This window comes from Chenopodium album, chromosome 9 (genome assembly GCF_948465745.1).
Source record: "Chenopodium album chromosome 9, dcCheAlbu1.1, whole genome shotgun sequence".
Classification (NCBI taxonomy): Eukaryota; Viridiplantae; Streptophyta; class Magnoliopsida; order Caryophyllales; family Amaranthaceae; genus Chenopodium; species Chenopodium album.
Window position 1 is genome coordinate 37,497,862 of NC_137842.1, and position 51,676 is coordinate 37,549,537.

General features: G+C 39.4%; 1 non-coding gene and 2 pseudogenes across 1 annotated transcript; 2 read left to right on the forward strand and 1 right to left on the reverse strand.

Annotated features, from left to right (window-relative positions):
* The first annotated feature begins 4,639 nt into the window (after positions 1 to 4,639).
* On the forward strand, positions 4,640 to 4,738 carry LOC145561060 (small nucleolar RNA R71; annotated as a pseudogene).
* Positions 4,739 to 18,170: 13,432 nt separating this feature from the next.
* Positions 18,171 to 18,269, forward strand: LOC145561166 (small nucleolar RNA R71; annotated as a pseudogene).
* Positions 18,270 to 28,177: 9,908 nt separating this feature from the next.
* LOC145560951 (small nucleolar RNA R71) lies at positions 28,178 to 28,283 on the reverse strand. The gene has a single exon (XR_014093541.1). It is a non-coding gene; the product is annotated as a small nucleolar RNA R71 (small nucleolar RNA).
* Positions 28,284 to 51,676: the final 23,393 nt, after the last annotated feature.

Genomic DNA, 51,676 nt, shown 5'->3' on the forward strand with positions numbered 1-51,676 from the left:
GCATTGAAGGACCTTAGTGGCGATCTTAGAAACACACATGTGGCCCCCGCTTGGATCCGAGTGGCACATTTTCAAAACATTAGGCACCTCTTCATTTGGAACACATCGTCTAAGTAAGTCATCGACCCCTCACTTGAATAAGATGGGATCATCCCAAACATAATGCCTTGCCTATCTCTTGAGCTTCTTTCTTTGATTCTTAGAAAATGAAGGAGGAAACTCCCCGCATGCAAGGAAATTCACCAAATCGGCAAATCATGGGAGCTCCTTCGCTTAAATAGCATATAGGAAATCATCAAGCATCTTATCCTCAATTGGAGAACCATCATCATGAATTTGAGAATCATCTAGACGAGAAAGATGGTCTGCCACAACATTCTCCGCTCCTCTTTTATCCCTTATCTCAATGTCGAAGGTTTGGAGCTCAAGAACCCACCGGATCAACCTTGGCTTGGATTCTTTCTTGGCAGAAAGATATCTGAGAGCCGCATGATCCGTGAAGACTATGGTTTTAGAACCCAATATATAACAACGGAAATTCTCAAAAGCATGAACTATAGCCAAGAATTCCTTCTCCGTTGTAGTGTAATTCCGTTGAGCTCCATTAAGTGTCTTGGATATATAATAAATCACATGAAGCTTCCTGTCCACTCTTTGACCCAAGACACCTCTTATTGCCGAATCACTTATATCACACATCAACTCAAATGGTAAATCCCATCTTGGAGCTTGAACAATAGGAGTAGAGATTAGAGCTTTCTTAAACTTATTGAATGCCTTCAAACACTTATCATCAAATACAAACTCGGCATCTTTTTGAAGAAGATCATTGAGGGGCTTTACAATGAGGGAAATGTCTTTAACAAATCTTCTATAGAACCCGGCATGGCCCAAAAATGACCTCACACTCTTCACATTGACCGGAGGTGGCAACTTTTCAATAACCTCAATCTTTGTCTTGTCCACCTCTATGCCTTTGGAGAAATTTTTTGCCTGAGAACTATTCCTTCTTCAACCATGAAATGACATTTTTCCCAATTCAACACCAAGTTCACTTTTTCACACCTTTCCAAACACTTTTCAAGATTTTCAAGGCAAGCCTCAAAGGAAACCCCACCTACGGAAAAGTCATCCATAAACACCTCCATCTCCTCTTCCAACATGTCTCCAAAGATACTCATCATACACCGTTGGAAAGTGGCGGGAGCATTGCAAAGCCCGAATGGCATTCTCCTATAGGCAAAGGTACCATAGGGACAAGTAAAAGTAGTTTTATCTTGGTCATTGGGATGAATAGGAATTTGGAAAAATCCCGAATAACCATCAAGAAAACAATAGTACTTGTGCCTTGTTAGTCTTTCAAGAATTTGATCAATGAAAGGAAGGGGGAAATGATCTTTCTTTGTGGATGTGTTTAGACGTCTATAGTCTATACACATCCTCCATACCGTGACCGTCCTCGTTAGAATGAGCTCACCTTTCTCATTCTCAACGACGGTTATACCTCCCTTCTTTGGGACACCGTGAACGGGAGAAACCCAGCTAGAATTAGAAATGGGAAATATATTTCTCGCATCTAAAAGTTTGGTGATCTCCTTATTCACTACCTCTCCCATTTGGGGATGTAGCTTTCGTTGCCTCTCAATAGATGGTAGAGTACCCTCCTCAAGAGTTATGTGATGTGTACACAAAGCGGGGCTTATACCTTTGAGGTTATCAATGGTATATCCCAAAGCACCTTGATGCTTCCTCAAAACATCACATAACTTTTGATCTTGGTGCTCACTCAAAGAAGAGTTAACAATCACGGAGAAAGTAGAGTTGGGTCCTAAAAATTCATACCTAACGTGTGATGGAAGAGGTTTGAGCTCAACCATTCACTCGAGGTAGCAAGAAAAGGTCTACCAAGAATAATGGGAACGGTAGCATCTTCATACATTTCAAGAACTACAAAATCTATCGGAATCACAAACTTTCCTACTCTCAAAGGAACATCCTCAACCTTCCCTTTAGGAATCTTAATTGACCTATCGGCCAATTGTAAGATAATTTTGGAAGGTATAAGTTCCCCTAACTCAAGTCTTTGATAAACCGAATATGGCATTAAGCTAACACTAGCTCCTAAGTCGCATAAAGCATTATCAATTTGCATCTTGTTAATGGCACAAGGGATAGAGAAGTTTTCGGGATCTTTCAACTTGGGTGGCATCTTGTTCATTATAATTGCACTACAATTCTCGGTCAAGTTGACCGTCTCCACCACATCACAAGACATCCTACCACTCAAAATGTCTTTGAGGAATTTTGCATAGTTGGGCATTTGGGTAATAAATTCGGTAAAAGGTAGAGAAGATGAAGTTTCTTAAGAATATTAATGAATCTTCCAAATTGTTCATCCAACTTATGTCTCATGAATTTTTGTGGATATGGAAGCTTGGGTTTCACAATTTGTTTCTCCACTCTCACCACTCTAGGTGTCTCAATCACAACCTCACTCAAAGATGCACCATTTCTCTCATCCTCTACCAAGACCTCCTTAGGGACCTCCTTAGTTCCACTCTTCCTAGGCAAACTCTCCTCAAGAACCTTACCACTTCTTGTAACAATAGCACTCACGGGTCTCTTGGGATCTAAGCCTTGGGAAGGTAAAGAAGAAGGACTAGTATGGTCTTTCAAAGCATTGACAAGTTGAGAAATTTGGTTTTCTAGCATATTATTATGAGTCATTACCTCATTGAATTTCTTGTCACTTACGGCCATGTAAGTGCTCAACAACGTTGTTTGATTTTCAATGATTTCCTCCAAATTAGTTGTAGAAGAAGAGTATTGTGAATAGGAATTATCAACTTGAGTCTTTGGAGCAAATCCGGGTGGAGGGCCTCTTTGAGCATTATTTTTAAATTGCCACTCCCTTGATTGTTCCAATTACCCCTATTTTGATTTTGACCATAACCTTGATTGTGGTTACCACCACCTTGATTATGATTTCCATAACCTTGGTTTTGATTAGGGGTGAACATGGTCTGGTTTGGTGTGGTTTGAGTCTAAACCAAACCAAACCGCAAAATACGATTTGGTCAATTTCCCAAACCAAACCAAACCATATTAGTATTGAAACCAAACCAAACCAAACCATAATAATGCGGTTTGGTGCGGTTTGGTTTGCGGTTTATGATGAGACGCCATTTTTTCCTAAAAGTTGTCAAATATTAATAAATTTATAATAAAGTTCAAATAATTAGTCCAAAGGGATTAAATTCTACTACAAATTTTTAATAAAAATAACAACCAACTAATCAAGTGCTAAGTGCTAACACAATAACACATAATAAAAATAATACATAACAAATTAACAGTGGAAAAAAACATAATACATTTGTCCAAAAAAATAATTCATACTACATTATAGTTATGACCTATTGAATTTTAAGTATTGATATTTGAGATTGAGTATAGAGTATAGTAGTATATTGACCGTATAGTCTTCTAATGATTTTTTATGTTTTTTTTTTATTTTTTAAATTTTTTTATAATATGTAATAACTATTATAATTTATTAAAAAATTATATAAGGCCAGCCGGGCCGTGAGCGCGGTGGGAACGGGCTTCCCAAAAAGCCAGCCCCGGCCAGGGTCAGCTGCAGGTGGCGACGACGTCGAGTTGGCGGCGGAAAAGACTCGGCATTCAGGCGAGCCGCCCGGCGAGGCGAGCAAGAAGCACCTACTGCGAGAGGGGCGCCTCGCGAGCCGGGTATTAAAATGCGGTTTACTGGTTTACGGTTTGGTTTGGTTTATAATTTTTGAAAAACCAAACCAAACCGCAAACCGTATTTCCCAAAAAATCGAAACCAAACCGTATTTTTCCAAACCGTAAACCAAACTAAACCGCTAAAATGCGGTTTGGTCAAGTTTGGTTACGGTCCAGACCAAACTGTGTATAGCCCTAGTTTTGATTACCATAATTTTAGTTTTGATTTTGGCCACTATAACCTCGATTGTTATAGTTACCTCGAGAACCTTGGTTCCTATAACCACCACTTTGGTTATAATTATCAAAATTACCATGGTTTAGGTAATTCCTATTCCATTGACCCCTTTGGTTATAAAATCTTTGCACATTACTATTGTTTGACACATAGTTCACATGTTCACTCTCATTATTATCAAAATTATCATTACTCTCCGGAAAAGCATGAGGGCAATTACTAGAATCATGATCATATGAACCACACACATCACAAAAAAAACAACCACTAGGCATGTTACTAGAAGAAGGAGGGGGATGAGAGTTAGAAAGAGTACCTCTCCCCTTAAATTGGGAGGGAAGATTTGGAGCTTGGGAAGAAGAACTCTCCAATTTTTCCTTGATTGCACTCACTTCCTTCCCCAAGTTTGCCACTTGTGAGGAGAGATTGTTCATTGCATTTAAATGATCAACCGAGTACACCGAAGAGCTACTCTTGGTAGTTGATTCTCTCTCACCATCTTGCCAATCTCTATAGTACCTCACAACATCCTCAATGATGTCCACCACTTCTTCCGTCCTATTAATGATGGGACCTCCGGCTCCTCCATCTAGGCATGACTTGCCTTGGGGACATAGGCCTCCATAGAAAATCTGAATAATTTGATAGGTTCGAATCCCGTGGTGAGGACACTCCCTTTGATACTCCTTATATCTCTCCCATGCTTCATAAAGGCTCTCACTTGGCTTTTGTTTGAAGCCTTGAATCAAAGCTCTTTCCTCCGCCGTTTTCTTTTGTGGATAGAAACGAGTTATAAATTCCTTTGTAACCTTATCCCATGTAGTTAGAGAATTTGGCTTAACCTCCTTGTCTAGCTATTTCAAAGCACGCCTAATGAGAGAAAAGGGAAAGAGCTTGATCGAGGCGGATGAATTCTTGGGAAACTCCGTTCACCTTGATAGTATTGCAATATTTTTCAAATTCCTTGAGATGATTTAGCGGGCTCTCATGCTTGGCTCCTCTAAATTGTCGCCTCTCTATCAAAGTGATCATAGCCGGACAAATTTCAAAATCATTTGCCGGTGTTGTAGGTGGAGCAATTCCACTCTCAAATCTATATGCACCGGGATTCCCCAATTCTTTCAATGCCACAAACCACTCTCGGATTCTCTCCCATTCTTGCTTGTTCCTCTTGTTGCGGTTCTTCCTCACTTGAATTGCTAGAGCTCAAATATTTCCTAGCAACCCTTAGTCTTGTAATAGTCCTCTCAATCTCCAGATCAAATGGCACTAGTGAATGACCACGTGCTCTATGCATACAACTCAAAGGAAATGATAAGTAGCACGACTACAAGTGTAGCCTTAAAGAGGAAAATCTTTTTGTTTTTTTCTTTTTAATGAAATAGAATCAACAACTATAACAAAGCACCAATGTCATTCCCCGGAAATGGCGCCATTTTGACAGGGGTTGAAACTAGGTCATCATCTAATTCTCCCTTGGTCAAACTAAATTTGTAAACGCTTAACATACATCATTCGGTGCCTCTTTCCTATCTTAATGAGGTCTTCAAATTTCCAACTCCAAGTGAGGATGTTCCACTTATTTATCCGGCATTTGAAGCTTTGCAACGTGATAAAAAATATAGTTAGTTCAAGTGGTGAAGCATATCTCTATTGATGATTCATATCTCCCTCAATATTCAAAATCGGCATCAATCATTCATGCGGCTTTGATATATTTTAGCCGACTTCTTACTTATGCCTTTTTCTCCAAGGAGTCCCTCGGTGCTATTTGTCGAGAGGAGTTGAGTTGGTTGTGGCTAGCGGATAAGCCATTTGAGGAAGGGGTGGCGGTCATTGACTTTTGACAAGAGGAAAATGTATGTCGTTATCTACCCTTCCCCCAAGTCAAACTAAATTTGTAAACACCTAACCAACCTTATATGAATATAGGGAAAGTTAAGGGTCGATCCCTAGGGAATGCAATGATGAAAACTAGAGTCTAGGTCAAGCTACCTCGAAGATGGAGTTGAGATTATGGTTGGCACTATGGAAAACTAAAACAAGTCTTATCAAGTAAATCAAAGGTCTAAACACTAGGGATATGGGTTCCACATGCAAGTTCAATGATAATGCTAGTTTAGAGTTCAAACAATTAACTCAAGTATTGCAATGGACAAACAATAGTAGCAATCAAGAGAGTTCAAATGCTATCTCCTATAGGCCAATCTAGGTGTCACTATGAAAGGCAAATCAAGAAGAATCACAAGCAAACCCAATCAATTAGAGCAACTTTGAAATCAATTGTTCATGTCATTAAGAGTTGCAATGCAATCTAGATTAATCTTATAGGTTGATCACTCCTAGTCTAATCAATCACATGCAAAACTATGTCAACCAATTTAATTGCAACAAATCAATCAATCAAAGAGCATCAACTAGCAATTTCATTAATCAAACATGCTTCCCCCTTTCCCTAGCAACTAATCTACTCACTATCATGGTGAAATTCAAAAACAAATAACTAGAAATTGCATTGATCATCATTCTATATCAAAATCAAAGAGAAATCAAAATATTCAACAATATCAAACTCAAATCCAAAGAAAAACAAGCAACAAGCATAAATCAAATAGCAAGTAAGTAAGAGATGAAAGAAGGAAGAGATTCTCACTAATATTGATGATTGAAAATGAAGAGATCCAAACTTGATTGAACAAATGTTGAGTTACAAATCAAAAACAAAGAACTTCTCTCTAACTTCTCTCTAAATTCTCTCTCTAAAACTAAGCTAATGAAATATTATCAAAAAGTTGGTTTTAAAAAGGAATTACAATTCTATTTATAAGTAAAAAAGAAACCGGGAAAATCCCGCGCCCTTTCCCGATGAACCCGCGGCCGCGGAGAAATGGGTACGGAACCCTCCGCGGGCTTTCCGGGCAAGCCCCGCGCCCGCGGCCCAGGATGCCGCGCCCGCGGCCTAGGATGCCGCGCCCGCGGCTAATCCCTTGCTCCCAAAACTCAATCAGGGGGCCGCGGTCTCTCTGAGATGGAGCGCCCTCTCCAGATTTCCCGCGCCCGCGGAGAGCCCGCGGGGCAACCGCAGGAAGCTCCTGCCAAAATCTGGCAATTTGTGCTTCTTGAGCCCGCGCCCGCGGCTCCACTGACCCGCGCCCGCGGCCTCCTGGAAATACCTTGGAGACCTCTCCGAGGCCTCTCCAAGGCCTCTCTAAGCCCTCTCTAGCCAAATGCTTCTTCCTTACTTGGTCATTAAGGTCCCAACTTGATTCCTTTGCAAAGGTGATTCTCCAAATACCTACACAAGCAAACAAAGAAAGGAAATAAAAGGGAAAAAGAGCCAAATAAAAGGAAAACACAAGAAAAACACGAGAACCATAAAGAAAAGAGGAGAAAGAGAAACTAAAGGAAAAAGGACCAAAAATAAGAGAAGAAAGCATGAAAAAGGGAAAGAAATAACCCTAAAAGACTACCCTATGAGTGCCATAAATGACACTCATCAAATTCCCCCAAGCTAGACTTTTGCTCGTCCCGAGCAAAACAAATGCTAAAAAGGAATAAGAAGGGCGTATTCGAAGAAAAAAGAAAAAGAGGGGCGAGAATTTACACTAAGACTCACTGTCGTAGGAATCACGGTTGTTTTTAGCTACAACAAGCCATTTAAACCCCTAGATCGCCCTAGAGGACGAGTGATGCTCTCGTAAGGGTATCCTAAGAGTTTACCCATAACTCTCCACCAAACCCCCAAGAGGCAAACCAGACAAGGAAAAGAAAGAGGAAAAAAGAAACAAAATCTTTACGAAATGGACTTTACAAAGAGACTATAATTCAAATGAATAACAACCTTTCTAAAGTGAATTATGGTATGCACGTTATAAGATATCTAAGGTTGATTGAAACATAAATATGCTAAGCATAGGAACTAGTTATCACATTCCACTTTCATCCCAAACGATCTTACCGCGTTCCCCCTACTAATCTCATGTCTCCCCTTAGTGAGCATCTCATAGATTCCGCGAAGGAACCGGAAAAAGATCAACATTTTGGGCTACTCGACATCTTGATTTCGCATCCCCTTTCCGTAGTCTACAACCTATGATTCCCTCCACCGATGAAATACTCAACTCCTAGGTCCAAAGGTCTTCCCAAAGGTTGTAACGTAAGGCAAGAAGGGTTAAGGTAGGCTAAAATTTAAAATTTGGTGGTTATCCTAAATTGTGAAGCAAAGACCGGCCAAATCTCAACACCAAACTTAAGTAATCACCAAACAAAAACGTATTAACACCCCCAAGCTTATTATTCAAAGCAACAATCTACAATCATTAGAAAAGCGCAAGCGCTTTCCCCCCCAAGCTAAAAGAAACATTAACCTCAATGCATAGAGAGGAGAAAGACACTTGAATTTTTATGGTTTTTCTTCTTTTTTTTTTTTTTTTTTTTTTTTTTTTTTTTTTTTTTTGCATTTTGTCATTTATAAATTTGTTTGTATTTTCTTGAACTCCTTAAAAGCATTAGTCCTTGCCTTTTTTCAATTCGGACGGCTTTTTCAAATATGCATTTATTAACATCCTTGCCTCTTTTACTAAGGACGACTTTTACATAAGCATTTGCCATTATTTACCAAATATAAACAACTCAATTATGTGTACCAATTCGAACCAAATTCCAACTTCATAGACCACAATCACTAAACATTGACCCTTGCTTCACAAAAACCAAAAAGAAGGAGAACGAAACAAAAGGCTCAAGATATCTAATTATGCGGCTTGAAAAGAGGGAAAAAGGTTCAAAGGGGTAACAAGTAGGCAAATGTATCCCAAACCAAAAAAAAGTAAACATAAAGGGACTATCCTAGAAAAATAAAATACCTCCCCGAAAAGTTGCCTTTGTCCTCCCTAGGTAGTCCGGTCACGGTCTTAGGAATCATACGCTAAGATTCTAGATTAGGTTTGCGAAAATCAAGGATCCATGCCGCTCATGCAAGAATTTGATGAAAGCTTGAACAAATATACATCTCACATGGTTGTAGCAAAAACTCACTAAGGTTGTCAAATCAAAGATAGGGAGCAACTACCAACATGCCACAAACGAGTAAAATCCGGTTTCATGATCCCCCTAGTTTTAGACAACTATCTTAGCATGCTTTGTCCTAGAATCAACCAAACGTAATCTTAAACCGTGCATACCATTATTACCTAGGAAGACTATTATTCAAAAGCAAAAGTCCATTGCATACAAGTCCAATTTTCAAAAAGAGAAAGAGTGAAAATAAAGCCTCAAAAAGTTATGCACACAAACAAGAATAAAAGAAAGGGAAAGAAAAGAAAAGAGAAGATGGAAAACTTAGACAAGGACAAGAAAGGGAAAGAGGAGAAGGGCAAAGATGCAATCATAACACGTTTATCCCAATCGACATACAAGCGGTCTAATGGCCACATCGCCAAAGACCCCAAACACACTAGGTGTTAAATTCATACATCCTCGAACCGTTCAACTTCCCCTAAATCTAATCCTAATCTAAGCAACCAAGAAAATATAGAAGTGAAAATAAAGAGGTAAAATAAGAAAGGCCTCACCAAGCTTCCGTGCTAAACTAAAGTACCCAAGGAGTAGGAACGTGCTTCTCCAAAAGGCTCCGCAATCCAAAGCATAGGCTACGAGCAAGGTGAGTTAAAGAAAAAGGCTATATATACAAAATGAAATTGTTAGTAACTTCCAAACAAAAGCAAACGATAAAACACTTAGACACAAGCTATATACAAAAACCTAGAGAAACCATCATCATCAAAATTTTTATTTTTCTCAAGAAACTCCCAAAAACATCATGAAGTGAAACAAAACAACAACAAGCAACAAACCAACGAGACCATTAGCAAAATTCCACCAAAAACCCTATCAAAGACTTCCCACCGAGCCCTAGGTGCCTCCCTCAAACCAACCATAAAACATCCTTTATGACCCTCCCCCCTCACAAAATGAAGGCATCGACCGCGATGCCTACAAACATTCAAAATAGGGAAGGGGGAGAACAAAAAGGGGAACAAACATGCATAAGGGGACTATTGGCCACTAGGGCCGGCACCATCATCACCCGTATCCCAACCTCCGGTGTAACCGGGAGGAAATCCATAGTGACCCTTGAATAGGTCAAGTTGGGATTGGGTCAATTGGTCATAGGGCTCACGCTGAACAAGGGGCTCGGGGTGATGGGGGTGAACATAGTAGTATGCGGGATCACCCCGATAATCACTCCCCCCCGAGACCCTATAATCATAAGGTGGGAAGTCGCGCCTTGGCACATCGGGATCCTCAACCCCGGGCCAATATGGGTACGTAGGGAGGTTGTCACCACCCCATAAAGGTACCGACCCTTGTTGGGGCGGCACATAAGGGTAGTTGACTGGAGGTGTGACCTCCCCCCTACGCACACTAGCGTCATACAAGGCGCTAGTTTGATAAGACAAAGTTTGGTGGTCTGAGTACATACCTTGCATGCTCAATTGCATGCGCTCCATGTTAGCTCTCATGGCCTCCATCTCTCGGAGATAAGCATCTCCTTGGAAATCTTGTTGTTGTTGTTGTCGTTGTTGTCTTCTTTCTCTTCTTCTTCTTTGAGCATCATCATGAAAATGCTCATGTTGTTGTTATTGTGGCGGTTGTTATCGCTCTTCATCATATTCTTCTCCTCCTCCTTCCTCCTCTTCCTCATCATTCTCATCACCCCCATCAATCTCATCATCCTCCTCCATCTCATCATCAATCCTCCCATTGTCCCTAGGGACCATCCAAATGTTTCTAGCCTCACGAAGGATGGAGGTGGCGGCCGGGTTAGGGAGTAGGCAATGGTGGGTATTTCTCACTAGCCAAGAGTAAGTACCAGCTCTCCTAGTGCTAGTTATGAAATGCAAAGTGTTAACTTGTTTCAAACTAATCCACACATCTTCACTCCTTCCAACCGGAGTGCAAGACTTCAAGAACCCCTCTTGCTTAAAATACGACACAAGACGTGTCACCATGCCCCCACAATGAATTTCCCCCGTTTTGACCCCATGCATTATCTCCTTACAACAATTCATGAAGATATAGCCAAAATTAATCCTTGACCCTAACTCCGGCTTGGTAGCCATCCATAACACCATAATCTCCTCCCGAGATAACTTCCCCAAATCTTGCTTATTAAAGACCGAATACCCAAGAATTCTATGAAGGATCCTAAGGGCCGGATGGATAATCTCACTAGCAAGGGACTTCTTCGAATCAAACTCCCTCTTTTTGGCTATGGTTATCCACCAAGAAACCTCATTATACTCAAATTGGACTAGGGAGATAAGGGGCTCGAAGATATCACCATTGGGGTTGAAACCAAGGGCTACATTGAACTCGGCTAGGTTCATGGTGTGTTTGACATTGAAGAGTTGGAAGGAAATAATAAAGTCGGTTTCCCCTACTTTATTGAACTCAAATGTGGAGAAAAACTCAATGGAAGGCTCCAAATAGGTTCTAGGGGAAAACTTTAGAAACTCACCCAAGCTTAGGTCATTTAGAAGGATGTCAAGGTCATTTTCAATTCCTAGCTTGGCCATATCCTCACGAAAGTAATGGCGGGAGGGTCTAAACTTCCGGTCTTTCATTTTGTTATAGATGGGGGTTTGTTTAGACCGGTTCCAAAATTTGAGAGGGGGTAGAGGAGGAGGAGGAGCATCATCTTGTGTTGTGGATTGCGATTGGGGTTGAGGGTTTGAGGGTTGGCCTTGAGAAGATTGGTCGGGGGATTGGTTTGAGCTCTTATTGCTACTTTTGACTATTCTTATCAAATCCATTTTGACAAACTTTTGACAAGATTCACACAATTCACAAGAACAACACAAACTCCCTCAAACAAAACAACTTCCACCAAAATTACTCACAAACCTCCTTACAAATCCAACCAAACCACCACAAACTACAAGGTACCTGTTCCAATCAACACAACAACCAAAATCCAACAACAAACAACAATATCAACAATCATTCATCAATATAATCATGAATCAACAAGAAAAAGTAAAAATCACCCAAATATACCAAATTTCCCATAAATTAACCATAAAACACAAAAATCATGCTCAAAATCTAGGTAAACAAACCAATGTAAAGAAATCAATTGAAATTGACAAAAATATTACAAAGGTTAGAAGTATACCAAGATTGGAGACTCAAATTAAACTCAAAGCACTTCAAAGACCCGAAATTTCCCGAAAAACCACGAGAAAGAAGAGTAGGAGTGTTGAAAATGGAGGAATATGGAAGAATTTGTGAAAATTGTAGGCAAAAGTTGAAGAAATAGGTGAGAAATTGATGTTTTGGGGTTAGGGTTTGAGAGGAGGTAGAGAGACAAAGGGGAAAAAAATAAGGAGAAGAAGAGAAAATAAGAGAAGAGAGAGAGAGAGAAGAGGGGCGCGCCCGGGTAATAAACCCAGATTGCCGCGCCCTCTCCCGATACTCCCGCGCCCGCGGCAAATCTCCCGCGCTCGCGGAGAGACCGCGGGGCAACCGCGGGGAGTTCCTGGAAATTTTGGGATTTTTATACCTGACGGGGGGCCCCGCCCTCTCCAAAAATTCCGCGCCCTCTCCAAAACCTCCCGCGCCCGCGGAGAGACCGCGGGGCAACCGCGGGAAGTCCCTGGAATGGATTTCCAAATTTGCTCGAATTGAGGCCCGCGCCCTCTCCAATCATGACGCGCCCTCTCCAAAACCTCCCGCACCCGCGGAGAGACCGCGGGGCAACCGCAGGAAGTCCCTGGAATGAAATTCAATTTTGCTTGATATGAGGGCCGCGCCCTCTCCAAATCTTCCGAGGTCTCTCCAAAAGGCAACCGCGGGAAGTCCCTGGAATGATATGCTTCAAAAAGGTGAAGAGGCCCCCGAGGTCTCTCCAAGCCCTCGGGGAGCCATCTCCCCTGCGCTCTAAACTCTTCATCAAACCCCGTCTTTCCAACAAGTGATGATAATAGGCGACCTACAAAACAAACACAAAACCAACTCAAAATAAAATCAAAAACCAATCAAGGAAAAATAAAAGAAAAGAAAGGAAAGAGAATCCGGGTTGCCTCCCGTAAGCGCTTTTGGTTAACGTCGTTAGCTCGACGTGCACCACCATCTCAAGGTGGCTTAAAAAGAATCATTTTGTGAACAAGTCCAACAAACACTCCATCATAGTACTTCTTGAGCCGATGACCATTAACCTTAAATGAAGATGAGGAGTTCAAAGGAGAAATCTCCACGGCACCATTATCAAAAACATCTTTCACCAAGAATGGTCCACTCCATCTTGACATGAGCTTTCCGGGGAACAACTTTATCCTTGAATTGTAGAGGAGGACTTTGTCACCTACACAAAACTCCTTTTTCTCAATTAACTTGTCATGAACCTCTTTGGAGCGAGCTTTGTAGGTGCTAGCACAATCGTAAGCATCAAGTCGAAGTTCCTCTAGCTCATGAAGATCCAACCACCTCTTCTCCCCCGCACTAGCTAAGTCAAAATTTATCTTCTTGATGGCCCACAAGGCACGATGTTCAAGCTATACCGGGAGATGGCATGATTTGCCATAGACAAGGCGATATGGAGTGGTACCAATAGGTGTCTTAAAATCCGTCCTATAATCCCAAAGAGAATCATCTAACTTGTTCGACCAATCCTTTCTATTCCTTGCAACCGTCTCCTCAAGAATGAGCTTTATTTGACGATTGGAGACCTCGACTTGGCCACTCGATTGAGGATGATATGGAAGGCCGAACCGTTGATGCACTCCATGTTTTGTCAACATCTTTTGGAAGGCGTTGTGAACAAAATGAGATCCGTTATCGCTTATCACAGTCTTAGGCACGCCAAACCTTGGGAAGATGATTTTGTTGAACAACTTCAACACTACTTTGTGGTCATTAGTAGGGGAGGCAATGGCCTCAACCCATTTAGAAACATAGTCCACAGCCACAAGTAATCCCCCAAACATCGAACACCTCTTACTCAAGAATGGGCTGTTGAGGCATCTCATTCCTCTTGGAGATATTCCCAACCCTTTGACATCGGTCGCATGACTTCACAAAGCCCCATGAGTCCTTGAAGAGATGCGGCCACCACAAACCACATTGAAGAACCTTGGTAGCGGTCTTGGAAACACCCATATGCCCACCACTAGGGTCCGAGTGGCACATCCTTAAAACACTAGGCACCTCTTCATTTGGAACACAACGCCTAAGTAAGCCATCAACCCCTCGTTTGTATAAGATCGGATCATCCCACAAGTAATGTCTTGCCTCCCTTTTGATTTTCTTCCTTTGGTTCTTTGAGAAGGAGGGTGGAAACTCCCCACATGCTAGAAAATTCACCAAGTCGGCATACCATGGGAGTTCCTTCACCTCTATGGCATATAAGAAGTCATCAAGCATTTTATCCTCAATTGGTGAACCATCATCATGAATTTGATCACCCTCAAGGCGAGAAAGATGGTCCGCCACAACATTCTCCGCACCCTTCTTGTCCCTAATCTCAATCTCAAAAGTTTGCAATTCAAGCACCCATCGAATCAACCTAGGCTTGGACTCTTTCTTGGCAAAGAGATACTTGAGGGCCGCATGATCCGTGAGAACTATGGTCTTGGAACCCAACAAGTAACAACGGAATTTCTCAAAAGAGTGCGCAACTGCTAAAAATTCCTTTTCCGTTGTTGTGTAGTTCTTTTGAGCCCCATTGAGTGTCTTAGACATATAGTAAATCACATGAAGCTTCTTGTCTACACATTGTCCCAAAACACCTCCAATCGCCCAATCACTAGCATCACACATCAATTCAAAAGGAAGATCCCACCTTGGGGCTTGAACAATAGGAGTGGAGATTAGGGCCTTCTTCAATCTATCAAATGCCTTCAAGCATTTGTCATCAAAAATGAACTCAACATCCTTTTGAAGAAGGTCATTTAGGGGCTTAGCAATAAGTGAAAAATCCTTGATGAATCTCCTATAGAAACCCGCATGACCAAGGAACGATCTCACACCCTTGACATTCACCGGAGGTGGAAGTTTCTCAATCACTTCTATTTTTGCCTTATCCACCTCAATGCCTCTATTTGAAATCTTGTGCCCAAGCACTATACCTTCCTCCACCATGAAGTGACAATTCTCCCAATTCAAAACAAGATTGACCTTAACACATCTTTCCAAACACTTCTCAAGGTTCACAAGGCACTCCTCAAATGAAACACCCCCCACCGAAAAGTCATCCATGAAGACCTCCATTTCCTCCTCCAACATATCCCCAAAAATACTCATCATGCACCTTTGGAATGTAGTGGGTGCATTGCATAACCCAAAGGGAATTCTTTGATAGGCAAAGGTCCCTTAAGGACATGTGAAGGTAGTTTTCTCTTGATCATCGGGGTGGATGGGGATTTGGAAGAATCCCGAATATCCATCGAGGAAACAATAAAACTTGTGCCTTGTTAGTCTTTCAAGCATTTGATCAATAAATGGAAGAGGGAAGTGATCCTTCTTGGTGGATGTGTTTAGACGTCTATAGTCTATACACATCCGCCAACCCGTGACCGTCCTAGTTGGAATGAGCTCACCCTTCTCATTCTCAACCACGGTCATGCCCCTCTTCTTTGGAACGACATGCACGGGGGAAACCCACCTTGAGCTAGAGATGGGGAATATGATTCCCGCATCCAATAGCTTGGTGATCTCCTTCTTTACTACCTCTCCCATTTGGGGATGTAGTTTTCTTTGTCGTTCGATAGAAGGAAGGGCGCCTTCCTCAAGTGTTATGTGGTGTTGGCACAAGGCGGGGCTTATACCTTTAAGATCATCAATTGTGTATCCCAAAGCACTTTGGTGCTTTCTCAAAACACCACATAACGCTTGAGCTTGGCTCACGCTCAAGGATGCACTAACTATCACGGGGTAAGTGGAATGAGGGCCCAATAACTCATACCTAAGGTGTGATGGTAGAGGTTTGAGCTCTACCATAGGCACACCATTACCTTCCTTTGATGTGGCCGCTTGCAAAGCTTCTTGGCTTGAGATTTTTAAGCACATTTGCTCATCCACTTCCTCCATGCTTCCATTAAGAAATTCTTCATAGAATGCCACTTCCTTGCATGGTGTACCTACTTTGTCCTTGTTCAACAAAACATTCTCAAGAGCATCGTTAGAGGTGAGCAAGTGCTCATGCATGGAAGACACAACATGATCAAGTGAATCAATCATCATGCAATTTTCTAGAGAAGAAGATGGATACTTCATGCTTTCATTCAAATCAAATTCAATGACCTCATCTCCTACCTTAAGGGAAATCTTTGCACTCCTCACATCAATCATAGCACCCGAGGTAGCAAGAAAGGGTCTACCTAAAATGATTGGAATGGTAGAATCTTCATCCATTTCAAGCACAATAAAATCCACTGGGAACACAAACTTCCCAACCCTCAATGGAACATCTTCTACCTTACCTTCTGGAAACTTGATTGACCTATCGGCTAATTGCAAGGTAATGTTAGAAGGTAAGAGTTCCCCTAGTTCAAGCCTTTGATAAACCGAATATGCCTTTATGCTCACACTAGCTCCCAAGTCACATAAGGCATTATCAATTTGCATCTTGTTAATGGCACAAGGAATGGAGAAGTTTCCGGGGTCTTTAAATTTGGGTGGCATTTTGTTCATGATGATAGCACTACAATTTTCGGTCAAGTTGATAGTCTCCAAAACCTCACAAGTCCTTTTCCCACTAAAAATGTCCTTGAGGAATTTGGCATTTTGTTGATCACATCGGTAAAAGGTAGAGAAAGATGAAGTTGTTTTAGCATATCAATGAATCTCCCAAATTGTTCATCCAATTTGTGTCTCATGAATTTTTGTGGGTAAGGGAGCTTGGGTTTCACAATTTCTTTCTCTACTCTCACCTCTCTAGGTGTCTCAAACCACAACCTCATCCAATGATGCCCTATCCCCCTCATTCTCAACCAAGGCTTCCTTAGGAATCTCCTTATCTTTACCCTTCCTAAGAAATCTCTCCTTAAGAACCTTACCACTCCTTGTAACAATAGTATTCACGTGTTTCTTGGGATCAAGACCTTTTGAAGGTAAAGAAGAAGGGCTTGCATGATCTTTCAAAGCATTAGCAAGTTGAGAAATTTGGTTTTCAAGCATTTTATTGTGGGTCATCATTTCATTGAACTTTTTATCACTAACGGCCATGTATGTGTTCAACAACTTGGTTTGATTCTCAATTATTTCTTCCAAATTGGTACTAGGTGAAGAAGGTTGTGAATAGGAATTTTCTCCTTGAGTCCTTGGAACAAATCCGGGTGGGGGACCTCTTTGAGCATTATTTTGAAAATTGCCCCTCCCTTGATTGTTCCAAGTACCCCTATTTTGATTTTGACCATAACCTTGATTATGGTTACCACCACCTTGATTATGGTTACCACTACCTTGGTTGTGATTTCCATAACCTTGGTTTTGATTACCATAATTTTGGCTTTGATTTTGGCCATTATAACCTTGGTTATTATAGCTAACACGAGAACCTTGGTTCCCTTGGTTTCTATAACCACCACTTTGGTTATAGTTGTCAAAATTGCCTTGATTTTGGTAATTCCTATTCCATTGACCTCTTTGATTATCAAACCTTTGAGCATTATTATTTGACACATAATTCACATGCTCACTCTCATTGTTATCAAACTCATCAACACATTCATTAGGACAATTACTAGAGTCATGATCATACGATCCACATGCATCACAAAACAAACAACCCATAGGCATATTATGTGAAGAGGGAGGGGGTTGAGAGTTAGAAAGAGTACCTCTCCCCTTAAATTGGGAGGGAAAATTCGAAGCTTGGGAAGAAGAAGAAGCGCTCTCCAACTTGGCTTTGATTGCGGTCATCTCCTTTCCCAAGTTTGTCATTTGGGAGGAAAGGTTGTTGATCGCATTTAGATGGTCCACCGAGTACAATGAAGATTGCTTGCTTGAAGAGTCTCTCTCCCCATCTTGCCAATCTCTATAGTACGTCACCACGTCCTCAATAATGTCCACCACTTCTTCTTCGGTCTTGTTCATGATAGGACCCCCGACCCCCCCATCAAGGCATGACTTGCCTTGGGGACTTAAACCGCCATAGAAGATTTGGACCACTTGGTATGTTGGGATTCCGTGGTGAGGGCACTCCCTTTGATACTCTTTGTATCTCTCCCATGCTTCGTAAAGGCTTTCATTTGGCCTTTGCTTGAACCCTTGAATCAAGGCTCTTGCCTCCGCCGTCTTCTTTTGAGGGTAGAAGCGGGACAAGAAGGCCTTTGTAACATCATCCCATGTTCTCAAGGAGTTGGGCTTCACTTCTTTATCTAGCCACTCTAAGGATCTTCCTATGAGAGAGAAGGGGAACAACTTGAGGCGTATGAACTCTTGAGAAACTCCGTTGACTTTGATGGTGTTGCAATATTTTTCAAATTCTTTAAGATGGTTCAACGGGCTCTCATTCTTAGCCCCACTATATTGCCTCCTCTCAATTAAGGTGATCATGGCCAGCCGAATCTCGAAATCATTTGCCAGTGTTGTAGGCGGAGCTATGCCGCTCTCAAACCTATAAGCACCGGGTATTCCTAGCTCCTTTAAGGCCACTCTCGGATTTTCTCCCATGCCTTGCTCTTCTTCAATCTCTTCTTCACTTGAATAACTATACCCCAAGGATCGATTAGCTATTCTTCTCCTTGAGAGAGTCCTTTCGATCTCCGGGTCAAAAGGCACAATGGATCGATCACGAGCTCTATGCATGTAAAACTCAAAGAAAATATTAGTAGCACGGCTACAAGTGTAGCCTAAAGAAACAAAATCTTTTTGTATTTTTCAATTAAAATGAAGTAGACTCAACAACAAAAGCTAAGCACCAATAGCACTCTCCGGCAACGGCGCCATTTTGACAAGAGGAAAATGTATGTCGTTATCTACCCTTCCCCCAAGTCAAACTAAATTTGTAAACACCTAACCAACCTTATATGAATATAGGGTAAGTTAAGGGTCGATCCCTAGGGAATGCAATGATGAAAACTAGAGTCTAGGTCAAGCTACCTCGAAGATGGAGTTGAGATTATGGTTGGCACTATGGAAAACTAAAACAAGTCTAATCAAGTAAATCAAAGGTCTAAACACTAGGGATATGGGTTCCACATGCAAGTTCAATGATAATGCTAGTTTAGAGCTCAAACAATTAATTCAAGTATTGCAATGGACAAACAATAGTAGCAATCAAGAGAGTTCAAATGCTATCTCCTATAGGCCAATCTAGGTGTCACTATGAAAGGCAAATCAAGAAGAATCACTAGCAAACCCAATCAATTAGAGCAACTTTAAAATCAATTGTTCATGTCATTAAGAGTTGCAATGCAATCTAGATTAATCTTATAGGTTGATCACTCCTAGTCTAATCAATCACATGCAAAACTATGTCAACCAATTTAATTGCAACAAATCAATCAATCAAAGAGCATCAACTAGAAATTTCATTAATCAAACATGCTTCCCCCTTTCCCTAGAAACTAATCTACTCACTAATCATGGTGAAATTCAAAAACAAATAACTAGAAATTGCATTGATCATCATTCTATATCAAAATCTAAGAGAAATCAAAATATTCTACAATATCAAACTCAAATCCAAAGAAAAACAAGCAACAAGCATAAATCAAATAGCAAGTAAGTAAGAGATGAAAGAAGGAAGAGATTCTCACTAATATTGATGATTGAAAATGAAGAGATCCAAACTTGATTGAACAAATGTTGAGTTACAAATCCAAAACCAAGAACTTCTCTCTAACTTCTCTCTAAATTCTCTCTCTAAAACTAAGCTAATGAAATATTATCAAAAAGTTGGTTTTAAAAAGGAATTACAATTCTATTTATAAGTAAAAAAGAAACCGGCATATCCCACGCCCTCTCCTGATGAACCTGCGGCCGCGGAGAAATGGGTACGGAACCCTCCGCGGGCTTTCCGGGCAAGCCCCGCGCCCGCGGCCCAAGATGTCGCGCCCGCGGCTAATCCCCTGCTCCCAAAACTTAATCAGGGGGCCGCGGTCTCTCTGAGATGGAGCGCCCTCTCCAGATTTCCCGCGCCCGCGGAGAGCCCGCGGGGCAACCGCGGGAAGCTCCTGCCAAAATCTGGCAATTTGTGCTTCTTAAGCCCGCGCCCGCGGCTCCACTGACCCGTGCCCGTGGCCTGCTGGAAATACCTTGGAGACCTCTCCGAGGCCTCTCCAAGGCCTCTCTAAGCCCTCTCTAGCCAAATGCTTCTTCCTTACTTGGTCATTAAGGTTCCAACTTAATTCCTTTGCAAAGGTGATTCTCCAAATACCTACACAATCAAACAAAGAAAGGAAATAAAAGGGAAAAAGAGCCAAATAAAAGGAAAACACGAGAAAAACACGAGAACCATAAAGAAAAGAGGAGAAAGAGAAACTAAAGGAAAAAGGACCAAAAATAAGAGAAGAAAGCATGAAAAAGGGAAAGAAATAACCTTAAAAGACTACCCTATGAGTGCCATAAATGACACTCATCAACTTTGCTTCGCATTTGCTTGATTGTTTGATCGATACCAAAGACGGTATTTTCCTCTCTGGAAGTATCCAACTAGGGGGTATTATTACCATCTTGATTCTATCCCTCAACAAGAGGTATGAAGCAATGCTCGAGTCACTTGTCCCGGTCCATGATTAAAGGGAGAAAGCCCCTTACCACTTCTTAAGCATTTATGCCATGATAAATCAATGATTTCTGGAGCGCACTACTAAAGCAAACTTGTACATTAGGAAAGCTACAAAGACAACGGATTGGTGGCCCGTCCCTCACCCCGAGGCTATGGTTAGATGTGTGGACACCCCTCTTCCATAGAGACCTAACAAAGTGCCGATCGATTATACCTTCTTTCCGAGGTTATACACTTCTGATACGGCTTCACAAAAGCTTTTTTGAATAGCTCCTCGTTCTTCCTCTCGAACCAGACCGCTCTCTTCTTTATCAATGAGATCTCTTTCGGATCGGCCAGGAGCAATCCATCCTTTAGATAGGAAATGATTCCGTCCATCCAAGTAGAGCTTCTGTCAATAATTTATACTGGCTCGGCATCAATACTCCTCTGTTCTTTTACTTCCCAAAATACTAAATTGGGAGTATCACACGATGCCGAGGATGCTAACTTAGGGAGGGCATCTGCTTAATGATTTTTCGAACGGGGGACATGCTGCACAGCGAAATGCTCTAGGCCCTCGGCCTCTTTTTTTTAACCATCTACAGATATTTTAGCATGCTCGGCTCCCTGGCATCAAAGTCACCATTCACTTGGCTGACTATCTGCGGAGAATCCGAACTAACATCAATCTTAACTGCCCTTGCCGCCTTACACATTCTAAGGCCGGCCAGTAAGGCTTCGTACTCGGCCTCGCTGTTGGAGGCTTGGAATTGAAATCTCATTGAATACTCAAATTTGTCCCCTTCAAGAGACTGACATATGATTCCAGCACCACATCCGGACGCTGTTGCGCTTCCATCCACATAAACCTTCCATATTTGATCTCGTACTGACTGCAATTCCGGCCTAGTCATTTCAGCCAAAAAATCCGCAAAAGATTTCCCCTTGATCGCTTTTCTAGGCTTGAATGTTATATCGAAACCCCTGAGATCTAGAGCCCACTTTAGCATGCGGCCACTGGCTTCCAAAGTTGCAAATGACGTCTTCAGTGGCTGATATTTGTAAACCACAATAGAATAGGCTAGAAAATACGGCCGAAGCTTCTTTGATGCCATAAATAGGGCAAGGCCAAACTTCTCTATGGGTGGATACCTAATCTTTGAATTTCGTGTTACGTAACTGATGAAATAGACTAGTTCTGATGGTCGTCCCTTTCCACAAGGAGGACAAAACTTACGGAATAGTTTGATATTCCAAGATACATATATAACTTTTCATCAGTGAGTGGACTGACGAGCCAAGGTAGAGTATGCTTTTTAGCCGGACGAAGGCCTCCTCGGCTTCCTATGTCCACTCAAAAATTGGTTTTTTCTTGATATTCTGGAAAAGTATCGGCACTTATCCCCTGATTTTTACAAGAGTTCTCCGAGTACGGCTAAACAGCCCGTCAATCTTTGTACATCCCTGACTGTGCTCGGCGACTTCATGTCCAAGACAGCTTGAATTGTTTCCAGGCTGGCCTCAATTCCTCGTTGATCGATCATAAACCCGAGAAATTTATCGGACTCAACACCAAAGACACATTTCTTCGGATTTAGCATCATCTTATGCCGCCTGAGTTAGGTAAATGTCTCTCGTAGATCTTTCAAATGGTCTGCCGGCTCCTTTGATTTACAATCATGTCGTCAATGTATGCTTCCATATTCCAGTCGATCTGGTCTCTGAAAACAGTATTCACAAGTCTTTGAAAGGTAGCAGGGGCGTTCTTGAGGCCGAATGGCATAACTTAATAGCAGTACAACCCCTGCTTGGTCACAAACACAAGTTCTCTTGGTCCTCTTCCCACAATGGGATCTGATGGAATCCAGAGTATGCATGCCCGGTCGTAGAACTCATGAGTGCATGCCCGGCTGTAGAATAGACAAGTGAGTCAATCTTAGGCTTTCCCGCGTCGTCCGAAATATAAATGTTTCATGCCCACGGTCAATAGTTATTTATAACAGTAAACAAACTAAATATGTTTTAAAACCAACAACGACTTTTACATAACAACTGGTAATATCATACTTACTATTGGTTTGAATTATAAACCAAAAAAATGCATTACTATACCAACCGTAAGGAATTAATAGAGTAGAAGCTCTTTTGTGAATGAATGCATTTGACTTTCATCTTCCTCAATCGACCCAATCACATATCTTAATTGATTCAATAGGTATAAGCTCTTTTGTGAATGAATGCATTTGAATTTTATCTTCCTCAATCGACCCAATCACATATCTCAATTGATTAAATAGGTAAAAGCTCTTTTGTAAATGAATGCATAAAACTTTCATCTTCCTCAATCGACTCAATCACGTATCTCAGTTGATTCAATAGGTATAAGCTCTTTTGTGAATGAATGCATTTGACTTTCATCTTTCTCAATCGACTAAATCACATATCTCAATTGATTAATAGGGTATAAGCTCTTTTGTGAATGAATGCATTTGACTATCATCTTCCTTAATTGACCCAATCACATATCTCAATTAATTAAATAGGTTTAAGCTCTTTTATGAATGAATGCATTTGACTTTCATCTTTCTCAATCGACTCAATCACATATCTCAATTGATTAACAGAGTATAAGCTCTTTTGTGAATGAATGCATCTGACTTTCATCTTCCTCAATCGACGCAATCACATATATCAATTGATTCAATAGGTATAAGCTCTTTTGTGAATGAATGCATTTGACTTTCATCTTCCTCAATCGACTCAATCACATATCTCACTTGATTTAATAGGTATAATCTCTTTTGTGAATGAATGCATTTGACTTTCATCTTTCTCAATCGACTCAATCACTTTATTTAAAAAGTATAAGCTCTTTTGTGAATGAATGCATTTGACTTTCATCTTTCTTAATTGACTTAATCACATATCTCACTTGATTCAATAGGTATAAGCTCTTTTGTGAATAAATGCATTTGACTTTCATCTTCCTCAATCGACCCAATCACATATCTTAGTTTATTCAATAGGTATAAGCTCTTTTATGAATGTATGCATTTGACTTTCGTCTTTCTCAATCGACTCAATCACATATCTCAATTGATTAACAGAGTATAAGTTCTGTTGTGAATGAATGCATTTGACTTTCATCTTTCTCAATCGACTCAATCACATATCTAACTTGATTCAATAGGTTTAAGCTCTTTTGTGAATGAATGCATTTGACCTTTCATCTTTCTCATTCGACTCAATCACATATCTCAATTGATTAACAGAGTATAAGCTCTTTTGTGAATGAATGCATTTGACTTTCAACTTTCTCAATCGACTCAATCACATATATATCTCACTTTATTCAATAGGTATAAGTTCTTTTGTGAGTGAATGAATTTGACTTTCATCTTTCTCAATGGACTCAATCACATATCTCACTTGATTCAATAGGTATAAGCTCTTTTGTGAATGAATGCATTTGACTTTCATCTTCCTCAATTAACCCAATCACATATTTCACTTGATTCAATAGGTATAAGCTCTTTTGTGAATGAATGCATTTGACTTTCATCTTCCTCAATTAACCCAATCACATATGTCAGTTGATTCAATATGTATTGATTAACAGAGTATAATCTCTTTTGTGAATGAATGCATTTGACTCAACTGATTAATTTAATAGGTTATGTGTGAATGAAATCGACTTGATCATATTCATCTCATTCAATTAATTCCATTTTCAATTAATTCAATTAACTCTTTGTAAATGAATGGATTTGACTTTCACCGGTATGTGTGAGTGAAGTTATCTTTTCCATGAAATCCAAATAATGAAATTAACAATATACGAGAGTGAATTAGACTTTTCCATCTTATTTGAAACATCGAATTACTTGTATACAAGAGTGAATTTGATTTTTTGTTTTTTTTGGTATCAAATTCAAGTAATCGAATTACATATGTATGTCAGTGAAAAGTTCGTTTAATTTTGAAAGAAATTACGCGTGCCAAAATATGTAGCATTGACTTTTAGGATAATAAAAAGTTTTATTACAAAATTACGTTTCATAATAATAAAAAATTTAATAATGAACTAACAAATAATTTAAGAACTTTAAAACTATAAGAAGAGCTAAACCCATTAACTACTAAATCTTATGTACAACAGTGTTTATGAGAGTATAACCATAACTATGACCCAATTAAGACTATAAACGACCAATTATGCTTGTTATTCGCTCCATTTAGTAAACTCTAACATGATTTCATTAAGTCATAAAATTTAATTTGGAATTTTGATTGAGTTAATTGAAATTTTAAATTGACTAAATTGAAATTTTAAATTCACTAAATTGAAATTAATTATTGAGTCAATTTAGATTTTAAATTGAGACAATTGAAATTTTAATTTGAAATTTTAATTTGAAATTTTAAAAAGAGTCTCAACTAAAATTTTAATTTGGAATATCACTTTCACTTAGGAGGGAAAAATCCCGCCCAAATACCTGTCACTTTCTTGGGTCATATAATCGAACTATTAAGTACGATTGACGCTTTCCAAAAAAAAAAAAAAATAGTACGATTGATGACTCTGTACCAAGTTTATAACATTTTACACCAACAAACGAATTCGGTAGTGTATTAACCAAATGACAAAGAAAAACATTACAAATCTGGAATCACGCATTATGTGTGTCCAATTTATTTTTAAAATAGCCTTGGTATGTGTCTTCTTTTTAGAATAGATTTACTATGTGTACAATATATTTTTAAAATAGCTGTATTTTGAAATTTTGTCTTCTTTTTTAAACATGATTACCATGATAACCTTATTTGTTTAATTATCGTATTTATATTTTTTATATTGTAATGCCATTCGTGGAGACAGACAAGTTTATTAATTGACATTAGCAGTCATAGTTACGTGTTCAATAAGTGTCATTAATTTAGTCAATACATTAAGAACACTAAAACGCATATAATTGCCCTAATCAAAGAACAAGCAAGCAAGCATAACATTGCCTTAAAACCCTTGTTTTTTGTTTTTTGGACAAAGCTAATCAAAATTCGATTAAGTGGGAAAATTCCTTAAAATTTGTTTACTTCTTTAAAATTTAAAAAGTAATCGGTGGTTTCATTTAGGAGGGAAAATTCCCGCCCATAAGTTCGCTAGTAAACATCATTGTCTGATGAGTGTCATTTATGGCACTCATAGGGTAGTGTTTTAAGATGTTTTCACCTTAATTTTCATGCTTTTCTTTTATCATTTTGGACATTTCTCCTTTAGTTTCTCTATTTCTTCTTTCTTCGTGTTTTACTTTCCTTTATATGGTTTTCTTCATGTTTCTCTTTTATATTGCTCTTTTCTCTTCTATTTTCTCTCTTTGGTTACTTTTGTAAGTGCTTAAGGAGTTAGCTTTGCAAAGGAATCAAGAGGAGCAAAAAGAGCTAAGCAAAGGAGATTTAAGCCTCTTGGAGAGGGCTTGGAGAGGGCGCTCTGCATTTACTCTTTGTCGCGAGCGCGAGTCCTGACTGCCGCGGGCGCGGGTTTAGTGCATCAACTTGGTTATTTTGGGCAGAAACTATCTGCGCCCTAGCCGCGGGCAAGGAGAATCTGGAGAGACCGCTCCAGTTAGAGAAACCGCGGCCCCTCTGTCTTTACCTAGAACAGGGCATCTACCGCGCCCTTAACCGCAGGCGCGGGTGTCTTCGCCGCGGGCGTGGGTCTTGCCCAGATTGCCCTCAGAGTTAGTTATAGGTTCCGTACCCATTTCTCTGCGCCCGCGGGATCTTCTTGGAGAGGGCGCGGCCGATCAATTTTTCTTCTTTGTCTATAAATACTCTTGTAAATGCTTTTGAAGGCTAACTTTTAGATAATTTTTCCTTTGTTTAGTTTTTAGACAGAGAAACCAGAGAGAAAGTAGAGATTGTAATTCTTGAATTTGATTTGTAATTCAATATTGCTTCATCAATCAAGATTAGATTTCTTCTTCATATCAATGAAAGTTTGTGAGATTTTTTTCCTTTGAATTTACTTCAATTGCAATTTTCTTTGATGCTTGAATGTTTGGTTTGGATTTTGATTTAGTTTTGAGAATTTGTTGATTGATTGTTTTTCCTTTTGATTTAGCTAGAAATGAATATGTTTGTGATTGAATTTATTTTGGCTTTCAATTTCACCATGATTAGTGAGTAGATTAGTTTCTAGGGAGAAGGGGAAGCATGCTTGATTGATGATTTTTGCTAGTGGATGATCATTGATTGATTGAATCGTTACAATTAAATTGGTTGACATAGTTGTGCATGTTATTAATTAGACTAGGAGTGATCAACCTATAAGATTAATCTAAATTGCATTGCAATTTCAATGACATGAACCCTTGATTTGAGAATTGCTTTAATTGATTGAATTTAATTGTGATTTTCCTTGTAAGCCATTCTTAGTGAACCCTAGCTTGGTTTATAGGAGATAACCTTTGAATTCCTTTGATTGCAACTATTGTTTGTCCCTTTCATTGTTTGAATCAATTGAGTGATCTATTAATTAGCATAATTGTTAAGCTTGCATGTGGAACCTATACCCCTAGTGTTTAGCATATTGATTGAATTCTTTGATTTGTCTTGATTCTTGTTATTCTAGTTACCAAACTCAGCCATTGATAATCTTTGATTTAGCTTAACATTAGACTGTAGCATAGTTGCTATTCATTCCTTTGGGTTCGACCCTTGACTTACCGCATACTTGTATAAGGTTTGTTAAGTGTTTATAAATTTAGTTTGACCAAGGGAGAATTAGATGACGACCTAGTTTTAACCCTTGTCAAAATGGTGTCGTTGATGGGGAATGACATTGGTGCTTTGTTATAGTTGTTGAGTCTATTTCATTCTAAAAAAAACAAAAAGATTTTCCTCTTTAAGGCTACACTTGTAGCCGTGCTACTAATCATTTCCTTTAAGTTGTATGCATAGAGCACGTGGTCATTCACTAGTGCCATTTGATTCAGAGATTGAGAGGACTATTACAAGATTAAGGGTTGCTAGGCGATCATTGAGCTCTAACATTTCAAGTGAGGAAAAACCGCAATAAGAAGAACAAGCAAGAATGGGAGAGAATCCGAGAGTGGCATTGAAAGAATTGGGGATTCCCGGTGTATATAAATTTGAGAGTGGAATTGCTCCACCTACAACACTGGCAAATGATTTTGAAATTAGGCCGGCTATGATCACATTGATAGAGAGGCGACAATTTAGTGGAGCCAAGCATGAGAGCCCGCTAAATCATCTCAAGGAATTTTAAAAATATTGCAGTACTATCAAGGTGAACGGAGTTTCCCAAGAATTATCCGCCTCAAGCTCTTTCCCTTTTCTCTCATTGGGCGTGCTTTGGAATGGCTAGACAAGGAGGTTAAGTCGAATTCTCTAACGACATGTGACGAGGACAAAATAATTTCTAACCCGTTTCTATCCAAAAAAAAAAACGGTGGAGGCAAGAGCTTTGATTTAAGGCTTCAAACAAAAGCCAAGTGAGAGCCTCTATGAAGCGTGGGAGAGATATAAGGAGTATCAAAGGGAGTGTCCTCACCACGGAATTCCAACCTATCAAATTATTCAAATTTTCTATGGAGGCCTAAGTCCCGAAGGCAAGTCATGCCTTGATGGAGGAGCTGGAGGTCCCATCATGAATAGGACGGAAAAAGAAGTGGTGGACATCATTGAGGATGTTGTGAGGTACTATAGAGATTGGCAAGATGGTGAGCGAGAATCAACTAGCAAGAGTAGCTCTTCGGTGTACTCGGTTGATCATTTAAATGCAATCAACAATCTCTCCTCACAAATGATAAACTTGGGGAAGGAAGTGAATGCAATCAAGGAAAAATTGGAGAGTTCTTCTTACCAAGCTCCAAGTCTTCCATCCCAGTTTAAGGGGAGAGGTACTCCTTCTAACTCTCATCCCCCTCCTTATTCTAGTAACATGCCAAGTGGTTGTTTGTTTTGGGATGTGTGTGGTTCATATGATCATGATTCTAGTACTTGCCCTCATGCTTTTCCGGATGGTAATGATGATTTTTATAATAATGAGAGTGAACATGTGAACCAAGTGTCAAACAATAATAATGTGCAAAGGTTTGATTACCAAAGTGGTCAATGGAATAGGAATTACCAAAACCATGGTAATTTTGATAACTATACCCAAGGTGGTGGTTATAGGAACCAAGGGAACCAAGGTTCTCGAGGTAATTATAACAATCAAGGTTATAGTTGCCAAAATCAAAACCAAAATTATGGTAATCAAAACCAAGGTTATGAACATCATAATCAAGGTGGTGGTAACCATAATCAAGGTTATGGTCAAAATCAAAATAGGGGTAAATGGAACAATCAAGGGAGAGACAATTTTCAAAATAATGCTCAAAGAGACCCTCTACCCGGATTTGCTCCAAAGACTCAAGTTGATAATTCATATTCACAATTCTCTTCTTCTAGGACTAATTTGGAGGAAATCATTAAAAATCAAACAATGTTGTTGAGCACTTACATGGCCATAAGTGACAAGAAATTTAATGAGGTGATGACTCATAATAAGATGCTAGAAAACCAAATTTCTCAACTTGCCAATGCTTTGAAAGACCATTCTAGTCCCTCTTCTTTACCTTCCCAAGGCTTAGATCCCAAGAGACCCGTAAATGCTATTGTTACAAGAAGTGGTAAGGTTCTTGAGGAGAGTTTTCCTAGGAAGAATGGAACTAAGGAGGTCCCAAAGGAGGTCTTGTTAGAGAATGAGAGAAATGATGCATCTTTGAGTGAGGTTGTGATTGAGACACCTAGAGAGGTTAGAGTGGAGAAAGAAATTGTGAAACCCATGCTTCCATATCCACAAAAATTCATGAGACATAAGATGGATGAACAATTTGGAAGATTTATTGACATGCTTAAGCAACTTCATCTTTCTCTACCTTTTACCGAAGTTGTTACCCAAATGACCAACTATGTAAAATTCCTCAAAGACATTTTGAGTGGTAGGAGGACTTGTGATGTGGTGGAGACAGTCAACTTGACCGAGAATTGTAGTGCAATCATACTGAACAATATGCCACCCAAGTTAAAAGATCCCGAAAAATTCTCTATCCCTTGTGCCATTAACAAGATGCAAGTTGATAATGTCTTATGTGACTTAGGAGCCTGTGTTAGCTTAATGCCATATTCGGTTTATCAAAAACTTGAGTTAGGGGAACATATGCCTTCCAAAATTACCTTGCAATTGGCCGATAGGTCAATTAAGATTCCTATGGGAAAGGTTGAGGACGTTCCTTTGAGAGTAGGGAAGTTTGTGATTTTGGTAGATTTTGTGGTTCTTGAAATGGATGAAGATGCTACCATTCCCATTATTCTTGGTAGAACTTTTCTTGCTACCTCGGGTTCTATGATTGATGTTAAGAGTGCAAAAATTTCACTCAAGTTAGGAGATGAGGTCATTGAATTTGACTTGAATGAAAGCATGAAGTATCCATGTTCTTCTTTAGTAAATTGCATGTTGATTGATTCTCTTGATCTTGTTGTATCTTCCATGCATGAGCACTTGCTCACTTCTAATGATCCTTTTGAGAATGTCTTGTTGAACAAGGATAATATAGGTGCTCCTATCAAGGAAGTGGCAATGTATGAGGATTTGATAAATGGAAGCATTGAAGAAGTGGATGAGCATATGTGCATGAATATCTCAAGCCAAGAAGTTTTGCAAGCCGCAAATTCAAAGGAAGGTAACGGTGTACCAATGGTTGAGCTCAAACCTCTTCCATCACACCTTAGCATCAAAGGATCATGATGGAGTGTTCCTAATTCGGCCAAGAGTGTTTTTCCAAATGGTATTGTAGAAGTCTCAATGAAAGATTCTCCTTCTCCGTTCAAGGCCAATGGCAATCGTCTAGAAGTTTTTCGACGATGCTTTTGTTGGTTTCGTTCACTCGTTGTTTCTCCGACAACCACCTTGAGTGGGTGGTAATCGTCGAGCTAACGACGTTAACCAAAAGCGCTACCCGGGAGGCAACCCGGTTTTCTAACCTTTTTCTTTGGTTTTGCAATTTTCTATACTCCTCCTTTGAGAACTGTTCTTATTTCTCTTTATTTTTGTTTGTTCTCTTGATCCTAGGTACCATGAGTTGGATCGGAGAAAATTTCCAACAATTTTGGTGCTACTTCAAGATTTCATGAGGTTTGGTTAAGCTTAGAGGAAAGGGTTCGTTGAGGTTATATGTTCTTGTGTTTGCATTCCCATCGATTTTTATTCATGTTCAAACATATTTTGGATTGTTTCTTATGAAATTTTTGAGTCCTTGATCATGACATTTGATAGGGACGGTGAGAATGCAAATACAAAAGCATTATTAAGGGTGTTTCTCTTTTTAGAGCCCTCCCGAGTTGCATGTGTTGCGCACGCACCAGGTTGCGTGCATGCACCACAAAGACTACCCACGGGCGCGGGTGTCTGCCAATCAAAAATCTCTAAATCCGACCAGGAACTCCCCACGGGCTAGCCGCGGCATACCCGCGGGTGCGGGTTAGATGCCGAGGGTGCGGAGATTTCGGGAGTGGGCGCGACCTTCTGTTCCGCGCACGCACCAGCGGGCAGCCCATATGACCCCAAAACGCACCCTATTCTTTCATTTGTCTCATTTTTCCCTCGTAAAACCCTATACCCTCTCTTGCTAAATCAAACCTATTTCACCTCTTTTGCTATCATTTCAACATTAATTATAATTTCCACATCAAGTTTTCAAATTTCAATCCTAAAAATTTTAGATTTTCTACCCCAATTCAATAAAAAATTGGGACTTTTTCTAATTTTTGAAGTTTTGTGTTGAGGTTTGGAGCTTGTTTTTGGGAGTTCTATTTGTTCTTACATCTTCTTTTTGGGAATTTTACAAGCATTTCAAGGCTTCATTGAGGTATGTTTTCTTATTTTCTAGTCGTCTTCCTCTTTGTTCAAGCTTGAAACCCTTGTTTTGCTTCCATGGTGGATCTTTATGGTTAGTTCTTTTCACTTGAAATTTGTGTTAAATGATGTCACTGAGTGTTGAATTGAAGCTTCTTCATGATAAATGTGTAAACTTTGATTGAATTCTTTAATAACCATTGTTGGCTATTTTCTCTCTCATGGGTATTCTTTATGATGGTTTTATATCTTTGATAATTCAATGCTTGAGATTATTTTGCTCAATTTGACTCATGATTTGCTCTCTTATGTTCAATTTTTCCTTTAATCCATGCTTATTTGCTTTAAATTCATGATTTTATATTAATGACATTATTCATTTGTTACCATCTCTTGATTCTATTGTGAGATAATTTCATTTTGTGCTTCATTCTTGAGCAATTACTTATTCTAAGTCTTGAAACTTTGTAGATGGCCACACTCCGTCATAAGAAGCGAGCTAGATCAAGTTCAAGCAAGCCTAGGCATGTTGTTCCACCTCCACCCGAGGTTGAAGAAACTTATGGCATTGAATTTTCAAAAGAATCACATTGGGATTGTTTCAAGCGTCTATCCAAGAGGAAACTTAGACCAACGAGATTCTACGATCAAGCAACAACCAAGTTTCTTGGGATAGATGAGGATGTTTGCCTACTTGCGGAGGGCCTTGATCTTTTAGAGTTTTTGGATTTGAGTGCCCCTACTTATGCTACGGTGACTTATGAATTCCTTTCTTCTCTTAAAGTTGTCCAAGAATCGGGTGCAAATTACTCAAAGATTTTGACTTTCCAACTCTTCAACAATGATCACTCATTGACGGATGCTCAACTATGTTCATATTTCAAGTTTCCTTGGGCCGAAGATGCAGATAATTGTATCTATCCGGCACATAGTAGAATGGCAAGTGATCATGGATATGATGAGCAACGCTGGTAGAGGAGTATCTCAGAGGAATGAAAGTATGACCCTCAAACTTCCAAGTCCGCTTCCATGATTCATCCGGCTATGCGGTATTTCAACCGAATCCTCACGTCGCTCTTTGTTCCAAGGACTCTTTGGGAGCTATCTCTCGTGAGGAGCTTTGTTGGTTGTGGATAGCCGACCAAAACGACTTTGAGATTGAGTCGGTGGATTTCATGGAGCATTTGATCACTCGATTCTTGGATATATGTGATGGAGTTTGTCTATCGGGGTGCATCTAATTGGGTGGGATGATTTCTATCCTAGCTATTTGCATTAATGACGACTACAAGACTTTGTTAGATGAGCTTCCCCCGATTATCGATCCTCGAGAAACGTCTCCCTCTCTTTTCCTCAACATCTCCGCCCTTGTGAATCAAAAGTTTTTCGGTCGAACTGGGAAGGATGATGTTTTCATTTGGAAAGTTTCTCGGTTTAAGGAATAGTTCCTCATCCCATGCAAGGAGGCAACTACCCGGCACGAGGAGAGAGATTCCTTGTCTTAGAGGCCCCCGGTGATTAATCCTTCTATCCAACGAAGGAAAAATTGTACGAGATGTCGCTCAACCAATGCCTGCTCATCGAATGCTCATTCTCTTCCCCCAGTTGATACGGGAGGTACACCTATTCTTTCCCCCTCTCCACTCCTTCTACTTTTGATATATCAACCCTTCATGCCAAGCTTGATTCTATTACTAACGTGTTGTACTCCATGCCTTCTATGCAACCCCCTTCTCTCAGTTATGACTACCATATGTATCAATTATATGATTTGCATGTTCGGAGGGGGGAGATCGAACCTTATGTCAACTACCCGTATCTCCCGGTCCAACAAGGACCTATCCCTCAGTGGGAGCCTTTTGATCCTACTGTGGGTCCTAAACCTTGTTACCCTTATTGGGAGGGCCCCCATGTTCACCCTTGTTCTATCATAGGTACTACCCCGGGCACTTACGACTATAAGCGGCCCGGTGGTTGTGATTACGCATATGATCCGGCTAATCCTTAGCCTTTTCCGGACCCCGAGACTCTTGGTAGGTTGGGTAGGTCGGGTGAGCCGGTCGTAGATGATTGGTCTCATTATTTTAAGGTTGATAGAATTAGGAAGGAAAGTAGGTTAAGGGGTAAGGCTCCCATGGAGGTGAGCGAGATGGCAAGCGCTAGCCATTTGTTGGAAACCGGTGAGGAGAGCTCTCATTCTACCCCTTACCATAGTGTGTAATGATAATACCATGGCTACCCCTCCCCCCCTTCTTATGTGCTTTATATGATGTTTCTCTTTTTCTTATATGTCTTTAGGTTTAGAGTTAGGGGGTGGCCCGTTTTATGCTTGGGGGTGTTCTATGTCGTTTGTTGTTGTGCTTTGTTGTTTTCCCCCTTGCTTTTATAGTTCATTCCTAGTCTCGTCTGGTTCTGGTATCGATCTCTGAGTCTTTTGGTTTTATGATGATGATGATGTTCTTCTGTTGATTTCTCTGCCCGGCTATTGGCCTTGTTGTTTGATTCGCTGATTGTTGTCTGATGAGTTTCTCTGTATCTCTGTTATGATGATTCCTGATGATGGTTATCTGATATCTTGTGTCCTGTTACTGTTTCGGTCTGATGACTCATTGGATACTATTCCTATTGCTTTTACTACTTGCTTCTCCTTTATTTTCATTATTTTATCTTCTTTCTTTTCTTCTTTTATTTGTTTGGAAGTTACTAACAATTTTATTTGTATATAGTTCTTTATTTCTCACCTTGCTCTATTGCTTATGCTTTGGATTCCAACGATTTGTAAGGTGCTCTTTCACCTTGATTTATGTAGCATAGCTTTGGCGCCCAGTGAGATCTTTCTATTTCTCTTCTCGTTCATTTCTTGGTTGCTTAGATTAGGATTAGCTTTAGGATGAGTTGAATGGTTCGAGGATGTTTACTTTGTAACACCTAGCGTGTTTGGGGTCATTAGCGTTGTTGCCGAACGACCACTTGTTTGACGATTGGGTATTACTTGTGATTTCTTGCATTCTTATGCTTTTCTCTCTTTATTTTGTTTTTTAGTTCTTTTCTTTCTTTCAAATAAGAAATAAAACATTTTTTAGGCTATTATTTCCTTTTTGCTTGTTTAGCTCTTATCTTTGGACATTCTACAATTCAGAATTTTGCCTTTGCATGTATGCTTTCCTATGTTTTATTGATGTGCATGATTTGAGAGTATTTGCGGTTGACTCTATGATAGGGTATGCTAAGGTAGCGGTTTAGACCTTTTGGGGCCTTGAAGCCGGATTCTTTTGGTTTAAGGTAAGACGGAGTTACTTCCTCTGGTGAATTTGACACCTTTAGTAAGTAATTGCTACAACCTTGTGAGGATTTTTCTTTTTCAAGCCTTCATCATGTTTTGATTGTGCGGCATGGATCTTTGACCTTTGCATACCTAATCTTGAATCTTGACTCATAATTCTCAAACACGAGACCGAACTAATTAGGAAGGACAAAGGCAACTTTTCGGGGGGGGGGGGGTAATTTTTTATTTCTAGGATTTTTCTTTCTTTTTAGTTCATTGGGTTTACATTTTCCTTCTTGCTAACCATTTGAGCCTATTCCCTTCCTTTCAAGCCACATCTTTAGTTCTTGACCCTTTTGTTTCATTTTCGTTTCCATTCTTGGTTTTTGTGAGGCAATTGATCATTATTTTTGGAGTTTATGGTGAAGGAGTTTGGGTATTTGGTTCTCTTGAAAAGGAAGTTTATGTTTTGATATTTGTGTGAATAATGGCAAGTGAATAAACTAAAAGTTGTCCAAAGCAAAACAAAAGGCAAGGACAATGCAATTGCAAGTTTGTAAAAGCCGTCCCAAGTTAAATAGGCATGGACAATTGCTTTGAAAGAATTGAAAATACAAAAATACAAACAAAAAAAAAAGAAAGAAAGAAAAAGAAGCGAGAATGAGAAAATTTCGTAAATATTTTGATTTAATTTCTTTTCCCTTTTCAAGCATTAAGGACAATGCTTCCTTTAAGCTTGGGGGAAAAGCGTTTACGCTTTTTGTATATATACTTGTGGATATAGCTTTGAGTAAGCTTGGGGGTGTTAGTTTGTTTTTGTTTGGTGACTACTTGATTGTGATTCTAAGAAAGGGCCCGTTCTTTGCTTCACTTTTAAGGATACCACCAAATTTTAAAATTTTAGCCATCCCCTAACCTTTTGCCCTTACGTTACAACCTTTGGGAAAGTCTTTTCGACCTAGTGATCCGTGCCATTTATGGCACCTTTAGGCTATGTTTTCTTTATATTTCTATGCTCCTTTGTAGTCGTTTATGTCGTGTTTTTAGAGAATAATGCTCGATTTGCGTGTTTTTGTGTTAGTTTAGAGAAATGCATGCTTTTAATGGCTTTCTTATCATTTTATTCATTTCTCGGCTATTTCTCTTGCTTCTCCGTTTCTTTGTCTTGTTTTGTAGGTACGTCGCAGGCTATATGCATGGGAATTGAAAATAGCACCCACTAGGATCAATATGCACTTTTCGGAATTGAATTTGAGTTTGAAACAAAGGAAAACGAAGGAATGCAAAGTATCAAATAGGACCTTTGTGCATTGTTTTAGTCATATCTCAAGTTCTACAGATCGGATTAGGGTGATTCAAGTTGGGTTGGAAACTAGACTTGAAGGGATTTCCAATGATAGGTTGCACGCCTTCATACGATTCTTAGATCGGAAGTTACAGCCTTCTGAAGTTGGCCCTGGAAAACTGCCGCGGGCGCGGGCTACAGTACCCGCGGTTGTCCCGAGGGCTCCCCGAGGGTGCGGGCCTTGGCCCCGCGGGCGCGGGCTTGGGCCGCGGGCGCGGCTATCGGGGTGTCCGTTCCCCTCCGCGGGCGCGGCCGATTTCTCTGCGGGCGCGGGTTTTCTGGGTCTTTTACGATTTTAAGCTTCTTTTCTCCTTTTGTTTATATAGTTTTTGGTTTCCTTTATTCTTCATGCATGTAATTCTTTAGTTTTAGAATAGTTTTCTCTCTCTTAGGTTGAGAGATTCTCTCTCTAGATTAGGCTAGATTAGGAGTAGTTTTAGAGAGAGAAAGTGAGGAATTTCAATGGTGATTGAGAGATTGAAGATGCAAGTGTTACAATTGTGTTGGAGATCTTCTTAATTATCAATGAGCATTTCTAAACTCTATCTCATTCAATTGATTTGTTTAATTTGATGTTTGTTTGGTTTGATTTTGATATTTGATGTTTGATTAGAGTATTTGTTCTTGATATTTTGTTGATTCTTGTTCTCTATAGTTGATAGTTGATTTGATGATGTTGTTTGAGTAGTTGTTGGCTAGGAATTGGGTGAAACTTGTATGATTGATTAATTGTGATTAATTTTGGAATTGGGTTGATTAATTGTTGAGATTAAAGTGATTAGTGAAGGTTTGCATGTGTGTAATTCAATTTGGCCTTGAGAATTATGCTAGATTGCATTGTAATTGCTAATGACATGAACAATTGATTTAGGAATTGCAATTATCAATTGGTTTTGATTGTGATTCTCTTAGTTTTTTATTCATAGTGAACCCTAGCTTAACAATTAGGAGATAGCTCTTTGATTCCTATTGATTGCTCTTATCATTTAGTCCTCACAACCTTTGATTGGCATGCTCTTCCCAAGTTGTTGCAATTGACATGATTACTTGTTGATCCCCGTTCCTAGTGTTTTATTTCCTTGGTTACTTGTTTTGTTAGTTGTTAGTATTCTCTCTTACCTTCGTCTTCGACCTAGCTTAGGCGCATAATTGAAAGTGCTTGAACATTACCGTTCCTTTGGGTTCGAACCTTGACTTGCCTCTATACTCGTATTTAGGTTTGTTAAGTGTTTATAAATTTAGTTTGACCGAGGGAAGATTAGATAACGACCTAGTTTTCCACTTGTCAAAATGGCGCCGTTGTCGGGGAACGGTGTCTTTGTTTTAGTGTTTTTGATTGCTTGAGTCTAGGTCTTTGTGTATATTTTTACTTTTATTTGATTTTTGTTTGTTTTGTGAAAAAAAAAATGGCATGTCTATCATTTCCTCAATATAGCAATGAGCCTTTTTGTGAATATTTCATTAGACTTGAGGGATTTTTGGACTATAATTGTTGTAATATTTGGGAGGCTTGTGAGATTTGTTATTTTGGTTTGAATGAGCAAACTAGGGATGAAGTTGAATGTATGCATAATGGTGAATTTAGAGCATTGTCAATTGATGATGCTTGGGATTTTTATGTTTGGTTTGCTAGGGATGTTTATGATAGGGGTAATCATGAGTCTAATATTGATATGCAATGTCTTGATTCTTCTAATATTAGCATGAATTCCCATGATTTGTCACATGATCCCTTAAGTGAACCTAGAACACATGATTTCAACTTTATTTCTCCTTTTGTTCATGATAATGAAGTGCAAGCTCAAGTTGATGCTAATGGTGTGTTTCAATATTCTTCATTATTTACCATGCCTTCTTGTGATGTGCTTTATTCCCTTAATGATGAATCTCATGTTATAAATTGTGCCCCCACTCCCCAATGTGATGTATATGCTCATGATCTTAATGTTGATTCTTCCAATATTGGTTGTACTTCTTCTTCTCTTGTTGAGCCTCAACCTTCTACATCTTTTGAATCTCTTGTTGATACATTTGGGTCTCAAATTAGGCGCATTGAGCTTGATAATGAGTTTGGGCCTAGTAAGGAGATGATTCTTAATTCTATGAGAGGTCAATTAGAGATAATGAAAAAGAATGAGGAGCGTATTGAGGAGGAAAAGAGAAGAGGAGAAGAGTTAGAAAGCCAATTGTCATCCTTGATGCTTGTTTGTGATAAATCCCAATTCAATGTGTGTGTTGAGGATGATGATGATGATTTTGAACAACCAAGAGAGGGTGAGGATCCTTTTGGTGAGCATGTTAGTGATGACGAAGGAGTTGAAAACCAAGAGAGTGTTGAATTTGATTATCCTAACCCTCCTTCCCATCTTGATGAGTCTCTTGTGTATGATTGTGATTCTTCTATCCATGAGTATCTAGACTCGTTTGAGGTTATGTCCAATGCATTCTTTGAGAGTCAAAAGAAAACCCATAGCCTTTTAAATGAGTTCATTAAGGATGCTTCATGGGAGAGAGATGAGTTTGAAATGAATTTGCATCCATTCATGCATGGTTTTGAGACCTTGGGCTTTAAAGTTGTTGAGGGAGTTGTTGTTCATAGTTGTTATGGAGGGGATTATGTTGTTCCTCTTGGAGGTAGGATGTTTGAGGGAGATGGATATCATGAGTGTTCTTCTTTTGAGGACTCTATGATTTATTTCCATGCTCTTATTGGTGATTTGAGGCATGGTGGTGAGAAAAAGTTCATTTGTGAGACCATATCCCCTTTTCTCTTTTCTCATACCCCTTTTTCAAGAAGATTCAACCATATCCCTTACACTCCTATTTCCCTCCCTTCTTTTGTTAATAAGCCTATTGGGGACCCTCTTGTTTATGATGATTTGTATGTAGCTCATTTATCCCCAATTGAGGAAAAGGGTGATGTTGCCATCCAAAAATATTTTGAGGAGAGTTTGCCTTCTTTTTCTTCTTGTTCTTCTTTTTCTTTTTCTTCATATTTTGTTGAATTTTATTTTGATTCTTCCTCTTCCTTTTCTTGGCATCTCTCTCCTCATTTGTGTGCACTATCCTTGTTGCACGTACTCTTCGCGTCATTTGCCTACCTTCTCTCCTATGAATTGTGTAGTAGTGCATTTGACAAGCTCTTGCGCGCGTTGAATTATTATTTTCTAGAGCGGTCAAGCTTGGACCTTAAGCAAGCCTTTCTCGGGAAGTAACCCGTATTTTATTGCTTTCATTTTCTTTTCTTTTTATAATAGATTTTCTCTCATGGAAATGTTTGTGTTCCTTTTTCTAGGTACATGACTTGATATACTTTGGTGCTTCTATTTGGATCAAGAATCAAGGAAGATTAGCACCACATTTGCTAGCATATAGAAGGCAAGATTCAATAATAGAGGTTGTTAGCTTTGAAAGGTTAAAATTGGGTCATTTGCGGGTATTTACACCCACCTAATATCCGGTAATATCCTTCCTTGCTCTTTCTCTAGTGGATGATGACTTGTTGGACATATGTTGGTTTGTTGGATTGATCTCCTTGTTTCCCCCTCTCATGGTTTCTATGCCTTATGATTGAGCATGTTGTCTCATTCAAGCTTGGGGGAGGGTATTCTATCATGTTTGATGGGATGTTGATTCGTATATGCTATGCACCTTTGTATATGCTTTTCCATGTTCTTATATTTTGAAAAACTCCAAAAAGATTTTTGTTTCTATCAAGGCAAATTTGCAATGTGTTTTGTTTTGTTCTTGCTTTGGACATAATAACATTTGGACTTATATACTTGAATGCTTTTCTTCCTAAATGGTAGTGGTGTGCACGGTTTGAGATACGTTTGGTTGATTCTAGGATAAAGCATGCTAAGGTAGTTGTCTAGAACTAGGGGGATCATGAAGCTGGATTCTACTTGTTTGTGGCATGTTGGTAGTTGCTCCCTATCTTTGATTTGACAGCCTTAGTGAGTTTTTGCTACAACCATGTGAGATTCATACTTTTTCAAGCTTTCAACATTTTCTTGCATGAGTGGCGTGGATCCTTGACTTTTGCAAACCTAATCTTGAATTTTAACGTATGATTCCTAAGACCGAGATTGAACCATCTAGGGAGGACAAAGACATCTTTTCGGGGTGGTACTTTTTCTTTTCTAGGATAGTTTTCATTTTCTTCAGTTTTTGGGTTTACATTTGCCTACTTGCTAACCCTTTGAGCCTTTTTCCCTTCTTTTCAAGCCACATCTCTAGATCTTGAGCCTTTTGTTTCATTTTCGTTTCCATTCTTGGTTTTTGTGAAGCAATTGTTCATTATTGTTGGAGTTTGTGGTGGAGGAGTTTGGATATTTGGTTCTCTTGAAAGCAAGTTTGTGTTGTGTATATTTTGTGAATAATGGCAAGTGAATAAATGAAAAAGCCGTCCAAAGTAAAAAAAAGGCAAGGACAAAGCAAGTGCAAATTTGAAAAAGCCGTCCAAAGTTAAAATAGGCGAGGACAAAGCACTAATAAAGAAATATGAAAAAAAAATTTTGGGAAAAATGCAAAAATATTTGGAAAATTTGCCAAAAATAAAACCACCTTTCACTCATCTTCCAATAATGGAACCACCTTTGATTTATTTCAAAATAAAATCACCTTTGACACCACTCTTCCAATAATGGAACGGTTTACTGGTAACCGGCTAATTAATTTGGTGTAGGTGGAAGTCAATGCTTGACTTGTATTCCCCCCTAAAGAAGCCTACGTGGCATTAATTAATCCTAAATACCTCCTCTTTCCCTCTTTAATTTAATTTCCCTCCCTCTCACAGTCTCTGTCCTCTTTCATTTCACTTCTCTGTTACTCCATTGAAGTAGACATTCAACCACATTTTATCATCATAATTGACTGCCATAAATCGCCCATTTTTGCTTGATAAGGAAGGTATAGTTGATTGCAGTACGAAAGTGACAAGCTTGGCTTCTTTATTTGCGCAAAAAAGGTACAATTTTTTCCCCTTTATGTATTGAAACAATGCCGAATTGCAATGTGGTGCATTGATTGTTGAACTGTGAGTTAGACGCGTTTGATTTTGACTGTACTGTGATCCAATTTTAGTGTATGTGGTATTTTCGTGTTTGAATTTAGGGAATTTCATATGAATAGCATGAACATTGAATTGTGATTGATTTCTGGGTTAGGGTTCATGATGGGGTTAATTGCTGAGTTGTTGTTGATGTTGTTGCATTTTTTAGTAATTTTGGTTGAATTTCCTATTTATTTATTCCTAAATATGTTGTATAATTCTAGGTTGTAATGAGCACGTTCTTTGACAATGTTACAATAAGGTTTTGGCATGGTGGTAGTTTTAAGCATCAAGATAATGGTGAATTGGTGTATGTGGGTGGTAAGGGTAGGAATATCAAGGTAGATACAGATTTGTTGTGTTACTGGGAGTTATTCGAATTTGCTAATCAGTGTGGGTACATTACTGTGGCTGGGTTTTATTACCTAGTTCCTGGTTTAAGTTTGGAGAATGGTTTAAGGAAAATAGAGGGGGATGAAGAAGTGGTGGAGTTGATTAAAATTGCAAATGAATATAGGCATGTTGATGTGTATTTCTTGCACAATGAGGAGCCACCTGTGCTAAGAACTTGTCAGCCACCTATTGAGAATGTAGTGTGCAATCCTATTCAAAGGGAGGAGGGAGTTGGGAAAGAGGGAGAATCTTTACCAAAATCTACCCCATCCCAAATTACAGATAAAGTACATGAAACCCCCCCCAGCCAAAGTCAACAAGAGGAAAAAAATGACCCCACAGAAGGGACCACAAACAAAGCTTCTCACACCCCTTAGGATAAGCCCTAGGAGACATAAAGATAAAGATGCTGCCACATCATCAAAAACAGATTCAACCACATGCAAAAAAGCACCATACTCTCTTTCTTATCAACAGTTGACTGACCCAACTACCACATTAAAACCCTTAGAACCAAATCTCAATGACAAACAAGCTGCACCCCCCTTAAAACCCCCTTCTGAAGTTCCAATTACACAGAATCTCTCTCAGAACCTTTCTCTTAACCTCTCTCAGTTTCCTAGCATAGAGTTTGTCTCCACTGCTGATTTGCCAAATGCTGACTCAAACTTTGTTGATGATTATGATTGGGAGGACAATAGAGGAGATAGCCCTTTGAGGTGGAATGAGTTGTTGAGTGGTTTTGAGTCAAGTGATGGGGAAGATCCAACTTATGTACCAGAGATTAATTTAGGGGAAGATGATAATGATTTAGGGGAAGATGATATTGATTTAGGGGAAGATATTGGAAGAGACAAAGAAAAGGAGGGTGAATTTGATTTTGGTAGCTTAGATCTTGAAGTAGAGCCAACTGAGGAACTTAAGGGGACTGAATTCATTGCTCCTGAATCTGATGAGAGTGATGATGAGCTGAGAGAAGCAAGGGAAAGAGTTAAATCTTGTAACTCTAAGTTATTTGAAGTAGCAGTACAGCTGCAAAAGGAAGCAAGTGAGGGAAAGCTTGGAGAGAAACCTAGTTATGTACCCACAACATCTGAACCTGGTGGTAATTCTGATTTAGAGGATGATGACATTCACACACCAACTGGAAGTGATGATGAGTATGCTGAACCCAACAAGGTTGTAAAGGGGGAGTTAATAAAGGGGGACACAGATTTCAGTAAGTTTACATGGAGAGTGGGGCAGAGGTTTGCTAACAGGACAGATTTTAAGGATGCTGTTAGTAAGTATGCTGTGCTGCAAGGGAGAGATGTCAGATATGTCATAAGCAACAAAGGCAACAGAGGTTAGGAGTCAAATGTGTTGCAAATTGTCCTTTCTACCTGTACTGCTCTCTGCATACTAGGGAAGAAACTTGGATAGTGAAGAGAGTAGTAGATTCCCATACCTGCCATAGAAATATGAACAAAAAAAGGCAACTGAAATCCACTTGGGTTGCAAGGAAGCTTCTTGATGTGTTCAAAGCAAGGCCACATTGGCCTGCAAAGGAGATAGTAGAAACTGTAAGAAGAGCTTACAGAGTAATTGTTACCCCAAACTTTGCTTACAAGGTCAAGTACCATGCACATAGGATGCTTCATGGCTCCATGAAGGAGCATTACATGAAGGTTGAATGGTACATTAAGGCAGTGCAACTGGCTAGCCCTGAAAGTGTAGTGGAGTTGGTTGTTGCTCCTCAAAAAAACACATCTACCCCAGTATTTAAGAGATTGTTTACCTGTTTTGATGGTGTGAAGGAAGGTTGGAAAGTTGGAAAGTTGGATGTAGGAAAGTCATCTGTGTGGATGCTGCATTTCTGAAGACCTTCTTAGGTGGGCAGATTATGACTGCAGTTTCAAGGGACCCTAATGAACAAATGTTCCCAATTTGTTGGGCAGCTGTGGAAGGGGAGAATACTCTGTCATGGGAATGGTTCTTCACCCATCTGAAGACATGCCTTGACTTAGGAGATGGAACATGCATTGCAATAATCTCAGATGAGCACCAGGTACAAAACTCATGTTATATAATTTGGTTTATGTCAGTTACAAGTTCATTCTGTCATTATATATGTGAATGCTGCTTTTGAATTCCATTGCTTTGTTGTTTGCTGTTTGTGTGTAGGCTATCTTAAGTGCTGCTGCTTCTGTACTTCCCAAAGCAGAGCACAGGCACTGTGCACACCATATTTTTGCACATTGGCATAGGACTTACAAAGGGGAAGAAATGAAGCTACAATTCTGGAAGATTGCCAAAGCATATAACTTGGCTGATTTCAATGAGTACATTGATGAATTAACTGAGATAAATGAAGAAGCAGCCCTAGCATTTAGGAGGTACAACCCTAGTTTTTTCTGTAGAGCTTACTTAGATGCATCTATCAAAATAGATGCAATAACTAACAACATGGCTGAAACATTCAATGCCTATATAATCAATGCTAGGACTAAACACTTAATTCACATGCTAGAGGATATTAGGGTAGCAATGATGCAGAGGTTAGTGAAGAAGAGAAAAGAAATGGAGAAATGGAGGTCTGTCCTATGCCCTAGAATACAAGCTAGACTAGACAAAGAAAAGGAGAAGGCTGCAAACTGTGAAGTGATGCCTTCTTCTGACAGCATGTTCAATGTCATATATTATACAGATCAGGTTAATGTTGATTTAGTATCTAGGACTTGTAGTTGTAGAAAATGGAATATGGTAGGCATACCTTGAAAACATGCCATAGCTTGCATTTACTTCCAGAATAAAGAAGCTGAGGATTATGTTGATGAATGCTATAGGGTTGAGACTTATGTCAAAGCATATAGAGGTATAATTCCTCCTTGTGAAGGAGAAAGGTATTGGCCAAGGGTACCTTGCAACTTGGACCCTCCCCCCATAAAGATTGGTCCTGGCAGACCTAGGAAGAACAGAATCAAACACCCCTAAGAAAATCCTAAGAATCCAGGATCACTAAGTAGATCAGGCATTGAGATGACATGCACCCTATGTAAATCAAAGGGTCATAATAAAAGGGGTTGCCCTGATAAAGGATCAGCTGCAGCAACTGAACCAGCACCTAAGAAAGCCAGGGGGAGGCCAAGAATTGAAGCTTCTATGCCAGAAGAACAACCCTCTCAGATGGCTTCTTCATCAACTCCTGCAACAGCTGCTACTGCAACACCATCCTCTGCCCATCACAATACACCTGTACTACCAACTGCACTAGGCAGAGGGGGGAGAATGATTCTTGGAGGTCAGGGTGCTAAATCTACAGGCACAGGTAGAGGAAGGGGAAGGGGTGATACTGGGAGTGAGTCTGGTGCTGCTACCACTTCAAGCCTTGGCAGGGGAAGAGGTAGAGGAAGGGGAAAGGGTGCTGCTGGGAGTGAATCTAGTGTTGCTACTACTTCAGGTGCTTCCAAGGGAAGGGGTATAGGAAGGGTAAGGGGAAGAGGCAAAAATCAAACACCTGTAGGAGTTGGTGTCCTGTTTCGTGCAGATGGTACTCCATTGGTATGTCTTGTTACTTTGTTGTGCTCATTTGCTCAGTTTTAATTTATTTTTTTTTTCCTAATTTCAATTCTGATACATATTGCTTGTATTGGTGATAGGGTCCATATACCAGAGGGAGGACAAGAGGAAGAACACAGTCAAGCCAAAGATCCACCATTGACCACCAAACACAATGAAGCATCTCAATTAGCCCCACTATTAGCTAACTACTGTTTACTAGACTTTGTCTGTAATATTTCTGACTGTTTTTAGAAGTTTTTTTGGAACTTAAGAACTTTAACTTTAACTTTTTAAGTGTGGTGTTTAAATAAGGGCACCATTTGGATTTGGATGATAATTAAGTAATGTCAATCTTTTGTGAAGTTATGCTGCCAAGTGTTGAGGTTTTTTTAATTTTATTTTTTCCAATTCCAATTGCAACCTTATACAAAACTTGTGAAACCTTTTGGGCAAAATAAAACTTTCTCATTCTCATTCCATGAAAACCATCCCATTACAAACTCATGCATGTCAAACCTATACTGCATAACTAAGATACATAAACAACAACAAACACAATCCATGAAACAAACAAAGCCATGTACAGATTTCTCTCATTCCTTGAACAATTCATTATCTCAGACTTCATTTGAAACACCTCGTTCTTCATGTCTTTAAGTTCCTCCTCCAAATTTTGTTTCTTCAACTGCAACTTCTTAATTTTCTCATCTCTGATTTTTTGTTCAACCTCCATCTCTAACAACAAAGTATCTTTCTCTAACAATTTCATCTGTTGCTCCTCCATATCAATTTGCTCATTCACCCATTTAAAGAACTCACATTGTGTATCCTACACAGTACAGCAATCGTACTCAATTTGCTCAACATACAAGTAATTAACTTATCATTAGTTAAAGTATGTAACTAAACTAGTTAAATTAGGAAACTTACTGGCCATAAAGGGCAACCATAGAATTTCATCCCCAAATTTGGCCCATTTCTGACAGTCTTGATAAGGGCTTCCCTTCCACAATACATCGAATTTTTGAACTTCCACCCCTTTTGCTGGTGGAAGAACACCCTGATGTGTACGAATTTCCCTTTCTTGATGCCATTGGAGTGAAGTATATGACCTTAGAGGAGAAATTCAGGCAGAGGAAGCCAAGAGTGATACAGGGGAAAAAGAAAATTGAAAGGGAATGGTGAAATCGATTAGAAGGGGGATTAATTATAAAATTAAGGTGGTGTCAAAGGTGGTTTTATTTTGAAATAAATCAAAGGTTGTTCCATTATTGGAAGATGAGTGAAAGGTGGTTTTATTTTTGGCAAATTTTCCAAAATATTTTTATGTGAGTATTCTTGCTTTTTGAGCATTGAGGACAATGCTCCATTTAAGCTTGGGGGGAAGCGTTCTCACGCTTTTTGTGTATATGTTTGTGATCTTAGCTTTGAATAAGCTTGGGGGTGTTGGTATTTTTGTTTGGTGATTACTTGGTTATGGTGTAAAGAAATGTGCAATCTTTGCTTCACAATTTAGGTTAACCACCAAATTTTAAATTTAGCCTACCTTAACCCTTTTTGCCTTACGTTACAACTTTGGGAAGACCTTTTGACCTAGGGGTTGAGTCATTCATCGGTGGAGGGAATCATGGGTTATAGCCTAAGGAAAGGGGATGCGAATTCAAGATGTCGAGTAAGCTAAAAATTTGATCTTTTTCCGGTTCCTTCGTGGAATCTATGAGACGCTCACTAAGGGGAGATAAGAGATTAGTAGGGGGAACGCGGTAAGACCGTTTGGGATGAAAGTGGAGTGTGATAACTAGTTCCTATGCTTAGCATTTTTATGTTTCAATCAACCTTAGGTATCTTATAGCGTGCACTCCCTTACTTGTTTAGAAAGATTTGCATTCATTGTGCTTGTACATTTGCAAAAGTCCTTTCATGAACATTTGTTTGCTTTTCTTGTATTTTGTTTTCTTTTTCATGCTTTGCCTTGTTTGTATTATTATGAGAGTTATGGGTAAACTCTTAGGATACCCTTACGAGAGCATCACTCGTCCTCTAGGGCGATCTAGGGGTTTAAATGGGTTGTCTTTAGTTGCAAAAATTGATCGTGATTCCTACGAAAGTGAGTTATTGTATATTCCCATCTTCTCTAGTTTTCTCGTTTCTTTCTTTGCTTGAATAATGTCATCATTTTTTCCCTTGGGTTGGATTTTGTTTTGCTCAAGGACGAGCAAAAGTTTAGCTTGGGGGAATTTGATCCGTGCCATTTATGGCACCTTTAGGCTATGTTTTCTTTATAATTCTATGCTCCTATATAGTCGTTTATGTCGTGTTTTTAGAGAATAATGCTCGATTCGCGTGTTTTTGTGTTAGTTTAGAGAAATGCATGCTTTTAATGGCTTTCTTATCATTTTATTCATTTCTCGGCTATTTCTCTTGCTTCTCCGTTTCTTTGTCTTGTTTTGTAGGTACGTCGCGGGCTATATGCATGGGAATTGAAAATAGCACCCACTAGGATCAATATGCACTTTTCGGAATTGAATTTGAGCTTGAAACAAAGGAAAACGAAGGATTGCAAAGTATCAAATAGGACCTTTGTGCATTGTTTTAGTCATATCTCAAGTTCTACAGATCGGATTAGGATGATTCAAGTTGGGTTAGAAACTAGACTTGAAGATATTTCTAATGATAGGTCGCACGCCTTAATAAAATTCTTAGATCAGTAATTACAGCCTTCTGAAGTTGGCCCTGGAAAACTGCCGCGGGCGCGGGCTACAGTACCCGCGGGCGCGGGGTTGCTGCAGCTCCAAAACTGCCGTATTTGGGCAGTAAGCACCCGCGGTTGTCCCGAGGGCTCCCCGAGGGTGCGGGCCTTGGCCCTGCGGGCGCGACTATCGGGGTGTCCGTTCCCCTCCGCGGGCGCGGGTTTCTGGGTCTTTTACGATTTTAAGCTTCTTTTCTCCTTTTGTTTATATAGTTTTTGGTTTCCTTTATTCTTCATGCATGTAATTCTTTAGTTTTAGAATAGTTTTCTCTCTCTTAGGTTGAGAGATTCTCTCTCTAGATTAGGCTAGATTAGGAGTAGTTTTAGAGAGAGAAAGTGAGGAATTTCAATGGTGATTGAGAGATTGAAGATGCAAGTGTTACAATTGTGTTGGAGATCTTCTTAATTATCAACGAGCATTTCTAAACTCTATCTCATTCAATTGATTTGTTTAATTTGATGTTTGTTTGGTTTGATTTTGATATTTGATGTTTGATTAGAGTATTTGTTCTTGATATTTTGTTGATTCTTGTTCTCTATAGTTGATAGTTGATTTGATGATGTTGTTTGAGTAGTTGTTGGCTAGGAATTGGGTGAAACTTGTATGATTGATTAATTGTGATTAATTTTGGAATTGTGTTGATTAATTGTTGAGATTAAAGTGATTAGTGAAGGTTTGCATGTGTGTAATTCAATTTGGCCTTGAGAATTATGCTAGATTGCATTGTAATTGCTAATGACATGAACAATTGATTTAGGAATTGCAATTATCAATTGGTTTTGATTGTGATTCTCTTAGTTTGTTATTCATAGTGAACCCTAGCTTAACAATTAGGAGATAGCTCTTTGATTCCTATTGATTGCTCTTATCATTTAGTCCTCACAACCTTTGATTAGCATGCTCTTCCCAAGTTGTTGCAATTGACATGATTACTTGTTGATCCCCGTTCCTAGTGTTTTATTTCCTTGGTTACTTGTTTTGTTAGTTGTTAGTATTCTCTCTTACCTTCGTCTTCGACCTAGCTTAGGCGCATAATTGAAAGTGCTTGAACATTACCGTTCCTTTGGGTTCGACCCTTGACTTGCCTCTATACTCGTATTTAGGTTTGTTAAGTGTTTATAAATTTAGTTTGACCGAGGGAAGATTAGATAACGACCTAGTTTTCCACTTGTCACCTAGTGGTTGAGTCATATACCGAGGGAGGGAATTATGAGTTAAAGCAAAAGGAAAAGGGATGAAAGGTCAAGATGTCGAGAAACCCTCAAATTCTACTCTTTTTTCGGTTCCTTCGTGGAAACCATAGAGACGCTTACTAAGGGAAGATTTGAAACCATAGGGAGAACGCGACTAGATTGGTTGGGATGAAAGTGGATTGCGCCTCATTAGTTCTCTACGCTTAGCATACCTTATGTTTCAATCAACCGTGAATATCTTGAAGCATGCATACCCATTTCATATAGAAAAGTGTTCATTCATTTGCATTTGACCGTTTGTGAAGGTCCTTATCAAGAGCTATTTGTTTGAATTTTTGTTTTACCTTCTTTTTCTTTTTAAATGATTTTGCCTCATTTTATTTCAAAGAGTTGTGGGATAAGCTCTTAGGAAACCCTTATGAGACCTCACTCGTCCTCATAGGCGACTTTGGGGTTTAAAGGGCTTGTTGTAGCTAAAAACAACCGTGATTCCTACGTTAGTGAGTCTTAGTGTATGTCCTTTTTCCCTCTTTTTCTTTTCTAAATAAGCCCTCCTAATTCCTTTTTGGCTTTTGTTTTTCTCGGGACGAGCAAAAGTCTAGCTTGGGGGAATTTGATGTGTCATTTATGGCACTCATAGGGTAGTGTTGTAGGATGTTTTCACCTTATTTTTCATGATTTTCTTTTATCATTTTGGTCATTTCTCCTTTAGTTTCTCTATTTCTTCTTTCTTCGTGTTTTGCTTTCCTTTGTGTGGTTTTCTTCGTGTTTCTCTTTTATATGGATCTCTTTCTCTTCTATTTTCTCTTTTTGTTACTTTTGTAGGTGCTTAAGGAGTTAGCTTTGCAAAGGAATCAAGAGGAGCAAAAAGATCTAAGCAAAGGAGATTCAAGCCTCTTGGAGAGGGCTCGAAAGGGAGCTCTGCATTTACTCTTTGCCACGAGCGCGGGTCCTGAGGGCTGCGGGCGCGGGTAAAGCGCATCAACTTGGTGATTTTGGGCAGGAACTCTCCGCGCCCTAGCAGCGGTCTAGCCGCAGGCACGGAGAATCTAGAGAGACCGCTCCAGTTAGAGAGACCGCGGCCCCCCTGTCTTCACCTGGAACAGGGCATCTGCCGCGCCCTTAGCCGTGGGCACGGGTGTCTTCGCCACGGGCGCGGGTCTTGCCTAGATTGCCCTCGGAGTTAGTTATGGGTTCCGTACCCATTTCTCCGCGCCCGCATGATCTTCTTAGAGAGGGCGCAGCCGATCAATTTTTCTTCTTTTTCTGTAAATACTCTTGTAAATCCTTTTGTAGGCTAAATTTTAGATAATTTTTCATTTGTTTAGTTTTTAGAGGGAGAAACTAATGAGAAGTTAGAGATAAAGTAGAGATTGTAATTCTTGGATTTGATTTGTAATTCAACATTGCTTCTTCAATCAAGTTTGGTTTTGTTCTTCATATCAATGAAAGTTTGTGATATTTCTTTCCTTTGAATTTACATCAATTGCAATTTTCTTTAATGCTTTAATGTTTGGTTTGGATTTTGATTTAGTTTTGAGAATTTGTTGATTGATTGTTTTTCCTTTTGATTTAGCTAGAAATGAATATGTTTGTGATTGAATTTGTTTTGGCTTTCAATTTCACCATGATTAGTGAGTAGATTAGTTTCTAGGGAGAAGGGGAAGCATGCTTGATTGATGATCATTGATTGATTGAATTGTTGTAATTAAATTGGTTGACATAGTTGTGCATGTGAGACTAGGAGTGATCAACCTATAAGATTAATCTAGATTGCATTGCAAATTTCAATGACATGAACCCTTGATTTGAGAATTGCTTTAATTGATTGAATTTTATTGTGATTCTCCTTGTTAGCCATTCATAGTGAGCTCTAGCTTGGTTTATAGGAGATAACCTTTGAATTCCTTTGATTGCAACTATTATTTGTCCCTTGCAATGTTTGAATCAATTGAGTGATCTATCAATTAGCATAATTGTAGAGCTTTCATGTGGAACCTACACCCCTAGTGTTTATCATATTGATTGAATTCTTTGATTTGTCTTTATTCTTGTTATTCTAGTTACCAAACTCAACCATTGATATTCTTCGATTTAGCTTAACATTAGACTATAGCATAGTTCCTATTCATTCATGTGGGTTCGACCCTTGACTTACTACATACTTGTATAAGGTTTGTTAAGTGTTTATAAATTTAGTTGACCAAGGGAGAATTAGATGACGACCTAGTTTTACCCCTTGTCATTGTCACGGTCAAATCACTAGTACGAATTTCTCGTTTCTATTACCTAGCCGTAATTTTAGAAAATTATAACCCAACGTAGTTGTTTAGAATACCAACTAATGTTTTTACATCAAATATAGTATATATTACCAATTTGTTGGTATTTTACACACCCACTTATGGCTAGGAAGCCCATGTCTTCAAACACATAGGGTAATTATATAGTCAGGTAGATCAAATACACTCTAACCTTCCCCTTCCCCCACCACACTGTAAAATTATCTCACCA